General features: G+C 38.8%; 2 protein-coding genes and 1 long non-coding RNA gene across 7 annotated transcripts; 2 read left to right on the top strand and 1 right to left on the bottom strand.

The window, feature by feature from the left end:
* The first annotated feature begins 15,494 nt into the window (after window positions 1-15,494).
* On the top strand, window positions 15,495-28,832 carry RMP64 (ribonuclease MRP subunit p64). Of its 2 annotated transcripts, none has more exons than XM_036107187.2 (9): window positions 15,495-15,684; window positions 17,626-17,780; window positions 20,814-20,893; window positions 21,278-21,409; window positions 21,819-21,896; window positions 22,796-23,157; window positions 23,304-23,365; window positions 25,903-26,156; window positions 28,192-28,832. In XM_036107187.2, the coding sequence occupies exons 1-9, from the start codon at window positions 15,582-15,584 to the stop codon at window positions 28,652-28,654; spliced, it is 1,689 nt and encodes a 562-aa protein (XP_035963080.1). In that variant the 5' UTR covers window positions 15,495-15,581; the 3' UTR covers window positions 28,655-28,832. The 2 variants fall into 2 exon arrangements, with proteins under 2 accessions (XP_035963080.1, XP_035963081.1); XM_036107188.2 differs by lacking the exon at window positions 15,495-15,684 and adding an exon at window positions 15,870-16,194.
* A 1,584-nt stretch (window positions 28,833-30,416) lies between these two features.
* GTPBP8 (GTP binding protein 8) lies at window positions 30,417-44,586 on the bottom strand. Of its 3 annotated transcripts, none has more exons than XM_036107190.2 (6): window positions 44,202-44,586; window positions 42,465-42,563; window positions 40,354-40,484; window positions 39,056-39,155; window positions 37,023-37,136; window positions 30,417-32,284 (listed from the first exon to the last, which is right to left on the bottom strand). In XM_036107190.2, the coding sequence occupies exons 1-6, from the start codon at window positions 44,535-44,537 to the stop codon at window positions 32,219-32,221; spliced, it is 846 nt and encodes a 281-aa protein (XP_035963083.1). In that variant the 5' UTR covers window positions 44,538-44,586; the 3' UTR covers window positions 30,417-32,218. The 3 variants fall into 3 exon arrangements, with proteins under 3 accessions (XP_035963083.1, XP_035963082.1, XP_035963084.1); XM_036107189.2 differs by having other exon boundaries at window positions 37,018-37,136; window positions 44,202-44,584; XM_036107191.2 differs by lacking the exon at window positions 30,417-32,284 and adding an exon at window positions 36,710-36,831 and having other exon boundaries at window positions 37,018-37,136.
* LOC118545111 (uncharacterized) lies at window positions 44,400-47,770 on the top strand. Of its 2 annotated transcripts, none has more exons than XR_013445207.1 (3): window positions 44,400-44,508; window positions 46,471-46,571; window positions 47,612-47,770. It is a non-coding gene; the product is annotated as an uncharacterized LOC118545111 (long non-coding RNA). The 2 variants fall into 2 exon arrangements; XR_004921948.2 differs by lacking the exon at window positions 44,400-44,508 and adding an exon at window positions 44,573-44,711.
* Window positions 47,771-71,642: the final 23,872 nt, after the last annotated feature.

Genomic DNA, 71,642 nt, shown 5'->3' with positions numbered 1-71,642 from the left:
CTGGATGTAGCCATGGGAGCATGTAGAGAACACCATATCTAAGGAATGGGCAGAGGGAGAGGGACTGGCAAAGGACACTGAGTGGGAGCATCCCAAGCAAGAAGGAAAAATGGTGGAATGTAACGTCACAGATGCCCCAGGAAGAAATTATTTCAAGGAAGAAGTAGTTGACAGTGTCCAAGCAAGACACTGGATATTTTGAAAAAGAAGCTGTGTGAATGTGCTGATTATTCTGTTTATCCACCCTTCTCTCCCCTTCTCTGTGCCCCAGAGGCTGAGCCCTATAGACGTTATCACTTGAGCTCCTTTGCCCTCTGGCTTCCAATAGGGTTTGGCCAATGGCAGATCAGAAAGCAGAAGAGGGCAAGATATTCCTCCCATTCCCTCCCTGTTTCCGTGTCTGGTCTCAGGAAGTAGGTGCACCCCACCTTAACTTCAGTTCCCACCAGGTGCCCTGTTCTCCTGCTTCTAGTTCTCACTGTTCCACTTCCTTTTGTGTCTCTTCAGCTCCAGGAATGATAATGGCTTACCACTGTCCCTACTCTGAGCACATCACCATTACATGGTTGTTGCCTACATTTCTGTAAGTAACCCCTTCTTTTGAACCATCTGGAGTGGATTCCACTTCCTTCTGGCATACTCACTGATAAAGTAATTAGTAGGAAGTCAGAAACCAAACTGTCATGGGTTGAAGACTGAGTACGTAGTGAAGGAGTTAGACTTCCAAGGAGTTTGGCCGTGGAATTAATTTCTCCTTCCTTTCATTATGAAAGGGAAGGAGAGAGAGGACAACCAGTATAAACACCCTGAAGAGGGAAGAGTTTGTTCTTTCCAAGATGGAAGAGACTTATGTTTAAATGCTGATGAGAAAGAGCCAATAGACAAGAGTATATTGTTGATGTTCAAGAGTAGGGGGTTCTTCTATTGCCTGAAGTGTATGAGAAGGCAGAAATATTTGAGACGTGGAACATAGATGGGGGACTTGCCTTAGGTGAGAGAAGGGCTGCCTTATCCAATGTAACTGGAGGACTGGAAGATGGGATGGGTAGGGAGGACAAGTAGGTTTATAGGTTTCGCATTAGGAACTTGAAAGAGTTCTTGTCTAAGGACATGTTTTTTCCTGTGATCACAGAAAATTCAGAGAGCAGAATTAATATAGGGGTAGGCATTTGCCAGGCAAATGTGATAGAAGTATAGTGAGGTGAGGGAGTAGGGAACATTGGCCAGTGATGGACTGGGAGAATCTAAGCTGTATACAAATCAGGGTGAAGGTGAGAGAAAAAACAGTTAAGGACTGGTGCTTCAGGGACTTTTAAGATCAGATTCATAAGGACTAACGTGAGTAAGAAAGTTGAAAAGACAGGAAGCTTTTGTGACAAACAGAAATGTCTGAATTTATGATTGCAGAGATGGAACAACTGTGGATGACAAGATTTAGGACCTGACTCGTGAATGTATGACTGGAGTGAAGCAAATGTGCGCTGGAGATGAGGACCATGCAGTAGCTGGGATGCTAGAGGACTTGGGATGGAGAGGTACTAGGGAATTCAAGATCACTACTTCAGTGAAGGAAAATGAGTGGAAAAGCATTTCTTCCCCATTCCAGGAGTCCCTAGCATTTTCCTCATCATCCTAATCTGTGTCTCCCTCAGAATCCTGGGTCTCATATGATCAGGCCACATAGGAACCCCTGCCCCAGGCCTAGAATCTAGCTTTGCAACACCTCCTCCCTCTCACTACGTCAGGGGCTCAGCGATGAGAGAGTGCCATGCCTGCTTTCCACATGCTGGGGAAGCTGGTCCTGGGGATATGACAGGGTACAGGTTCCCGCTCTGGCTGCTGGGGCTTGTAGGGGGTGAGGGGCAACACAAGTTGAGGAAAGATGTGCTCCTGCTACCATCTTGACTGTGGAAAGCACTTGTCTGTAACAGTCCTGGGATCCATAGTCGGCCTCTAGAGAACCAGTGGCAGGGATAGCATGTATGTCGGTGTCAAATATCTTTGTAGAGCTGGCTCTGGATTCTAATCGTTACCCTTTATAATAATTTTATGGGGGAATGCATTCAGTTTCAAACAATGGACTTAGAAATGGCTCTTCTAAATCAGAGATTTCCGTATTAAAATTGTATTGGCCTCTAAATACCTCAGAAAATAGAGTGGCAAAAATCACGCTATCAATGGACATTTTTTTCTTTTTTCTTTACATGTCTATGAGGCTCTAGGAGTTGAGATAGAAGATTGACTTGTCAGCAATGATCCTTGCTAAGAGTGCTTTGTATTTGCAATTTAGATATTTTAACATTTAAAAATATCATTTACTGGGGCACCTGGGTGGCTCAGTTGGTTAAGTGACTGCCTTCGGCTCAGGTCACGATCCTGGAGTCCTGGGATGGAGTCCCACATCTGGCTCCCAGCTCAGCGGGGAGCCTGCTTCTCCCTCTGACCCTCTCCCCTCTCAAGCTGTTTCTCTCTCTCTCTCTCAAATAAATAAATAAATAAAATCTTTAAAAAAATAAAATAAACATATCATTTATCATGTTAGAGAGGTAATTTGGGTTCATTGAACATAATTCTGAAAGTAAAAAGAAGAGAAAATAAAACTTCTGTATTCTCACCAATCAGAAATGACTAATATTATTATCCTGGCATCATTTTCACTCCAGATATACATCTTTTTTCTTTTTTTGCCTCTTCTCCAGTTTAGAGTCAAACTCTATATAAAGTTTTATAATCTTTTATTCACTTAATATAATGTGAGCATTTCCCTGTGCCATTACATATCTTTAAAAAAGAATCGTGGCACAGTCTTTTAGCTGTTCACCAAAATCCATTTCCTTCTTCTTGGTCATGCACTAGTACATTTCCAGGGCTCTCTTGCAGTTAGGTGTAGCCAATGGAATATGAGTGAGTGTGATATGTGCCATTCCTGAGCCAACGCTTTCAAGATGAAGGTGTCTTTCCTTTATGTTATCCATTCCCCCTTCTTATAGCAAGATGCAGATGATAAGGCCCTAGGGGAATTCAAAGTCAAAGGGAGGAAGGAGCCTAAAATTCTGAATAATCACGTATTGAATACAATGTGGATGAGAATAAACATCTTTTGTGTTTGAATCATTATATTTTTGGATCTGTTTGTTTCAGCAGTTTTGCCTACCCTGTTTTTCATCCTACCATAATTTTTCATTTTTTTGATTTAAAATTTTAATTTATTTTATTTTTGTTTATTTTTGAAATTTGAATACAGTTGACATACAATGTTACATCAGTTTCAGGTGTACAACACAGTGATTCAATATTTGTCTATGTTATGCTTACCACAAGTACAACATTTTGACAGATGGTCACTACAACGCTATTACAATATCATTGACTATATTCCCTATGCTCTTTTATTCCTGTGACTTATTCATTCCATAACTGGAAGCCTGCATCTTCCACTCCCCTTCACTCATTTTGTCCATTCCCCATCTCCTTCCCCTCTGGCAACCATCAGTTTGTTCCCTGTATTTATAGGTCTGATTTGGCTTTTTGTTTACTCATTTGTTATTTTAGATTCCACACATGAGTGAAATCATATGGTATTTGTCTTTCTCAGTCTGCCTTATTTCGCTTAGCATAATTCCTCCTACGTCCATCCATCCATGTTATTGCAAATGGCACAATCTCATCCTTTTTAAAGGCTGTGTAATATTCCATTATGTATGTGTATATGTGTATTTATACTATATATTTATTATATAGATAGATAGATAGATAGATCATTATCCTTTCATCTATCATAGACACTTGGGTTGCTCCCATAAATTGGCTATTGTAAATAATCCTGCAATGAACAGGGGTGCATATCTTTTGAATTAGTGTTTTTTGTTTTCTTTGGATAAATTCCCAGTAGTGGAATTATTGAATCATATGGTATTTCTATCTTTAATTTTTTGAGGAACTTCCATACTGTTTTCCATAGTGGCTACGCCAATTTACATTCCCATCAACAATACCCCTCCTTTCTCCATATCTTTGCCAACACTTATTATTTCTTGTCTTTTTGATTTTAGTCATTCTGACAAGTCTAAGGTGATATTCTGTTGTGGCTTTGATTTGCATTTCCCTGATGAGTGATGTTGAGCATCTTTTCATGTGTCTGTTGGCCATCTGTATGTCTTTTTTGGAAAAATGTCTATTCAGGTCCTCCACCCATTTTTTAATTGGATGGTTTTTTGATGTTGAGTTGTATGCTTTTTATATTTTTTAGATACTAACCCCTTATCAGATATATCATTTGCAAATATCTTCTATTCAGTAGGTTGCCTTTTTGTTTTGTTGATGGTTCCCTTTGCTGTGCAAAAGCATTTTATTTTGATGTCATCCCAGTAGTTTATTTTTTGCTTTTGTTTCCCTTGTCTCAGGAGACACATCTAGAAAAATGTTGCTATGGCTGAAGAGAAATTATGGCCTGTGTTCTCTACTAGGATTTTTATGGTTTCAGGTCTCACATTTTAATCCACTTTAAGTTCATTTTTGTGTATAGTATTGGAAAAATGGTCCAGATTTCATTCTTTTATATGTAGCTGTCCAGTTTTCCCAGCACCATTTGTTGAAGAGACTGCCTTTTCCCCACTGTATATTCTTGACTTTTTTGTCATAGATTAATTGGCCATATAAGCATGTATTTATTTCTGGGCTCCCTATTCTGTTCCACTGATCTATGCGTCTGTTTTTGAGCCAGTGTCACACTGTTTTGATTACTACAGCTTTGTAGTATATCTTGAAATCTGGAATTGTGATACCTACAGCTTTGTTTTTCTTTCTCAAGATTGTTTTGGCTCTTTGGGGCCTTGTGTGCATCCATATAAATATTAGTATTATTTGTTTCGGTTCTGTGAGAAATGCTGTTGCTATTTTGAATCTGTGGATTGCTTTGGGTAGTATGGTCATTTTAACAATATTAGTTCTTCTAATCCATGAGTATGGAATATCTTCCCATTTGTTTGTGTTGTCTTCAAGTTCTTGAATCAATATTTTATAGTTTTCTGAGTATAGGTCTTTTACTTCCTTGGTTAAGTTCATTCTTGGGTGTTTTATTCCTGTGGTGTGATTGCAAATGGGATTGCTTTCTTAATTTCTCTTTCTGCTCTTTGTTATTAGTGATAGAAATGCTACCAATTTTGGGTATTAATTTTCTATCCTACAAATTTATTGAATTCATTTATTACTTATAGTAGTTTTTTTTTTTTTGGTGGAGTCCTTAGGGTTTTCTATGTATGGTATCATGTCATCTGCAAATAGTGACAGTTTAACTTTTTCTTTACCAATATGGATGCCTCATTTTGTTTTCTTGTCTGATTGCTGTGGCTAGAACCATGCTGAATAAAAGTGGTAAGAGCGGACATCTTTGTCTTGTTCCTGATCTTAGAGGAAAACCTCAGTTTTTCACCATTGAGTCTGATGTTAGCTATGCATTTTTCATATATGGCCTTTATTATGTTGAGGTATGTTCCTCTAAACCTACTTTGTTGAGAGTTCTTAAAAATCATGAATGAGTATTGAATTTTGTCAAATGCTTTTTCTGCATCTATTGAAATGATCACATGACTTTTATCCTTTGTTTTGTTGATGTGTTAACACACTGATTGATTTGTGAATATTGAACCACCTTTGCATCCCTGGAATAAATCCCACTTGATCATGGTGAATGATCTTTTTAATGTATTGTTGAATGTAGTTTGTTAATATTTTGTTGAGGATCTTTGCATCTATGTTCATCAGGGATATTGGTCTGTAAGTTTTTTTTATGTGGTGTTTTTATCTGGTTTTGGTATCAGGGTAATGCTGGCCTTGTAGAATGTATTTGAAAATTTTCCTTTCTTTTCTATTTTTTGGAATAATTTGAGGAGAGTAGGTATTAACTCTTCTTTAAATATTTCTTATAATTGACTTGTGAATTCATCTGGTCCTGGACTTTTGTTTTTTGGTAATTTTTTTTTTTAATACCAATTAAATTTTATTACTAGTAGTTGGTTTGTTTAGATTTTCTATTTCTTCCTCATTCATTTTTGGAAGACTGTGTTTCTGGGAATTCATCCATTTCTTTTAGGTTGTACAATTTGTTGGTATATTCGTTTTTGTAGTATTCTCTTATAATCCTTTGTATTTCTTGTGGTGTCGCTTGTTACTCCTCTTTCATTTCTAATTTCATTTCAAATAAGTCAAAGGACTTATTTGGGTCCTTTCTCTTTTTCTCTTGATGAGTCTGGGTAGAGGTTTATCAATTTTGTTGATCTTTTCAGAGAACCAGCTCTTGGTTTCATTGTTTTTTGTTTTGTTTTGTTTTATTTTTTCAGTCTCTATGTCATTTATTTCTGCTCTGATCTTTATCTCCTTCCTTCCTTCCACTCACCTTGGACTTTGTTTGTTTTTCTTTTTTCTAGTTCCTTTAGGTGTAAGTTTAAGTCATTTATTTGAACTTTTTCTTTTTTTCTTTTCCTTTTTTTTTTAAAGATTTTATCTATTTGACAGAGAGAGACACAGTGAGAGAGGGAACACAAGCAGGGGGAGTGGGAGAGGGAGAAGCAGGCTTCCCGCTGAGCAGGGAGCCCGATGCGGGGCTTGATCCCAGGACCCTGGGATCATGACCTGAGCCGAAGGCAGATGCTTAACAGCTGAGCCACCCAGGTTGGCCTATAATGCTATATATTTCCCTGTTAGAACTGCTTTCACTATGTCCCAAAGATTTTTGGACTATTGCGTTTTCATTATCATTTGTCTCCATGTATTTTTAAATTTCTTCTTTGATTACTTCATTGATTGATTGGTTGTTTAGTACCATGTTGTTGAGCCTCCACAAGTTTGTGTTTTTTCTAGTTTTTTTTTTTCTTGTGATTGATTTCTAGTTTCATACCACTGTGGTTGGAAAACATGCATGGTATGATTTCAATCTTAAATTTATTGAGGCTTGTTTTGTGGCCTAACATGTGATCTGTTCTAGAGAATGTTCCACGTGCACTTGAAAAAAATGTGTCTTCTCTTGTTTTGGATGGAATGTTCTGTATATCTGTTATGTCCATCTAGTCTAATGTGTTAATCAAAGACACTGTTTCCTTATTAATTTTCTGCCTAGCTGATCTATACATTGATATAAGTGGGGTGTTAAAGTACCCTACTATTATTGTATTACTATCAATTTCTCTCTTTATGTCCATTAATATGTGCTTTATGTATTAGGTGCTCCAGTGTTGCGTGTGTTGATATTTATAACTGTTATATCCTCTTGGTGGACTGATCCCTTTATCATTATGTAATGCCTTTCTTTGTCTTTTGTTACAGTCCTTGTTTTAAAGTTTGTTTTGTCTGATCCAACTTTTTTTCTTTTGCTTCCATTACATGGTAAATGTTTTTCCATCCCTTCACATTCTTCTCATTAGTAAGGTGGAGGTGGAGTGTAGACTGTGTCCGCCAGCCCCTCCCACCCAGAGAGTGTTCCAGTAGCTCCCTTCCCACTGCAGTTGCCAGCTGGTAGAGTTCTAAGCTTGGCTCTCTTTTATGCTAGCTGCTCTTTTAAACCACAGGTTTTTTCTGTGCCCCAGCATGACTGCAGCTGGGTGGGTTAAAGAACCTGGGGCTTGCTGAAGCGGCAAGTTGGCTATAGCATCTGGACACTGCTCTAGTCTGTGATTTCAAGGTGGAGAAGGGACATAAACCTTGTCGTTCTCCAGTTTCCCTGACTTTGAGAGTGTTCCTGCAGCTTCCCCTACCAGTTGGTGGAATTCTGGGGCTCCCTCTTTCATATGCTAGTTGCTCTTTTAAACCAAAGCTTTTTTTCTGTGCCCAAGCACAGATGAACCTGTTCCTACTACCTTAGTTCTATCCCTCTCCACAGCACTTTGTAGTGTTTGGGGTGGGGTTCCCTTTGTTACCAGTGTCTGTCACTCTTGCTGTTCTCTTCTGCCATTATCTCTATCTTTTGTTGTGCAGAAGCTGTTCAGTAGGCCCTCAGTTCTTCTTCAGCAGGAATTACTCCATGAATACGTGTAATTTGGTGTGTTCTGTAGAGGAGGCGAGTTCAGGGTCTTCCTACATTGCCATCTTGGACCAGAACATTACCATAATTTTTTAAAGAAATGTTTCTTACTAGACTATAGTAGGTTGTTAAAAAGGGCCCCCAAAGAATGAATGACTCCTCCGTGTGTTCATGCCTCTTTGCAATGTGTCTTTATTGCTTTTTCCAACAAGAGCTGGAGTCTGTTTTCCCATTCCTTGAATCTGGCTGCCCTTATGACTTGTTTTGGCCAATAAAATGTGATGGAAGTGGCATTCAGGGACTTCTGAGCCCAGACAAAACAAAGCCTGGTAGCATCTGCTTTTGCTCATGGTGGATTCAGCTGCCATGTAAAGAAGTCCAGGTTATTCTACTGGAGAGAGTCTACATGGAGAGATAGGTCCTAGAGAATGAGATGCCACATGGAAAGAAAAGTCATATGGAAGAGAACCAAGGTCCCAGACAATATGTGTGAGCTCAGCTAATGCCATGAAAGGAGAGAGACCCAGACATCCCAGCTCACCCTCAGCCATTTGAGTCATCCCAGGGAGAGTGCCAAAGTGGTAAGGCCATCTTGGGTCTTCTAGACCCAAGTCACTAAGTTGTTGATTGTTAACCAGCAGTAGATAACTGAAAATGGATATTTAAATGTTTCCAAAGTTTTGTTACTGTAAATGACAGCAATGAGCATCTTTTTACTGGCTTCCTTGTCTATCAAGGGAATATATGTTGTTGAATTTGTTTAAGTCTATAAATTGAGTAAAAAGTCATGTTTCTCCATTTTGGTGTTCGAATGAGTTTTCTGGCCCCTCCTCTACAGATGAAGTAATATTTCGTTGGGCTGGATCTACTTCAATTTCCAGACTCCATCATCAGCTAGCTACTACTAAAGATCCCTGCTAGTCAAAACAAATTGATTATCACTTTGTCCCTATTGCCCATTATAGTAAATGCATCAATCTTGTCTCCTGTAGTTAATTGGTATCACCTGGGCTTTGTCATTCTGGGAACAGATTTCAATGGTGGTATCTTCCTATCATCACCCTAGCCTACAGAAGACAGCCATTACAGAACATTGTGAGGATACTGGTAGTACCTCATTAATGTATTTCTCAGCACCTCAGTGCAGGGAGTGACTTTTAAGAGGACATAGTTGGGGGTGAGTGGATGGATGAGTGTGCATATCACAGATTATATATCCATTCCATTATTCCAATCTCCCTGAGAATATGGATTCCTCCTTCTACATCATGCCAGGAAATTTGACATCTTGCCTTCATTGAATATAAACTATAGCTGAGTTCAAGTTTCAATCAACAAAGAAAATTGTCATACATAGTTCTAACTGCAAGAATCTCTAGCAAATCAATATGATGAGACTCATATCAACACATCTGGTCCAATCCAGTGTTTCATATTCCATCCTCTTTAGTTTAATAACCTTAAAATCCACTATTACTTCAGTTTCTGTCACTAAAAATTAGCAACATTTTGCAATTATTTTGGAGTATAAACTATATTTTTCCATGTCAAACTTTGTATTTGTCTCCCTGGAGCAAACTGAGATCCTACTTGAGGTATAGCTCTAGGGGTGATGGGAAGTGGTTGGGGTGGGTCTTGAGGTTTTTATAGGGTCTTCACACAAGGCTCCTCAGACACAAGGTCACAGGCTACTCTGATTTTCAGCTTTTCCCAAATCAAATTAGATAATTCCTATTCCAAGTCTGAAGAGTCCTTCTTACCAATCAATGCCCTAATTTGTGTATATGAGACTTGAGAGTCAATAAATTCAATTTAGTTTGGAATTATTCAACCAACAAAATTAAATTTGGGGTCAAGTTCAGCCCTGCAGCTGTAAGAAATTAGTGATTCTGACAGGGCCACCACGGAAGCTCTCTGATTCTCTATACTTGAGCTAAGAGTTAAAGATCTGAGCTTGTCATTTTTTGTAGGCTCTCCAGGGCACTCAGAAGCATCACTGCTACCATAATAGTCATCTAGTCCCCTTGGAGCTTCAGAAGGCATTTCATCACAATCAACCTCAGGTGATTAAGCATGACAGTACAGTATAGCATGGATTTATCATATCCCCTTTCCTCTTGATAAGGAGACTACTGAGTTCAAAGCTAAGGGACATAGCCAAACCAACCTCATCCCATTTTGAGGGGCTGTTTCCCAGGACTACTTCTTGTTCTAAGTATCATAATAGTCAGAGTAAAAAAGATTCATATGACCTATTTCACCAGAGAGAATTTAACATAAGGAACTGGTTAAATAGATGTTTAATAACTAAAAAGCATACATGCAAAAGCAGTTACAAATCCTGGAGCTGAAGAAACAAGGGTAAGAGTTTGGGGTTATCAGAATGCAGACTTTTGGAGGAAGGGATCTGCAGAATTGGGACCAAGATCTTTGAGGAGAGAACACCATCCAGGTGTTGCTACTACCTCTGAGGGGTCAACAAGTTCTGCTATTGTGTCAAGAGTCAGGGACTAGAACAAATTGCCATTACCCAGGATAAAGAGCTGTTGCAGAGCAATACTGTCAGAAAGAAGGGAGCAAACAGGAAGGAACAAGTCCCTTTTCTCCTCTTCCTGCTTTCCAACCTCCTTCTGGTGGTCCATGTTGATGTAACTACCAGCTGGCAAAGATGATTTGGTTTTGCATTGTCCCAGCCATAGTATCACAGAGCAAAGTATAGAAGGGTAGGATTGAAGGTGAGAGGCCATAGTAGGATGCATAGTAGAAAGCATATGTCTCTAAATATAAGCTTGCGAGTGTGTGTGCGCACGTATGCGTGCGCACACACACACACACACACATATCCTAAGACCTTGGCATACACTATTTTGGCATTAAAAATATTTTTTCTCATTATAGTATTAACACATATTTATTTCTTTCCTTATTTTCCTTTCCTTTAAGTAGAAAATACAAATAAGCTCATAGAAGAAGAAAAGATCTATCCCACTGCTGGAAAGATAATCATTGTTAACACCTTCATTTAGATCCTTTTAGACCTTTTTCTCAATGTGTGGGTGTGTATTTTTTTCATGAAATCGCATTATACATACCGTTTTCTAAGCTGCTTTAAAAAACACCTTACCGTATCATCAAAAATTGCTCACATCCATCCATATTTATTTATTTACAACTGTGGGTTCAAAACTGCTCCTAGGAAGTATCTTATAACACTTAATGGGAGGGCCCTGCATTCTACCATACACCTCAATCGCTGCAATTCCACTTTTACTTGTTTTATATATTTGATTTCTGTGGGGAAAAAGAATTCAACTGCCAAAATATTAGAAACCAACTGATTCATCATGTAAGTATTATATCATTTTCCATTTTTATGACAACAAAGGATAACTTTGTATCTAAATTTTTGTACAAAGCCCTAGTAACATGGGACACCATGCTTTTTACTCTTTTTACTCTATTTGACAGTACCTGAAAATTACTTTAATTGGCATTTCTTGGATTCCTAATGAGATGGCCAAGGTTTTGTTTAATTGATGGTCATTTGTGTCTGTGGCAGTCTTTCTTTACAGACTCTAAAATTTTCCAAGCATGGCCCTAAACCCTTACTTTCTGTTTAACGTACAGAGCCCATGCCTCTTCCACATCCCCCAGTTCAAGGAAGCTCTGACTTCAAATATCCACTGCTCACCTGCAACTCCATTTCCCTGCTCTCTGTTTTTGGTAATGATCGCAAATCCTCCTCCACAGACTACACAGATGCTTTTACTCTGGGGCCCCTCATCCTCCTAGTACCCCACCCTAAACATCTCCATATCTAAAGCTATTTTTATTTTTCTTCCTGGCTTGGAGAATAAAGGCTTGTTTGATCTTTAAATCAACCTCTTTACCTGAATATTGATCCCATCCTTGTTTGTCTCCTCTGGGATTGAGTATGGTGCCTGGCAAACAACTGATGCTCAAAAACTTTATTGAATAAATAATGGGTCTTGTTCTATTAATTTTCTCCCCTCTATCTCCGTGATATGGCTGGCTTCTCTAACTCTTTTGGCTCCTTTCCTTTAGCCTATATGTGAGCAAGTCATTTCCTGTCCATAATGGTCAATTTTGTGTATCAATTGGGCTACGCTATAGTACCCAGTTACTCAGTCAAACACTAGTCTAGATGTTTCTTTTTTTTTTTTTTTAAAGATTTTATTTATTTATTTGAGACAGAGAGAATGAGAGAGAGAGAGAGAGCACATGAGAGGGGGGAGGGTCATAGGGAGAAGCAGGCTCCCTGCCGAGCAGGGAGCCCGATGCGGGACTCGATCCAGGGACTCCAGGATCATGACCTGAGCCGAAGGCAGTCGCTTAACCAACTGAGCCACCCAGGCACCCTAGTCTAGATGTTTCTGTGAAAGTATTCTGTAGATGGGATTGTCAGTTACAATCAGTTGACCTTAAGTAAAGGAGATTATCCTGGGAATCTGGGTAATACCAATCCAATCAGTTAGAAAGTCTTAAAAACGGAACTGAGGTTTCTCTGAAAACAGGAAGGAGGAAGAAATCCTATCTATAGACTGTAGCTTCAGCTCCTGCCTGAGTTTCCAGCCCGCTCTTGTTGCCATATAGATTTCGAACTTGACTATCCAAACCCCGCAATTGTACAAGCCAACTTCTTTCAATAAATTCCTTAAAAAAAAATCTATATATCTATATCCTATGATTCTGTTTGAATGGTGGAACCCTGACTGATACACTACCTTAAAATGAGAAACAAAACAATACCCTATTACAAATTAAACTGTCTCCCCTTCTTATCTAAGCTTCTAAAAATATTATCCTATATTCACCATCTCTACATCCCTCCCTTTGCAATCACACTTTGAGCTATAGTCCCATTTATTCAACTGGTGAATTGGCCATATTCTTGTGGACAGCCTATGGGTAATCTCAAACTCAATATATCAAAAGTTATCTCATTATCTCTGCCACCTACCTAAATCTGTTCTACTTTTGAAACCTACATCGAAAACTCAAAGCAAAAATCCAGAAGTCATGCTGGACATCTAAGTATCTAAATACCAGACATTTAATAGGTTCTACCATCCATCTTCAGTGCCAGTGTTTGAATCCAGGCCATCATCATGTCTTGCCTCAGTGTTTGCAACAGATTCCTTTACCTCCTTACGTCCAGTCTCATCTCCTTTAAATCTGTTCTTCAGGGTGCTCTTTGATGCAAAGTGACCAAAACTGTCCTGCCTAAGACTCAGAGACTCCTTTATCACCTACAGCAAGGGCTCCCCAATCAAAACTGCCATCACAAGGAGCTTTTAAAAAAACAAACATTAGAGCCCTACTCATACCTAATGAATAAGAATTTCCAAAGTGGGGCCTGCTAATTTCTATTTTTTAAAAGTTATCCAGGTTAATTATGATCAGCCAGTTTGGGGAACAACCAGCCTTCAGGGTAAAATCCAAGTTCTGCCCAGGATCTGACACCACCATTCCTAGCTTCATCCCTCAGCACATATCATGCTCCAGCAATACTGACCCAGGACTAGTGATTCTTCCAACCCATGTTGTTTAACACCTTTCTGTCAAGGATGTCCTTCTTCCCTTATCTGCCTGAGAAATTCCTAATCATCTTTTAAAAACTCTATTCAAACATTATCTAGTCTCTTAGTCAACCAGTAAATATTGACAAACTGTGAAATTTTACACATTAAATATGTGTGGTTCTTTGTATAGCAATTATACCTCAATAAAGTTATTAAAATGCATTGAGGTCCTACTATACGCCAGGCTCTGAGTTAAGCATTAAGATATAAAGATCAGTAAACTATACTACTGGTTAGTACTGCCTTCAGTAAGCTCATATACCATTGAAGACATACAAATACAATACAGCGAAGTAAATGCTATGAGAGAGTCTATGGTAACTGAATGATGGCTCCCCAAAGATGTCTACATCTTAATCCCCAGAATCTGTGACTATGTTCCCTTAAATTGCAAAATAATTTTTGCAGATGTAATGAAGTCAGAGATTCTGAGATGGGGAGATTATACCAGGTTATTCTGGTGGGCCCAATATAATCACCAGGGTCCTTCTAAACAGGCAAAAGGATGATAGAAAGAGAGGTAGAGGGAGATTGAAAGATGCTATGTTACTGATTTTGAAAATGGAGGATGGACACACGAACCAAGGAATGCAATGCAAGTGGCCTTTAGAAACTGGAAAAAGTAAATGAATTCTCCACTAGAGCCTCCAGAAGCCCTGCCAACTTTAGTCCAGTGGGATCCATTTTGGACTTCTGACCTCCAGAAATACAAGAAGTCTTTTAAGCAACTAAGTTTGTAATGATTTATTATAGCAGCAATAGGAAGCTAATACAGAGGCCAATTCAAGACACTATGGTAGTATATAAAGGGATCTCTATATCAAGTTTTGGAGTGGGGATGGGATGCCAGCGGTGATGACACCAGAGCTGAGGGACAGTGTTTCAGAGGGATGATCCAAGTGGAGGAATTAGTATTTGCAAAGAAATGTAGGAAGAGCATGGCCAAGTGTTTCAATAGGGCAAGGTTACTTGTACAACAGTAGGAATAATAACAGTATTAATTCTGGTAAGACTAAATATCTGCTTGTATGCCAGGCACTGTTCTAAAGCACTTTACAACCCTAAGGTAAAGACTATAATTTTCATTTTACCCATAGGATACTAAGGTTTGGAGGGGTTACACAACTTTCCTGAGGTCATAGAGCTAGTAAACGGCAAAGCTAGAATTAGAACTTTGGTGGTCTGTCTCCAAAACCCATGGACTGTCTCTCTAATACATTACGGTGGATGACTTTCTCAAGTAAGGTCACGTCAGTGTGGCTGAAGATAAAGAATCTATTAGAAAGTTATTAATGAGGTGAGGATCAGCAGAGCTTGAGATGCCGTCATGTCTTAAACACTGATAGAGAAGATGGGGTGATGGAAAGTCAGAGGGCCTCCAAGTTTCTTTGATGTGATCGCGGTTTTGCTGTTGGTGTAGAGGAAACTTCCTTGACTGTCTTGGACAAAATAAATCCCCTATTCTGTGTTTCAAGTGCCACACCTTTCGTAAACCTCTATTTAATTTCTTCCGTTCCCCCTAATGTCTGATGCGGAAATGGGGGTGTATGGGTAGCCTCAGTTTTTACATCTATAAAATGCCTTGGAAGTAATTCCAAACTTCCCTGTGTGGAAGCCTAAACACAATGCAGATTCCTCCCCGCTTTGGCGATTCTGATTGAGTAGTACTGGGATGGAACTTCCCCCAGCCCCCAACCCCAACCCCTCCCAAGTGATTCTGATACGCGGCCAGGTTTTGGTGACCAGGGACTGGACGACCATCCTCTCCAGTCCACTGTATTTGGTCCACGATTAGGGGAAGGTCCCGCCCCCACTTCCGGGCCCCGCCCCCACACCCGGGACCCGCCCCAGTCCCACCCCTTGCCCTCTTCCTCCCCTAGATTTCCTCTCTTCTCCCTTCCCTCGGTCGCTTCATTAGGTCTCGCCCAGCTCCGCCCTTCCCAGCCCCTCCCCGGCCTCCCAAGATGGCTACGGTGCTGCCGGGCCTGGAGCCGTGGAACCGCGTGAGAATCCCGAAGGCGGGGAGCCGCAGCGCAGTGACCGTGCAGGACCCCGACTCGGCTCTGGGTGAGTGAGGGGCCCGGTGAACGGCAGACGCTTCCGGAGGAGGTGTCCGGCTGGGCCGGCGCACGTGCGCGGTAGGGGCGGGACTTCCTGAGCCCGCGGGACTCTGGGAAGGGGCGCGGGGCAGGACCGGGGCAGGACCGGGGCAGGACCGGGGCAGGACCGGGGCAGGACCGGGGCAGGACCGGGGCAGGGCGCCTGGGCTCCCGAGCTTGCCGGGAATTTTGTGGGGACACTGGCTTGCTTTGGAATCCTCCATTAAACGCACTGTGCCTACCGCACGGCCTGGCTGGAGCGACGAATGCCCAAGGCCCAGCCCCGCGCCCAGGGGGCGGAGAGAGGTGGACGCAGCTAGCGTCGGGGAGAAGTGCTGCCTGGAAACCCTGTGCTCGCTCAGCCAGCCAGCAGCCCCGTTCCCCCTGCTGTGTTTCCTGATCTTTTAGGAAGGCGCTGGGGCTCTCTGTATTTATACTGCAGTCTTTCTGGCCTCCAGTGCCTCATCTGTAAAACGGGGTTAGTGCTGCCTACCTATCACGGTTGTTGAGAGCATCTAATGATGTCATGAGGGGAGAGTGCTCTTAAAGTGTTTTATCCGTGGCCCTGCTGTTTTTTGGCAGTAGGGCCCAATAGTTAGGAGCTTGGCTCAGGAGCCAAATTGGGTTTGAATCCTGGCACTTGGCTCTGCTGGAGTTGGGCAGGTTGGGGGGTGTCGTTATTTAACCTTTCTGTGCCTCAGCTCGTTTTCAAATGCGGATAAACCTAGTACCTGCCTCATAGGGCTGTTTTGAGGAAGCAGTACTGTTAGAAAGCATTTGGAACAGTGCCTGATACGATAAATGAACACTCAAGTGATAGTTAATGTGAAATACAGTCTATCTAATCATCCCATCCTCCTCACCATCCAACCAACCAGTGCAATTTACAGATTAATCTTCCTCTTTCTCTATTAAAAAATTCTTTTTTTTTTTTTTAAGATTTTATTATTTATTTATTTGACAGAGAGAGACACAGCGAGAGAGGGAACACAAGCAGGGGGAGTGGGAGAGGGAGAGGCAGGCCTCCTGCGGAACAGGGAGCCCGATGCCCGATGCGGGGCTCGATCCGAGGACCTTGGGATCATGACCTGAGCTGAAAGCAGACGCTTAAGGACTGAGCCACCCAGGCGCCCCTCTCTATTAAAAAATTCTTTAACAGGATTTCTGTCAGGCGTGGAAATTCAGCAACTCCCCATCCTCCAAGCAAGTCCATTCTGGCTTCATATAGTTGGGGACAAAATAAAGTTCTCCCTGTTCTGTAGGAATCTGCCTTTGTATTCTATCCATCTGGGATGCTAGTGCTACCCTTAGTACCACAGAGACACACATTAACTCCATCTTCTACTTCACACCTTTTCAGACTAGGAAGGTGTTACTTCGTTCTGAGCGCCCTGTGTTCAGTCAGGCATTCATCAAATGTAACTTCCAGTTGCCACAGTGGTTTCTCTTATCTGAATATATTCTTACCTGAAAGTAGTACCCACATACTGCACCTTTGCTTTTAAGAGTATGAGTTTATCCATTCTGCCTTGCTTATGTACATAACAAAATAAGGGATTTAGAGAAGTATAGAACACATACCCTGCCATCAAAGTCCTTAGGTGTAAGTGTACACCAAATGACTGCAAAGTATTCATATGAAAGATTATTAAAAATCATAGTAAAATGTGATACAAAGATATTGTTTAACAGATGTTCTCTTAGTGATTTCTGGACTTTATATCCTCGGTCACCATTTTCCATCTTTTCACATACTTAGAATTGTTAATAATGTTCTTATAGTTAAAGCTGATTATATGAATTTGTTCTTAATCCCCTTAGTAAGGAAAGATGTTCCTTCAGGGTATTTTTACATAATAAACTTAATGTAGAAATACATACTAAGTTTTATTAAATATCTCTGGTTTAGACCTTTGTGTTGCAGCTGTAATTAGAGAATGCTGTCTTGTTACACTGTCACTGAAGAGCCAGACCTTAGATGCAGAAACAGACGTGCTATGCGCAGTCCTTTACAGCAATCACAACAGAATGGGCCGCCACAAGCCCCACTTAGCCCTCAAACAGGTAAGGAGGAAGCCCTGTGTTTACGACTCAACATGTTTGCTTGATGAAAATGAAATCACACTGCCACTTAATATTTTGTTATTATGGGAAACTCAGTCAGTTACTTGTGACTTAATAGATCCTCAGTCCACAGTTGCATGTGGGCTTTCATTTTTTTTTCCCCCTGGAAGCATTTCAAAAAGCAATTTATTTAGAAAGGAACTGTGTTTAATTCTTTGCCAGTCTTGTTTCTAGTGGGTAATTTTTATGAAAAGTTTCCATTATATATAATCTATAATTACAGTACTTTTGCCTAGTTCACAGATACAGTGATTTGAGCAAGACGAAGTGTTGGATTAAGAAACAATTTCCTGAGCATAATCAAAATCCTAAAATCATAAAAAGAACAAAGTTGTGATTTATATATTGTGGGGCATATAATCTAATCAGTAATATATTAGACTAAATGGCTGTATAACAAGTTATGGAAAGTGGTTTCCTGTAATTTTTAGAGTTTAAGACAAAATTGGGCCCTCTAGTTTAGCGATTATTAGGGTTCCTTATAAGCTCATAAATTCATTCACCTTATTAATTCTGCAGGTATTTTTTGTAACTTTCTATGTGCTAGGCACTGTGCGTGGTGTTCAGTATACAGGGATGAAACACAAATTCTCTAACTTTACAGATTTGTGCCCTCTGGTTAATTTTCTACTCCCATTTCTTAAGGCAGAAAGAATGGAGATTTCTTCATCAAAGAAAGATCTGGGAGCGTGGTCTTTCCCTAAGTTTTCTTTGCTGGGGCAGCTTTTTATCTCCTTAGGAGTCTTTTACTCCAAAACCAAATTTGAATGTATTTCAAGTTGAACATATTAGATTGAACCTATTTTTCCTCCTGGCTTCCAAGCTATGAATAATTATCTAATCAGAAAAATTTGGTGTTCTGTTTTCTCTGCTTCTTCTTTTTACGTAGTTCTCCCATTTAGTCAATTGATCGGTCAAAACTTTCTCTACATCTAGACCCTTTTAGTTCTGGCTCCATCTTCTTTCTTCGGAACTTGTCAACTTTTAGTTGTCTTGCTATCCTAATTGATCTTTCCTCAACTCCAGTCTTTCCTATACTCTTGCGTATCCTATATGCCAAAGCCAGGTTAATCATCGTAAAACTCGGCTTTGATATTTTTAATGGTTCTCCATTGTCTCCTGAATAAAGATGAAACCTCTCAGCTTGGCTTACAATATCCTCCATGATATGGCCTTTTCAGTTTTCCTTAGCTCTCTCTCACCTTCATGTATTTTATATTCCAAGCAACCTGAACTCTTCACAATTCCCCCTGCTCAACCACGTTCGTTCTCTCACCTGACTTTTGCTTACCTGGTCCTGTACATTTAGAATGCCCAGCCCCTCCGTCTCTGCCTGGTAAAGGCCTTCCCATCCTGCAAGTCCCATTTCAAGCCGTCTGGCGGTGATAAACTTCTTCCTAAGGTGTAGCATGAGTGCATATTGTGATAATCTCATTTTAAGTTGCATTTTTTGATTATTAGTGTAGTGGAACTCCTTTTTTTTTTTATGACTGTGGGCTATTTGGGCTTCCCCTTTGTGCTACTCTTATGGTATTGAGCATGGTCCGCATGTGGCAGTTATTTGTGTAACGTTTTATGGCCCCTGCCGTTCCTTCGAGTAGGGAACATGTTTCATGCTGCTGCCAACTACCATCTCCATTCCTACTACTGCCTTGTGTCTGCTTAACATTTCACTATTCACACTGCTGTCATCTACTTGATTTTTTTCTCCCTTCAAAGAAAGCTCAGTAGTAGAATTAGCCTCCCACTCATGTTCCTATACATAAAGCACAGAAAATAGTCTTGATTCCTCTTTCTGTATGACAATACTTTGGGTTATGAAGACTGTTCTTATGTTCCTCCCAAGTGTTTTATCATCTTGGTTTGACAGTACTTCTCTCCTAGTGTCCAGAATTAAAAACTGAAAAGATAGGAGCTAACCCCAGAGTATTTGAAGACTCTTGCTTCCCTTGTTCTGAAACCTATGCTGTTATGATAGAATTGATACTTAAATTTTTAATAGCATGTATGTAGCTTTAGCAAGATATTATCTTTGCCAGTATCAGTGCCCATCCAGATTATTACACCCTTCAAAGTCTAGATGCAGTCCCACGCGTGCCCTTCGTGTGGTATTTCCTGAGGACTATAGAATTCTTACCACATTTTGTATAATGCATAGCTTTTACCTTTTTTTTTTTTTTTAAATAAAATGCTGTTGGGTGCCTACTTAACACTGCAAAGTACTGAGTTACAGTGGTGGATAAAATAGATGAAATATATTGCCCTCGTGGAGCTTCCTTTGTAGTTGAGAGGAGAAGGGCCATTAGTCAATCAATCCATGGAATGTCAGATTGTGATAAGTGCCATGGAGAAAAATAAAGCAGGAAAGGGAGGGGTGCTGAGGGGATTGCAATTTTAAATAGGATATTATCTTTTATTTTAGTATTTAAAAATTTTATGTCTTCTTATTTTTACTACTAGATTTTTAGCAACAAGAGAATGGGAAGTGTCATATACTATTTTATTTCCCAGCAATCCTTGCATATAGTAGGTGTTCAGTATACTTTTGTAAAGTGAGTAAACCAATCACTTCCCTCATTTCTGTGGCCATTTACAAACTGCTGAAATTTAGCGCTTAATTAATTTACTATCATGTTTTAATAGTTTTATTATTAGAAAGTGTGTTGCTTCAGAAAAATCTTGAGAATAATCTCATACTTAGTTCAGTGCCCTTTATAGCATCAGGCACATCCTGACATATAGTAAATTCCTAGTTATAACCTGATTTGAGAAATTTGTTTGGCTGGGTTAATTTCAAATCTTTAAGGAGGGGCCATTGCTTTTGAGCTACAGATTACTTTACCCTAAAACAGAGGTATTCCCTTGTGTTGAGTGTATTTCCATACTTTGAACTTTTGCATTTCTTTGCTTTCCTGGTCCTATCAGCGGCTATGTCTGTATTATATGAATTTGAGCTGCTCTTCCCCCTTTCAGGTTGAACAATGTTTAAAACGTTTGAAAAACATGGATTTGGAGGGTTCAATTCAACATCTGTCTGAGTTGTTTTCTTCCAAGTAAGTGGTCCAGTTGCTTTGTGATGGGCTGTGTGGTGGGCTGGGACCTCATGGTCTTCAGTGTGATCTCCCTTTGGACTTTTCTTTGCCTGGTGTTAGGATATAACCCAGCTGAGGAGCTTACAAATTTTGTTTTAATAAGGGGCACCTGGTATTTGTGATAGTCTCTCCTCTGTTGGCTTGTAGGAGGGACTGGTATGACACTGAAATCTGCGTCAAGATAGATTATATTGAAACATTGTCTATCAACTCCAGCGAATTATTATTGAACATAACTACTTCAAATTGGGTTTCCAGCTCATCTGTGCTTGAAAACTGCTGTGTAAGTGCTTTATAAGTAATGAACTTTAAGAATGAAAATAACATTCTTTTCCATTTTTGAAGTGAAAACCAGCCTGTAACTACCAAAGTGTGTGTCATTCCCAGCCAACCGGTGGTTGAGCTGGTGCTCATGAAGATTTTGGGAGCCTGCAAGTTGTTACTTCGCTTCTTGGACTGTTGCTGCAAGACATTTCTGTATCCTTGATCAACTGAAATGCTTTTCTGAATTGGAATTGTTTGGATATATTTAATAGTATTTCTGTTTGAAAGCTAGGAGATTTGTAAAAGTTATAATGTATTCTTAAAATTTTTCTTCTTGGCCTCCTTTTCCTAGGAATTGCCTGATACATCCATTGCCAGAGACTGCCAGTCTCCATCTAGCATGTGTTATCCTAAGGGCACGGACAGAAATTCTTAATCATAGAAGCTAAATAATGAGAACTCTAGCAGAGTGCATATTACTTTGTTTCCATGATTGAAATAGAATGTTTTAAAGCTTTAATTTCTTCAAGAAAATTGTTTCCCATCTGTTTCTTTCATAAATGTAACTTGTAAAATCCAAATTACTTTGGCTTTGTTTTCCAACTTTAACTTGATCCTCCAGCTTGACTGTGAAACACCTTGGCTTGCAAGAATTCATTATTTTAAACCTTGTGATGGTTGGGCTGGTGAGCAGGTTATGGTATGTATATATGTACCTTTGAAATCCTTCATTTCTTTTTCATCTAACTCAGCCTAGGTTTTCATGTTTGTTTTCCCGTGGGATGCTGATGGGGCAGGGGTTCCATTTCTTCACTTGATTAGAGTTTACTTGGGGTGGATTGGGAACCTAAGTTGATGGTTAGGTCTTTAATGTCTTAACCTGGGTCTCTCAAGTACTATTTCCAATCATCTTGTTTATTCTGTTTATTCTTAGAGGTAACATTAGAATTACTAACTAACAGCTAACATATTATTCTTTTCTGTAATGAAAATAACTTTATTTTATTTATTTATTTTTTTTTTAAAGATTTTTTTTTATTTATTTGCGAGAGAGAGAATGAGAGACAGAGAGCATGAGAGGGAGGAGGGTCAGAGGGAGAAGCAGACTCCCTGCTGAGCAGGGAGCCCGATGTGGGACTCGATCCCAGGACTCCAGGATCATGACCCGAGCCGAAGGCAGTCGCTTAACCAACTGAGCCACCCAGGCGCCCTGTAATGAAAATAACTTTAATTTTTGCTGATTATAACAATAATACATGCTTATTTTAAGACATTCCAAAAGAACAGAGAAGACGTGAAGAACCTGAAACTTGCCTAAAATCTCACCATGTAGCTAAAACCTTATACATAAGATATTGACGCATATCCTTGAGACATCTTCCTGTGGAGTACTTTATTTAGTTTTAAGTAACATTTTGTACTTGGATTTTTCTGTTTGGGCTGGACTAATCTAGCTCTTCACAAATACGTGCTAGAGCATTTTTTATCTATAGTGGCAGATAGATAGACATTTATTTTCAGCTTTGAATCTGTTGTGGTTATTACATAATCTGCAAATTATAATTACAGGCTAATTCATGACCTCCTCTCTTTTTCTAGGGTTCTCTATAAAGGTGTTTTGAAAAGGCTGACTTCTTTATATGAGCCATTGTTCACATTGCTTCAAGAGGTCTCTAGGATTCAACCACTGCCTTACTTCAAAGATTTTACTTTTCCTTCTGATATTGCTGAATTTTTAGGACAGCCCTATTTTGAGGTTTTTAAGAAAAAAGTGCCTACAGCTTTTGCAGCTAAAGGAGTAACTAAATTGTTAAATAAACTGTTTTTAACAAAAGAGCAATCACCGAGCTCTAGCAAAGAAACTGTACTCAGAATTTCCAAAAAAGCTAAACAAATGAAGATCAATACACAGAATAATGTGGATCTTGGACAGCCAATAAAGAATAAGAGAATCTTCAAAGGTAATTTGCTTTTATATAGCAAACTCTTATAATTCCCTTTCTTTCTTTTCTAGTAATTTGGCAAGAAATGTCATATACTTAAGAATTCATTGATTTGAAAATAGTATGCCTAAGTTTTTGTATCTGTGGTCTCTCCATCTCTACAGAAGAGTCATCAGAATTTGATGTGAGAGCTTTCTGCAAACAGCTGAAACACAAAGCTATTCAGGTTTGTCTGGCTTATATCACTATGGCTTACGATTTCTGCTAATTTGTGGAGTAGATGCCATTTACCTAGGGCAGAGATTGAATCTCTGTTTTTATCCCCAGCTCTCAGCATAATGCCACCTTAGTTTTCAGCCTATGCTTCTGAATGAATAGAGGCACTCCCAAGGGACTGAGTGCATCCAATAAATTTGGGTTAGAGAATGCCTTCAAAAACATCTTACTCAGAGTTTCGCTAGAATTTTAAAGTGTCACTAGGATCCATTGTAGGTTTGGATTTTATTAACAGTATGAGCTTTGGGGGTGCCTGGGTGGCTCAGTCAGTTGAGCGTCAGACTCTTGATTTTGGCTCAGGTCATGATCTCAGGGTCCTGGGATTAAGCCCTGCATAAGCTCTGTGCTCAGTGTGGAATCTGCTTGTCCCTCTCCTTCCCTCTGCTCCAGCCCCCGGCTCATGCTCGCTCTCTCTCTCTCTTACTCTCTCAAATAAATGCATAAAATCTTAAAAAAAAAGTATGAGCTTTGTAGTCAGAAATGGTTTGAGTCCTGGCTTTAGTTGGTACTAGCTGTGTGACCTTAAGCTTCTTGACCTGCCCACACCTCTGTTTTCTAATATAGTATGCCCCCCATAGGGTTATGCAGTTTTCATGCATGTAAAGTCTTTGGCACAGAGTCTGGAGTATGGTAAGCACTTAACTGTGGTCGGATGTTATTAGCTATTCTCATCATTGTTACTGTCATCCTCATCTTTTGTCATGAGGCTTCTCTTTCTTTCCCAGTTAGGCTTCAAGCTTTAACATGATTCCTCTTAGTCAGTGTCTGTAAATTCTGTTCTGGACCTAGCAACAGATAAGTAAAGTACATCAGTGTCACCCACTTTGATGTGGTAATTACTTGACTTCTGTTACCATCTGTCAGATTGTTTTCTCCTGGTTTCCTGCATGGATTACTTCTTCTTTTCTATTTAAGAGTTCTTAATCATTTCTGATAAGTCAGAGTTCTTTCTTGAATGTTTACAAGGATTCTAGCTTGGATTTATATTCCATCCGATTTATGAGTTCCGGAGGGAGGAATCATCATCATCATCATCATCATCATCATCATCAATCAATCATCGTAGTCCTAATAATAGCTAATACATATATTGCATTTACTTTTGAAATGCTTTGTGTGTGTTAATTCCTACAATCCTTGCAAAAGCCCTGTGAGGTTGGTGCTATTATTATTGTTTCCATATTTCAGATGAGAAAATTGAGGCCTAGAAAGGACAAGGAACTTGCTCAGGCCACAACACAAGTACAGGGCAGAGCTGGGATTTGAACATGGGCAGTCTGTTTTCACAGTGTCTGTTCTTTACCATTATATCAGTTCCCCAAATTGTTTTGTCAACTCTTTCTCAAGAACTATGGCTCTCTGACCCTTAAAAGTTCTGCAGTCCATCCAGCTGTTCCTGGGTGAGCTGGTTTTAAAGCTGGTTGGTTGGTCAGCAGCCCTTGTTCATGACTAATCACTACCACAGTTTTAGCAATTAGCACTAACATGCTCAGCTTGCTTCTAAGGTAAAATTTCTTTTATCGATCACCAATGCAAAGTATTGATAGGTCTCTACTTTTATATTTTCTACTACTTTTTAATGTTTTTCTTGAAAGTGAGAAATTTGGAAGAAGTTTTGAATGAAGGATGAAAGCAGACCTAGTAAGTGGCATATTTTCGTAAACACTGAAAGCTGCTACAATTCACACTTTACTTGACATAGAAGGATGGGGTTGAAGAGACAAAGGTGCCACATCAAAAGGTGGTTGAATTGGGAGTGTTGCTCAGTTAAGCATTTTTAACATAAATTCAGCATCATCCCTGTCTTCATGTGTTTTCAGTAACATTTATGACCCATCATTGAGGAGGGTAACTCAGGGTATGGAAATAAGTGAAAAACAAATTTGTGGTAGTCTAGTAGTATCAAGGAAAAGGGCTCTTCAGTCATTTTTTTTTTTCCCTACCAGATAGACTTTGGCCAATATTTATTCATGTAGAGTTTCATTCTTATGTATAGATTAAATAGATACCTGTTAGAATATTTATGTTTCCCATCTGAATTCAGTTATAGATGGGATCTGTTGTTGCATAGAGGGGGAAAAAAATCTTGTGTTAGGAGCGGTGGGTAAAAAATTAAGTTGTTTTTTTTTTTAAATTTAAATTCAATTAGCCAACATTAGTTTCAGATTTAGAGTTCAGTAATTCATCAGTTGTGTATAACACCCAGCGCTCATCACATCATGTGCCCTCCTTAATGCCCACCCCTCTCCCCTCCAGCAACCCTGTTTGTTTCCTATAGTTAAGAGTCTCTCATGGTTTGTCTCCCTCTCTGATGGCTTCCCATTACGTTTTTTAAGATAAAGGAAAGCACAGTGAGCTTTAAAAAACTTTTCTTTTAAAAAGACATTTTCTAATTTTCATAGTCAGTGAGTCAACTTTTCTCTGTTGTTATATATTTATACATCAGTACCAAATCCAGTATATTTTTCTCACCTTTCCATGTTTCAGGAGACCAACTTTAAATGTTCTCAGTCCAAACTAAAGGCAACCAAACGTTCTTCTCAGAAAGCAACAGGAATTCCCTGTGCCAAAAGTTTTGTGCAAAGATTTCGAGAGGCTGAGAGTTTCATTCAACTTTCTGAAGAAATCCAAACAGCAATTTTGTGGTGCAGGAGCAAAAAACTCAAGGCTCAGGCCTCCTTTCTGGGTAACAAACTTCTTAAAAGTAACCGGCTTAAACATGTGGAAGCTCAAGGCTACAGGTAGGTATATAATAAGAATTATATTCCTTTACTTTTTCTGTTGTATAGGGCAAAAGTATATATTTTCAAGTCAGCTTTTTTAAAAATGGGATGGCCACTAGCCCTAGGGGGGCTAAAAGAAGGATCTATTCAAACTGCAATTTTGTGTGCCTTTGTTGGGCACAGCTGTATCATTGGGAAGAAGAAAGTTAACTTGGTTAATTGGATTTATTCATTTATTTTCTTCACCATTCCATTTGTTCATTCAGAAAGCCTTAGGAGTGTCTGTGGTATGCTAAGCCTGGGGATACATTGTGTAAGACTTAATCCTCATGGAGCACTAACTCTTCACTCTTGATCTAGTAGGAGAGACAGCCAGTCTGCCCACAGCTTCAGGGCAGCAGAATGAGGGTGTGAGAGCAGAAGGGTTTGCCTCTTACAAGGACACACACCAGACTCTGGGGTTAGGGTCAAGTAATGTTCGTTCATGGGTGCCAGACTCCCCATGTATTGATTTCTTCCTTTTCCTCTGATTCTTAGATTCACAGAACTGCTTAAGGATGGTTTTCTTTGATTGTGAGCCAGTATTACTTGAAGCATTACAATGAAGTTAGACACTTCAGGGTTTTATATTTTTATTGAGAAACTAATAGATGCCCATGGTAACAATTTTAGACACAAATGGCTGTAAAGATCAACAAAAACAAGTTTTGATTAAGAGTTGTGGGAGAAGTTGTTAAGTATTCCTAAGGAATGAATTGTTGGAAGGGTTTCTACATTAGGGTCCTTTAAAGACCTGTAGCCATCTAAAAAGGATCTATTCTAGGATGGGAACTCAGCCCAAGATGGAAAAGGGGTAGATGAGACAGAGATGACAATAATTAAGAGTTAGTGAGAAGGGTAACAAAGTGGTATTTGGTTAAACCATTATTCCCTTCCCCACAAAAATAACTGTTCTTTCGTACTGCCCTGTTTTGCTGTTTCAATATGTTATACTTATAGTACATTTTAAATTTGCTTATTGTCCATGATAACTCTATGAGGTAGGCAGTATTATTCCCATTTTGTAGCTGAGGACATAGGGGATTTTGCTCAGATTGTTACAGCTGGAGATCCAGAATTCAATTCAGATCCTCTGATTCTTTTGTTTTCATTTTTTTCTATTTCCATTTCAATTAGGAGGTACACTTACCCTCTCCCCACTTAAAATCACCACTTAGAGTAAGACAAGAAAAGGGTTTGGAAACTGATCTTGAATTACTACATTATAAAGGGGTTTCCTCAAAGTTATGTATTTATTTAAAAAGGAAAAGAGGAGAGTGAGGGGGTAGAAGTTACAGGCCCATGCTAATCTTTTGAAATCTATCACAAACAGTGAGGCTAAAGTTAGCAAGGTACTGATGTACCTTGTCGCAGTATACCTTATTCAGAAGCAAAACACCTAAAATGATCAGCTATTTGAGTTCTGAATTCCCACACTTGAGGAAGATGTATGAATCACGATTAGGGCAGCCCAAGGTGTCAGGTGGTCTATGCCAGAAGCTCTGTCTTCTCATTCTTAGATAAACTCCCTCCCTCACCTTGATTCCTTTTCCTTTGTTCACTCCCTGATACAACATGAAATTGTTTATCCAGATATGGATTAATGCATCCAGGCAGATGGTTCTCTTTGTGATATATCCTTTCCCCAGTCCACTCCTATTACACTGTGGACAGTTTAGCGGTTATCAGGGAGAGGCTCTGACACTAAAGTGTGCAGGTATCTCACCATTCAGCTACCTTGCCAGGCAGTTGTAGGAGGTACTTTACTTTGGGAACATAATGCGGACATACTTGGCTACAGTCTGAATCAGAGGGAAGCTCTGCTCTGAAAACACAGATTTGGGTTGAAGCTCCTATTTTGATATTTCTTGTGATAATTCTGGGGTTGTACACAGGCATAGGACTTGTAAATACATTGTCTTTTCTTTTGGGAGTTGGTAAAAAGGAGACAAAAGTTTTTGAAAATGTCTTTGTGTCTTAATCCCAGATTTTTCCTTTCTCTTGTCCTTTAAAGTTTGCCAAAGAAACTAGAATGCATAAAAACATCTATTTGCAACTGCCTTCTTCATGGCTCAGGAATCAAAACTTCAAAGCATCATGTGAGCCGAAGAAGATCTCAGAATAGATTTTTACTGGAACAGAGGAAACTACAGAGAACGTTGGAGTTGACTCTCTCAGAGGCAATTCAGCCATCCCCTCAAGGGACTCAGAATGCTACAGATAGTAGTAAATGGAGACTCTCGCACTGTAGAGTTCATAGAACTGATCTCTGCCGTAACAGTAATCAACTCTTGAGTAGCAGAGTTTCAAATCCTGTCATACAAACTAAAGAGAAACAAATTCATGAAAACCTTATAGGAAGCAATGAAAATGAAACTGATTCATGGACAGTGATGCAAATGAACAAACATAATACATCAGGAACCATTAAGGAGACAGATGACATTGATGATATTTTTGCTCTAATGGGAGTTTAGATGCTCATTTGTGAGACATTTAAGTGCTTAACAAACTGGTCCAGTGTCCTGCTGTTTTACGTGGAACTGCTGAAAAAAAATTTGGAAAGACTTGGAAGTATGACTTGGACTCAGAGATGAGCTACCTTAGTGTAACATTGTACGGCAGTTCATTTCAGTTCAATAAACATTTGTAGTAGCTCTGTGTCATTTAACTGACAAGTATTTGAATATTAAATAGTCAAATTTTGAGTTTGACTTTGTACCAGGGGTTAAGATGAAAAAAATCTACCATATCCTGTCCTTGAAAAGCAGATATAATTCCTTGATTAAAGCTGTAAAACAGCTGTCCCTGAAAAACAGAATAATTTTATGATTTACCAGGGAATTAAGAACTGAGTAATTAGGTTTATAAAAACCTACTGTGTGCCTTAGGGTATATGGGGAGTCAGGTGGGGTGAGAAGTATCAAGGAGTGCTTAAAAGGTCACTTTGGTCTTAACTGGCTCCATTGTAGATAAGCCCATCTCTGAAAACCAAGATTTGTAGGTTCTAATGGTTGTACTGTCTTGATTATAAATTAGAATTGATCATCACAAGGGTCTAAAAAATTTTGCCACTAACTGTGTTCTCAGGGGCTGGTCACTACCATATTTCACTTCATTTGTTTATCTTATCTCACAGGAGGGCATATTAAAATGCTTTTGGAGTTCTCCAAAAGTTTTTGGGTTTTTTTCTGGTTTACTTATTTGGGTGCTAGTGACTGATTCCAAATAAACTTTTTTTCCAAAAAGGATGTAAGGTGACATGTGGTTATACATGATATACAACCAGGGTAACAAAGTAGAAGTAGATAAGAAAGTTAAATAAAAACATAAAGCTTAGTTGACATAAAATAGACCCAGGAGTGAGGCCACATATAAATCTATAATTTAATGCTGATGCTGTCATCTGGTATTTTTATATTGTTTGTACCATTGCTCAGAGGGTAAATCTTACATATTTTCAAATATTCTAGTTTACTAGAATTAGGTCAGTAAGCTTCTATTTATTAAGAAGGTTGTAGCCTTAAGTTTTACGTTATATGTAGATTTATAGAAAAATAAAACAGTGCCCCAGTATATACCGCACCCTTGTTTTCCTTGGCCATCCTTACTCTGTTTCCGTTCCATTCTTTATCTGGCCTTGTTCTTTCTGAGATAATGACCTGAGCTGAAATCAAGAGTTGCATGATTTTCCCACTTACCTATACTGGTGGTTCTCATACCTTAGGCTGTTTTGAGAATCACTTGGTGGGTTGTTTAAAAATGCAGATTACCTTCTGAAGAGACTGATGAACACAGCCAGGGCATGGGGACAGAAGCCTGCATGACCTCATGACCCTGAGATCAAAACCCAAGCTGAGATCAAGAGTCAGATGCCCAACTGACTGAGCTACCCAGGTGCCTAGAAGCCTGCATTTTTTAACAAGGAGCTTAGGTGATTCTGATGCAAGTAGTCTGCAAAGCAGAGAGAAACACTGTTTTAGCTTCCTTCTTTCTGAAGCCTTGCTAAACATCCTGGTTTACTTCAAAGTTCTTAATAAATTGCCTGGGTGGCTCAGTTGGTTAAGCATGCAACTCTTGATTTCAGCTCAGGTCATTATCTCAGGATTGTGAGATTGAGCGCACGGTGGGCTCCGAGCTGAATGTGGAAGCTGCTTAAGGTTCTCTTTTTTCCCCTCTCCCTCTGCGCCCCCGTCCCGCCCCCCCCCGGCCAAAAAAGAAAAAAAAAAACTGTTAGTGTCATCATAGTGAATACCAATTTTACTGCTCTGGTAGCATTAAAACACTCAGGTTATTCATAAGAGCACTGTGGTGAGACCTCCCATACCAAATCCTCTTGGCCTTAGTTCAGCCACTCCTGTGGGAACCAGTTTCCAGTAGGAGTGGAGAACTGCACTTTGCCTCCTGTTCCAGAGACCTCTTTCTTCCTGCTCCTTCTGACAAGTTGCAGGAACTGCTTGGCACTTAGGCATGCACAAGCTGGAAGAAGTGTGGAGCCACCTTCTCCCTACTTCAAAGACAACTCAGAGGCACATTTCCTAAGGCTCCCCAGAAGGTCCCTCAAGATCAAGACTAGTACCTATGTGATGTCCAACTCCTGCATCCTTGATTGACTTTCCTTTCTTCTGTTTCCTTTCTCCATCACTCCCGTACCCTGGGATCACTTCCCAAATAAACGACTGCATGCAAACTTCTGTTTGGGGCTCTGCTCTTAGAAGAACCACGGCTAAGACAAGCAGTAAAGTAACACTGGCAAGCAAAATGATGACTTCTAAGATTAGTCTATTGTAACCATATATTTTACTTTGTGAATGCGTACATAAAGTTTTTTGTTTGTTTCTTTTTTAAAACACTGCTGGTTAGAATAGACCAGGGCTATCAACTATAAAGCTGGAAACATAATCATAATCGAATTCTCTAAAAAAGCCACAAACTTGTTTTACAGCCTTAAGTTTTTATCCAGGGCTACTGCTATAATTTTTTAGTATTCAGCCTCACTTTGAAAAGCTAAGCCACTTACATGAATAGGTCAGTAGCATCTTCATAAAAATCTTTTCTGTTAACTTTAGCTCAAAGTAAGGCTTTATCTTTCCATTCTGAATCTTATTGTACAATTCTAAACTGGTCCATCAACTTTTTTCTCCTGCTTTTTGCAAATATCAGTGTTCTCACTTAAAACTAGTTCTTGGTTTTTGTCTTTCACTAGAGAAAATGTTACCACCTCTATGACAAGAGGTTTTCTGTGATAAATCTGAATTTTGCTGTATTCTTGGTTGGTTTCACTTCACAAATATATAGAGTATACAGATATCTTTTACACATACAATACTGTTTTAACTTCTATAAGCTTTGTGAGTTATAAATGAAGGGCAGAGAAGTCAAGTAATTTGCCCAAGACCCAATATAATAAATATTAGAACTGGAACTTAAATTCTGGTCTTCTGATTCTGAATCCTGTGTTCACTTGAAGGTGAATGATCCCAGTCTGAAATGACTGATGTTTCCAGCATGGACTGACTGAACTTTTATCAAGAATATTTTTTTTTATATTCAAATAAGGACTCAGAAAAAAAGATAAATTATAGGCATAGAGAGAAGCATTTATCTTCCATCTGCCTATAAATGCTTAACAGAAAAGTAGCCCCTTTTTTACCTAGTTCATTTTAATAAATATACATAATAGACATTGTCTTTAAAAGACAAAAGCCCAATAAAAACAGGGCGAATCCTTCTCTACATAGTAGTAAATAGGTTTTCACATAATGGACTTATATATGCTCTTGTTTGTCAATATGTTAAAATAGAAACACTGTTAAAATAGGAACAGTATCTGTTCTAATGAACTGCATAATTTATTTATAAACTTTTTTTCCCCAGCACAAATTCATTCTTGCTTTGGGAAGATGCAGGTTTTAAAGATGAAATTATCCTTCTGCAAATTATAGATACACAACATTTAAAACAATGTTGAAATTTTGTATGTTCAACTCCAGTTGGCAAAAAGAATTTTGAATCTTCAGCTAAACTAGAGGCCATCAGTCTTAAGATTTCCTGTTATATTTGCTATAAAGCATCTCAACAGATGGATTCCAGAGTAGGTCACAGAACTGTGAAAAGAAAAGAAAAATTTTCTTCTTCATTTCAGATATAGTAACATATTTGAATTCATCTAACTTAAAAACTGCTTAAAAACTCTTGAGTTCCACGTATGAAACAGAATGTCTTAATTTGTTCTACCTTTCCTCTCTTCCACCAGCCTCTTGTATTCGAAATCTGATGATCCACATTATCTGATCAATTTCCTTCCGGATCCTAAAAATTTCACCGTATCTACTACTTTGCCTTTTATTAACCAGACTAAGTTTTTTTTTTTTTTTAAACTGAGGTATAATTGACACGTAACATTAGCTTCAGTTGTACAACATAATGATTAGATACTTGTATATATCGTAAAATGATAGCAGTAAAGTCTAGTTAACATCTGTCATCAAGCATAATTATAATTTTTCCTTTTCTTGTGATGAGGACTTTTAAGATCTGCTCTCAGCAACTTTCAAATATGCAATACAGTATAATTGTCACCATGCTATATATCTCAATGACTTGATTATTTTATAACTGGAAGTTTGTACCTTTTGATCCCCATCACCCATATCTCCTATCCCCCAACCTCCACCTCTAACAACCACCAATCTCTGTATCTATGATTTTGCTTTTTTGTTGTTTCTCAAATTCCACATATAAGTGAGATCATATGGTATTTGTCTTTTCTGCCTGACTTATTTCACTTAGTATAATCCCCTCAAAATCCACCCATGTTGTCACAAATGGCAAGATTTCATTCTTTCTTATGGCTGAATTGTATTCCATTGTATATATATCCACACTTTCTTTGTCCATGCATCTACCAATGGACAGTTAGGCTGTTTCCATATCTTGGCTATTGTAAATAATGCTATAGTGAATGTGGGGGTGCAGATATCTTTTTTAAATTAGTGTTTTTGTTTTCTTCAGATAAATACCTATAAGCGGTATTTTGGGATCATATCGTAGTTCTATTTTTAATTTTTTGAAGAACCTCATACTGTTTTCCATAGAGTCTGCACTAATTTCATTCCCAACCGTGTACAAGGGTTCCCTTTTCTCCACATTCTCACCAATGCTTGTTATTTCTTGCCTTTTTTTTTTTTTTTTTTTTTTGCCTTTTTGATAATAGCCATTCCAATAGGTGTGAGGTGGTATCTCATTGTGGTGGTTTTGATTTGCATTTCCCTGATGGTTAGTGATGCTAAGCATCTTTTCATGTTTTCATCTTTTCCTGTTGGCCATGTGTGCACTCTTCGGAAAAATGTCTATTCAGATCCTCTGCCCATTTTTTAATCAGATTTTTTTTTTTTTTTTTGCTATTGAGTTGTAGGAGTTGTGTATTTCAGATATTAGCCCCTATCAGATACATGATTTGCAAATACTTTCTTTCATTCAGGAAGTTGCCTATTCATTTTGTGGATGGTTTCCTTTGCTGTGCAGAAGCTTTTTTTACAGTTCACTGTAGTCCCTCGTGTTTATTTTTGCTATTGTTGCCTTTGCTTTTGGTGTCGAATCCAAAAAATCATTGCCAAGTCTGATGTTAAGGGCCTATGTTTTCTTCTAGGAGTTTTATGGCTTCAGGCCTTACATTCAAGTCCTTAATCCATTTTGAGTTAATTTTTATGTATAATGTAAGACAGTAATCTAAGTTTCATTCTTTTGCATGTAGCTCTCCTGTTTTGCCAACACCAGATATTGAAGACACTGCCCTCCTCTCATTGTGTATTCTTGGCTTCTTTGTCATAGTGACCATATATGTGTGGGATTATTTCTGGCCTCTCTATTCTGTTCCATTGATCCATGTGTCTTTTTTTATGCCAGTACCATACCTTTTTGATTACTGTAACTTTACAATATAGTTTGAAATCAGGGACCATGATACCTTCAGCTTTGTTCTTTATCAAGATTGCTTTGGCTATTTGTGGTCTTTGGTAGTTCCATACAAATTTTAAGATTGTTCTATTTCTGTGAAAAATGCTATTGGAATATCTTCTATTTTTGCTTTTTATTTCCTAGACTAAAAGTTTTGATTTCTTTAGTTTATTCTTCTTGTGACAAAGATTCAACAACCTTGATAATTTAGACCTTTTTTTGTCATTTTAAAAAATCATCATCACCATTATTGTGTCTATTATTGTCTACTCATCTTACTATATCCATCCAGATGCATCCATCCATTTGTCAGCTGGAAGTGACCACATGGTTTCTCAGGCTACATGGACTTTTATGAATACACTATGATTTTTATGGATACAAGAATTGTATATACCTGCATATAAAACAGGTAAAATATTTTCTGCTGTACTCCTAATTCCCTTCTTGATAAAATACAGCATTTTAGACTTTTTGACCAAAGCTGCTTGCTTGAGAACAGCCCATAATGATTTCTGGGTTATAAGTGAAGTTATATAGTTTAAAGGAGAAATACAAGTTGGACTGTCCACACATTAATTATGGCATCTTGAACTCATTTGCAACATTTCTGTCAATGTTGTAATGTGATTTTCTTTGTCCTTAGAGTCCATTGTCTTTGCTTGGAATTCCACTATATAAAAAGCAATTATACTGTACCTACTTACATATTTCTCCCATGAGTTATAAAGACAGACTGATCCCAACATCAGTTTTTAGGGGCTCTTCACCATTTACACATCTCTACTCAGCTGGGGCAGAGTTCTGACATCAAGTTCAGCACTTAACTTTTGCCAAAGCCTTAAAGGCCAAAGCTTGCTGGCCTATACTTCCACCTTTCTCCTATAAGGATTATAGGAAGAGAAGGAAATAAAACCTGACTTATTTTATCATAATTATTTCATGAATAGGCCAAACTTCTTTCTGGAGGGATGGACTAGGTAGGACTTGGTCATGCACATAAAGCCAAGGAATGTATATAACTCTACTTTCTGAATTGGGTTTTGAGAGCTACAAAGTCCAGTCTGCGAAATTCCTGTATGTGGTCACTATATACAATGAATGTTGAAGTTCTTGAAAGTCACCAGGCTCCTGCATCTCAAGTCTTAGACTTGAATGGCTTCTGCAGTGCCTTGGTCACTTACGGCAAGTACAATGGCAGCAGTGATTCCAGGGTCATACAGCAGAGAATGCTGACATATCTAAAGAAGTGAATATCTTTAAAAAGTACTGAGAATCTGATACTGTGGGTTGTTGGCCTAACCCTGCTACTTACTGACTTGGCAAGAAAGGAAGCTAACATTTATGATGTGTCTGTGTGTACATCCATTTTATTTGATCATTCTAACAATCACATTTTTACTAGTGAGAAAACAGACTCAGAAAATGAAATAAGTTGCTTTAAAATCTATAGCCAAGAAGTAGAAGAACCATGCAAAATCAAGGCTGTCTGACCCCAAAGCCCATGCTCCTTCTATTTAAACAAATACCTCTCTGCAACTTATTTCATTTCCTTGACCTATAACCGTATCTGGAAATAGGGATGTTTACTGTGAGGACCAGGTAAGTGTTATGAATGATGTAACCTCCCCCAAGACCATCTGTTTTCAGATAGCTCTAGTTGTTCTCAATGTCGAGCCACCGTCTAACCTGATTGGTCTGATGGCATGTAGCTCAAAGCTGTGTGGAACTACTGCTAGATCATTCCCTTGTTTGGAACACTATAATTCTATTAATGTAGGTCAAGAAAACATTGTCAGTTTTTCCCCAGCCCCATTAAACTGTTAATTCAAATTCAGCTTATAGTCAATGAAAGATTAATTTTTTCCCCCATAAATGCTGCTGTTAAGCCACAGTCATCTGTCCATCTTATGTTTGTGCTGCATTTTTAGTGACGGTCTCACTTCCTTCTTATTAAACAGTTAAAAGAAACAGCTATTCTTCCATGACAATGCTCAGGGCTCTAAGAAGTAGGATTTCATTCCTGCCCCTAGGAGTCTCCATTATACAGATGGGACACAGACAAATGAACAGGATAAATACTTGAATGAAAGTCAAGGGAGAAGAGCATTTTGTAGGAATGACTGAATGAAGGATTCTGACAGGCACGTTCATAATTACAAACAATTTAAATGTGATCTGGATTGGTAGGACCTTGAATGACTGATTAGGGGACAGTTTCATATACAACTGTTACTTGGTTTAATTATTTCTCATAGCAAATACCATATTGCTTTCCTCAAAGAAGTTAGAGTAAGAAAATCCTATGGGAATGGCACTATATCTCTGCTCCAGTACAAGGTACTTACCATATCCAAGGTATAAGCTAAAAGTATAGACTCATGTTTCATCACTAAACTCTATCAAATATCTCAAAATTGCCAGCTCTAGAAATAACCATTCTGTCTCTACCAATGCTTAAGTCTAACTTATAAGAAGCATTTCTTTATATTTGGTCTTTTTAAAGAAAAATTTTTATCCCTCACAGCCTGCATGAGCTTTCTACTATAAAGATAATTTGTTTTTCTTTGAAATTGAGAAAAGCATGGTAGTATCTTTATTGTGGCTGTTATTTAGCTGATTTTAAAAAGTAAAAGTCTTCACTTCTGCTGAGATCTAGGATTGAGCTAGGCTGCAGGGAAGATCCAGCAGGAGCCTGCAGAAGGAAGACAAAATAGAAGGAAGAAAAAAATAAAAGTGCTGATGGGTTGTACCAATAAATCATGGTTAAGTGCATAGTCTTCCAAACTCCTCTTATTTTAAGTGATACCTCAATTTAAGAAACACTATATAATACTAAAGGATGTTAGTACATAAAGTTATAAAATCATTCAACTTTTACCTTACAGGAAACAACTGAGGAAAACATCCTTGTGTTTCAGTGTCAACAAATTTCTGGATCTGAAGCACTTGTTTTAAAAGATGTCCTCTGGAAGATTTGTCAATTTTTGTTAATACCATCTGTAAGAAAACAAATACTTAAGCATTAGAAATTAAGTCTTTTTTAATATACAGTTTTATACATTTTAGCTACAATTTTTGTTTAAAGATTTATTTATTTATTCTAGAGAGAGAATGAGTGCATGGCGGGGGGTGGGGTGGGGAGGGAGAGGGAGAGAGAAACCTTAGCAGACTCTGGCTGAGCATGGAGCCCCATGCAGGGCTCAATCCCGCAACCCCAAGATCATGACCTGAGCTGAAACCAAGAGTCGGACGCTTAACCAACTACACCACCCAGGCACCCCTAGCTACACATGTTTAATAACAACTAGATGATCCTTGTAAGTTTCTTAATCTCTCTATACTTATTTTTTCATCTATAAAATAAAAGCAACACTCCCAAAAGGAGTTACCATGAAGATGAAATGAATTAATGTATGCAATGTATAAAGCATATACTACGTGTTTCCTGTTTAATGGTGCTTTAACTACACAGGGCCAACATATCTTGGATTCAAGACTAGTGAAAAGGACCCTTGAGCCGTATTTGCAATTGACATAAAACAAATTTCATATGATCACTATATATCTTATGTTAACTAAGACACATAATATTATTAGGTTGATCCATATAAAATTGCCAACTTATAATCATTTTTGACCTACAAAATGGTTCTGCCTTATATGTAATAATATAAAGGAAAAACTAGAAATCAGGCTATTTGTATCTTATATCCACTACAATTATAGGAATGACTACAAAATCAATTAAAAAGTAAAACTTTGACCTTCAATTTTCCTGGGGAATTTCTATAAAATTAAATTTCCTGACTATTCATTTATGCTTTTCAGTTATAAAAAATGTTAATGGTAAAAGGAGTGAGAAGCAGAAAGTGTGTGGTTTCTAATGACTTGTGAGTCCCTCCAATTGGGAGTCTTTCCTCATAAGAGCAAATATGCTGATATTTAAAAGGAGACATAATTCCTCTATCACAACCTCTTTCCAAAGAAGAAAGTAATATTTCTTTTGAAACTGAGGAAAATATACAATTTTACAAATTGGTACCTATGATACCAAATCAGGAATACTATATCACTTAAAACCAGTTTGGCACTATTGGGTATTTTCTACTATGTGGACTATAATCAAACCTTTGGCTCCTCATACTAACTGTAGTTATAGCTTATGCTTCACAGGGCTTTTGCAAACCCCCAAAATTCCATAACCCCAAGAATACAAAAACATCGCTGATTAGTAACATGTTTTGATTTGCATTAAACTTCACTGTTACATTTTAGTGGTTTCCTTTTTTTGAAACCAAATTATAGTCAATGGATTCTTTTCTTAGAAAGGAACTCTGGAGTGCTATTTTTCTGGAAAACTCACAAAGCAAAGTAAATGTGGATACCAACCTACTAATTTGTATTCTATTCTAGGACAAACAACAGAAAAAAATACTGGTAAGATATTCCCAGAAGAATGTAAAAATCCTACCTGTGTGGGCTGGAGCCTGCTATTTTCTTGCAATGGTTCTTAAACTACAAATTACTTTAGCAGATTTTTCAGTTGCAATGTCATTTACACTTTGATAAGTAGTATATGCCAAACTGCTGTTAAAGAGCCACTAATATGTTTTAGACAAATTTTATATTGCCATTAAAAAAAATGAAAGGGAAAAGCACTTAGGAACACTAAATGAACAGCTTAAAAATACTCTGACTATAATTTTGAAAATTTAAGCTGAGAGAAAGAAAAAGAATATAAATATCACAGAAGTTATCTACTAATGGCTGATAATCAAAAAGATTATTTGAGAACTACTCTTGCAGAGACAAGACCTGCTCTCTCACTAAAACGACACACACACACAAGCATGTGCACATGCATACACACAAACTGGTATTTCCAACAGCAACCATGATTCAAAAGAAATACTTACCACATAAGGTAATGCAAATTCTTCACACATTCCTATGGCAATACTGTCGGTTTTTTGAATTCCGACAACACTATCCACTAACAAAAATGTTCTCATCAAACTATAAGAATGCAGAAATAAAAATTAATGACAATATCAAATATACTCATTCATTTCTCCCCCTGACCCTCACTATCCTGAGAAATTTTCTTTTGAATAATTTTCACTCCAAAATTTAAAAATTCTTTAGGCAAAAGGAATTCTCAGTTCACTAGAAGTTCATCCTACAATCCAATAAATCTCAATGCCATTACTTTCAATAACTAAATTTACTAAATATTAATTTATTTCAATAGCAAGTATTGGACCTAAGATCCTCTGCCTAGGGCTGGACACAAAGATGAGTGAGTCCCTTCCTTTAAAAGCTTGAACTCTAGGGACACCTGGGTGGCTCAGTCAGTTAAACGTCTGCCTTTGGCTCAGGGCATGATCCCAGGGTCCTGGGATCGAGTTCCGCATCGGGCTCCTTGCTCGGCGGGGAGCCTGCTTCTCCCTCTGCCTGCTCTGCCTGCAGTTCCCCCTGCTTGTGCTCTCTCTCTCTCTCTCTGACAAATAAATAAATAAAATCTTAAAAAAAAAAAAAAAGCTTGAACTCTAGTGGGGAAAGAGACATGAACCCAATTAACTGTAAGTTATCACAAAAATGTCTAAATTCTCAAATATTATTTTAAGAGTAACAGATAAGAGAAACCAGAGACATTATGTTTTGTATTTTTTGTGTGTAAATATTTCCTCTTAGTTTCTGTGTAAAGCTACAACAAGCAAGATACTTGTAGATACTTTTTTATATTTCAAAAATTTAATTTTTCTATATGTTGTGCAATGCTTGAAACATAGAACTGCAATTTGACTACCTATGGAGACAACAAAGATAACATTTACAGAGGATGTGATATCAGAGGTATTTTTAAAATGTACTGAGGTTTATTTAAATTTAGTAAATACCACATTACCAATAATTTTTATTTTCAAAATTAGCCACCCACAAGTTTGACATAAGAAAATTAATGAACTCTGCTGAAATACATTTATAGTCTTAATTTAGAAAAACTTTTGAATTTAAGATTAAGCTAATCTACAAGAAAAAAATAAGCAAGCAGTACATACTTTGGCCCTAAATATTGTATTGTAGAATATTATGAGAATAAAATGGACTTTCTAAAAGAAGTCACTTGATAATATGGAGTCATAATGTGGAGAATGTTCCATTAATGAAAACATGCTTTTGGATTAAATTTATAAGAAAATATTTTCCTTACTTCCTTCGTTCTTTTAGATAGGTCTCTACCATGTCAACAAAATCTTCGGGAGCTCTATAGCCATAACCTGGCATGTCCACCAATGTAAAATGTTTTCCAACTTTGAAAAAATTCATTTTCTTTGTGTGCCCCTGATAAAATAAATGGAAAAATAAAAACTTTCTTAAAATACATTCTTTATATATTTAATGACTCAAAATATTTTCAATTCAATCAGCATATATTTATTAAAAGCCTAAGTGTTCTCAATATAATCCTAGCTGTGCTGCTAATGATACAGGAAAAGAATATAGAAGGGAAGTGGCTGGAGATAAGCTTAGAAGATACTACTTCTTCCCTCCAATTCATTTTTAAGAGCATCCATATGACTTAAGAAGAACTTTTGGGGGCGCCTGGGTGGCTCAGTTGTTAAGCGTCTGCCTTCGGCTCAGGTCATGATCCCAGGGTCCTGGGATCGAGCCCCACATCGGGCTCCCTGCTCCGCGGGGAAGCCTGCTTCTCCCTCTCCCACTCCCCCTGCTTGTGTTTCCTCTCTCACTGTGTCTCTCTCTGTCAAATAAATAAAATCTTTAAAAAAAAAAAAAGAAGAACTTTTGATTAGGAATATGTACCCAAAATATGTCGGAGTCTTTTCATTAGCTCTTTCTCAGTGAAAAGTTACCCTATAATGGTGTCACTACATTAGTCAATATTCTCTGATGAATAATATATCTCCACTTTAAAGAGAAATAAATTATGGCACAGATTGGTTAAACTAAAAATACTTACTGTCAGTCATATAGGTTTTCATAAAACCTAGATGCAAAACCTGATAGTTTATTACACCCAGACTACTGCTTCCCTATTATCAAGATGTTTTGCGTGTTTCATTAGATGGTTTAGTGCTTTCATTGAACCATTTTTTAAAAGCATGTACAACACTATAAAATATGTGTTAAACTAAAATGATGTAAAGATGACAAAAAGTCACGGTTTTGTGTCCAATGACACTATTAATCAGAAAACAAAAGATTAAGATAAACAGCTTAAAAAGTCAATTTTTGGAACTTAGAACAAATATTTTCAGAGGGAAGATTTTATAAAACAGTGCTTAGGTTCCCAATCAGTTGACATGTCTATCCATAGGAAAATGACAGATTAGGAATGTCAAGAATACATTTCTTCCTCACAGCAGGAAGGGAACCCACCCCACCTAGAAATCAGAGTTTAGCTGTGTTATTGGTGAGACAGAGTAGGCCTAAGGATAGGAGATTTAATGAATTACAATCATCAGCATCAGTGATGGAGCCAGGGAATCAACTATATGAAGAAATGGGGAGGAAGAGAAGACTAGGGAAGCTTCATGGAAGGGTTCCAACGCAAAGAAAGTGGGGCAGTGAGCCGTAGGTTGGTGGGAACGTTTTGCCATGGATAGATAATAAGGTGAGGGGAACTGGGGGTGAGTTTTAAGGACACCATATCTTAGATATTGGTAGTCTGCATCACTGAGAAAGAGTAGAGGAAATTTAAAAAAGGACAGAAAGCCACTAGAGCAGACTGGCTGGGATAATCACATAATTTGGCCCTGGGTAAACTGGGGTCTGCCCAATATATATACGTATATGTATGTGTATATATCTATATCTGTATCTACACCTGCATTTAAGAGACAAGGGGTAGTAAGAGAAGGGAGGGAGAAAGGAGTTAGCAAGGTATACAAAATTATAGGAGGGAAAAGCCACTTCAAAGCAGTTTCCTCTAAAACCAGGGTAGGACTAGATGATCATTCTTAAAGAAGCAAATATAGAATGGCAATAGAACACTTTATTTGGCAACTTTTTGGAAAAGATTTGGACAAAAGATTTCCTCAAGAAACTGGCAAGACAGCTAAAATAAATCCAGACATACTTCCTTCTTCTTCAGGGATATATATACAGGCATCAATAAAATGTCTTACTTTACTACTTGTTTCAAAGAAATCACTGTTCTAGGAACTTAGCAAGTATGATTTCTTGTACCTCTCAACATTAATTAGTCACTTTAGTCAATTCAGAGATAGTTCAGACATATTTTACATTTCAATATACTGTTTCTTTTATATCCCACCTCCCCAACCCTTTCCTTCAACATACCGGTTTCTTGGAGACTCTGACTTCAACCTCTGGGGCCAGTGAAAATAAGGCTTTTATTAGAGAGGATTTTCCAACATTGCTTCTGCCTATAAAACACACCTTATACAAGGAAAAAGAAGATAACTGAGTACTAGGTTTATATATACATTTTTATTATATGTTGTATTAGCTGAAAAAATCTGTCAAACTATTGTCTTGCCTAGCCATGTAAAAAGGTGGCTTATGTTTAGTCGAACCTCAAATTCTAAAATATAGCTACTACCTACTGAATGATTCCCAGTGCCAGGTACTTTTCAAAGCACTTAATATAAATTTTCTTACCTACTTTTTACAACATCCCTATAAGGTAGGTAATATTATTATCCCCATTTTACAAATGATAAAACTAGAGGTAAAGAGATGCTAAATAACTGGCCCCAAATTATATAGCTAGAAAGGGAAGAAGTTGGAATTTAAACTCAGGACATCTATATCCAGAACCTCTGCCTTTAACTGCATTATGCTACTCAAGAATATCTGGGACATTTATTAAGCATTCCATATTTACAAACTTTTTGAAGTTAAAAACTAGATGCATCTCAACAAAACTTATTCTAAAGTAGAACTACATGTCTGAAACTGCATTTCCCCATGAACGCCCAGAGTAGACTGTAACACCATTGTATTTATGAGGTTATTCCTTCCCCTTGACCTCTTGTTCCAATTAAGCTTTTCTCCTTTAGCCCTCTATAGTGTAGAAAGGAACATAATGTTCCTGATACTAACCATTAATATACATGACTCTGCTTTTTAACATGGTATTGAAGGGGGTACAATACCAATCAGTGGTTCTAGGTGAAGGTGGTATCACCCTCTGGCCGGGAGGCGTTTTGGAAATCTGGAAGGGCATTAAATTAAATGGCTTTTTATTGAGGTTATTTGAATAACCTCAGGTTATATATATATGTATATATGAATAGGACTGGGTGGCAGTGGGTGGGGCCAGGGATGCTATATATCTTTCAAGACTGCGGTTAGTCCTTCAACATGAATTGATCTGTCCTGCATAAATTTCAAATGCTCTGCCAGATTAAATCCAATGATAATATATAAACAAAACTAAATTTTAAGAAACGAATTACACAAAAAGTCCAGTAATTCAGAAATTTCAGTCAAAACACGACGCTATCTCAAAATTATTAAATGACTTACCTACCCCTTAGTTCTATTTAAACTATCATAGCAGTTCTGATTAGAAGGAAAATTTCCACTGCAGTGGTGCAGTGGCAAATAATGAGCTCTCCAAGACATGCATAAAATGCACACTCATGGAATTTCACTAAAAGTTGATTTAAAAAAACCTACATTGTTGCCATGTATATACAATTACTACTTTTGCACGACAGAAGACTTAGACTGGGTGAAAATTACGTACTGATAAGGATCACATTTGTGTAACTATTATACTTTTCATATTCTTCACTTTGTCTCATTTATCTCGGCATGTTTTCCCTTACGTTAATTAAAAAGGAAAAAGATAATAAAAAGCCATTTAAATTTTTGAACTGGTTTGGGTTTTACAATCTTCTAGTCTTGTACATTCATTACCAAAATAACAAACTATATATGCTTATTTAGTTAAAATAATTACATGCGTCCCCACAAAGCTAGAAAATCTCTCTCGTTCGGTGACAAGAACAGGTGAGGGCAAAATGCCTGCCCGAGTGGTCACGACCTGAGGGCAGCGGTGGCTCTCACCTCAGGGTGGGGGAGGTCCGGGGCGTGGTCGAGACGCACCGCGGAGCTGAGGTACTCGATGCGGTTGCGGCCCGTGGCCGTGAAGACGCTGTCCGCCTTGGAGATGTCCTCCAGACTCGGGTCGAAGGTCTTCACGTGAAGGTCCAACCTCGCGTCTGGTGTGAGCTGCCGCTGGAGTTCCTGTAGTGGGAACGCGAGCTTCGTCATTTGTCTCGTGGGCAGCCTGAGAACTTCCGCGAAGGTTTGGAACGTGCTGCAAGCTCGGTTCACGCGCCCCAGCGCCGCCGGCAGCTCCAATAGCTTGCCGGTGGGTAGTCGCAAGCCCCGTGCTGTCATTTTCCTCTCCCAGAAGTCCCGCGCTGGGCCTCGCGCCGAGGTCTGGTTTGCGCCTGGGTGATCCCGCTCCCGCTATGCCTGATGGGAATTGTAGTCTCATCTGGCCTCACACACTTGCGCCTCAGAGCTACCAATCCACAGAGGCCGAGGCAGCGGTTTCCCCGCGACCGGGAGGTGGGTGTGGGGACCCGGGGGCTGATGGTTGACTCACGCTCAGCTCCAGACTGACGACTGTGCCTTTGACTTGTGTATCAGTGTGGGAAGGTTGTTTGACAGTTTGCAGAGGTGCAAAGACATACCTGGGCTGTGTGGCCCTCGAGTGTCAAACGCGAAAGAGCAAACGTGTGAAGCTCTGGTGGATTCCAGGCCTGTTTACGCCTCACAGTAACCGGTTGTCTCACGGATCATTGACGTTTGTTGACGTATACATCACTAGGCAAAACTAATTCCGTTGTAGAGCTGCAATGAATATAGAGTCCAAGAGGGAACTGTCAAAGCCCAGGAAAATCAGGCCAAATCAGTATTAAAGGAGATTCAGTCTGGTGGATGGGATGTTGCAACACTATTCTCTGTGTTCTTGTGATATTCTGACTGATGGTTGGCAGCATATTGGTTCCAGGTGGTCTGTCTGGGTGAACTAGCACTCTCTCCAAAAGATCTAGCCTCCTGGCTAGGCAGGGTGTCAGGGTTTAGATTCAGTATAGGATTTAAATCCTAGTGGGAAAAAGGAATGTGGATTAGGAAACAAGCAGCTACTTAAATCGTACGGATTGCGCAAACATAACAAGGACGTGAGATAAGGCTTGAATTGATCCAAGGGGATCGCTCCTCCCAGAGAACTGTGGAAATCCCACTCTGCGTCTAGTTCTACAGCACTGAGGTTAGGATGTATTTTGCAAAAATGTAGAAGCCTGGGGAGGCCGATAAATGAGGACTGTATTCATGTACTGTGCTATTATGTACTCCCCTGTATAATACTGTATGTACATTATCTAACAGAGTAATCAGGCACCCCTGCTAGATTCCATCATTTGTTAATTCATCAAATATGTAATGAGCACCGATTATATGCCAGGCACTATACTAGGTGCTGGAGATATATCAGTGAGTAAATGAAACAGATAAGAGTTTCTGTCCTCATGTTATTGCCTTGAGACAATAATTAAGTAAAACACAGAATATATTGGATAATAAATGCTTAGGAAAAAGCCAAAGCTGAGTCACTAGGGTGTGTGTGTGTGTGTGTGTGTGTGTGTGTGTGTGTATGTGTAAAGCTGTAGGAGTGTTGCATTTTAGTGTGATCCTCACGGAGCAGGTGATATTTGAGTGCAAACTTGAAGGAGGTGAGAGAAGCATTCCAGATATATGTGCAAAGGCTCAGAGGCAGGAGTGTGTATGGCTTTCTGAAGAACAGCAAGAAGGCCAACGTGGCCAGAGTGGAGTAAACAAGGATGGATGCTGGCAGTGACTCTAACTATTCTTATCAAATTAGTTTGGATATAGACATTTGAACTGAATGTGTATTGTTTTTTGCTGTTTGGCATCCCTTGCATAGAAAGGAACCGTCTATTCCCACTCTATGTGGTTCTCTTGGGGCTATTGATAATAGAACTCTACTGATTACAAGAGGTAGGGTTTGGTCATACATTGTATATATTATGAGAATAATGACTATGTGAGTAATGTGCAGGTGACCCCAACCAAGCCACTCATTATGTTGAAGTTGGATGGGCAGCTGGCTCTGCTATTAAGTCACAGTGCTAGAATGTGAGTCTAGCACTCATGATGGCCATTCTTCCCAGCTACGTGGAGGACACCTACAGCACTTTAAGAGACAATGACGCTAACACACAAAAACAATATTGAGAGGTGGGGGTCCAGGCAGTGTGACTCCTGATGACCTATGTTGAATATCATGTTCTCTGTCCCTCAGCTCTTCAGTCACACAAGTCAATGTGTTCCTCATCTTGCTTTTACTGGACCTGATTTGACATGGATTTGACTGCAATCAAGAGTCCTGATTAATACAGCATTGTAAGATGTTGTGTGGTTCCTCATGTAAATCCAGAACCATCAGACTAGTGGGATAGTTGGAGTGGCCTATGTAAATTTCAAACCTATTATAGAGGAGTCACAGTAAAGCTTCAGGGCTTAAAGTACCTGTGGCTGCCAGTTAGACAGGCCAGAATGTTATCCTCCCTTAATGTAAAGGCTCGAATTCAGGGAGTTCAAGTTTCCCTTCCACTCAGGATATTTCCTCATGCAGTGGATATTTATGATGTTTGGTAAAGGTCAGCAATCTAGTTACATTGTGAAAATTAGCAGAGTTCAGGATGTGTTTATGGTTCATCCTCCTGAGAAAAAGTACCTTCTGTTTGACAGCTTAGGAGGTAGTTCACCACAAAGTTAACAAGATTGCACTATTCAGTATGACTTGGGGAGGTATTACCTACTTTGCATACACTTCTTAGCATCAGCTTTTATTGCTACAATCTATCTGGCCTAAATGCTATAGTTTTACTCTGTCATGTTCATCTAATGAGAATGGGAAGAACACAGGTAGATCAGTGGCAGGATCTTACCATTAGGACAGGGTTATCTCAGTTGTTCTATCAATGATGTCTGTCTCTATAATGATTGGCCATTAGTTCCAGAGTGATCTCAAATTATGTTCAAATTCTGTAAGTGTCGAGTTTAGGGAATCCATCTAAGACACTGAGAAGGCAAACACTGTAGGCCAAAATAGGTAGAATCAATAATTTCAGAGAGTCAGCAAGCATAGCATACATGTAGATCAACTCTCATCTTAGGCCAAAAATGGTTTGCATGCTCTGACAGAAGCAAAGGCAGAGATTCTAGGAAAACTCACTTCTAGATGCAGAGAAAGGTAATGGACTAGGTCTCCATGTCCAATTTACACACAGATTTTCCTACCGTACTCTGCCCTTGTTTTAGCAATGGTAATTAACATGCATTAAGTGCCTGCTATGCCTGGAATTGATCTGGGTGCCAGGAATAAAAATATAAGAAAAACATGGTCACAACCTAATTGGGACCTCCAACTCTTGTTTTAGGAAGAAAATATTGGGGGAAAGGAAGAAGGAAGAGGCATTATATGAATGAGAGCAACGTGGGAGAACCTACCACACATAACTTAAATTGCTTAAATTGTAATAATTACTATCTGAATGGATGCTGTAAATTTAAAATGTATTAAATTATGTTTTTCTCAAGTTTTCTGCACAACAGCTCATTTCATTTAAAAAATGTACGTTAGGGGTGCCTGGGTGGTTCAGTCGGTTAAGCATCTAACTCTTGGTTTCAGCTCAGGTGGTGATCTCAGGATTGTGAGACGGAGCCCCAAGCCAGGCTCTGTGCTCATTGCGGAGTCTGCTAGAGTTTCTCTCTCCCTCTTCCTCTACCCCCCGCCCCACCCACGCTCCCTCTCACACTCGCTCTTTCTCTCTCAAATAAATAAGTTAAAAAAATTAAATTTAAAAAATGTACATTAGATATCCCTTAACACGTTGACACGTTTGTGGCGCACACATGCAACATGATGTATGACTTGTTTCTCTAATTTTCTAATTGGATTATAAAGTATTCTTGAGATTTATTATTTTGCCATCATTCAAGAAACAGCAGAGATGTATTTCCTATGATCCTCTTCTTTGGGAACTCATCAAATAATTTGGTTTCACTTTATATTTCATCAATGTGCCTTTAGAGAATATCTCTGACTTCAGAGAGGGTTTTTCCTTCACAGAAGCCTTTTGAGCTTTCTTTTAAGGTTGTGCCTGCTGTACTAAGAGATTTCTTTAAAGAGATCTGGAGATTAAATATCAGACGGTGCTCATGTGTAGGAGGTAAGTTCTTAGAATGATTTGGGTTTGGAGGAAGGGTAGTGTAGAGCTTCACTTCCTTCAAGGTTGTTTTTCTCAATAGAAAAAAATTATTTTATGTAGTCAATTTTTCTCATTTGTAATTGTGTGTTTGATTTCTCTGCCATATCAGTGTTATTAAAATATTTTAGAACACTCTTCAACTTGTGCTTTTATATTATTCAGATTTGTTTGTTTCTTTGCCAGAAAAAAATACGGATTTTGCTGTTCTCATTGATAACTTCATTAACATTTTAATTCTTATTGCTTAGTAGACAAGGTTATTTTAATGGGTAAATTTGCCTTGTAGTATATCTCTAATCTATATCTTCATTACTTTATTGTAAATGAATGATGTGTTCTCTGGCACCCTGAGTAGATGAGATGGCATTCCAGAGGCAGAGATGTTGAGATAGATTCAGATTGTTTAATTCATTTACAGATAGATTTTGTCAGGGGTCCCCAAGATTACTCCCCAGACTTGGTGGATCCTTAGGAGGACTCACAGGAGTTAGCATGTGATTATACTTTTGGCTATGATTTATCACAGTGGAAGTATACAAAGCAAAACCGGTAAATGGAAAGGCACTCAAGGTAAAGTCTGGAGGTAAATCAGCCACAAGCTTCTATGAGTCCTTTCCCAGCGGAGTTGCACAGGATGCACCCTATTCTGCCAGTAATGGGTGAAATGTCTCCCAGGAACACCTGCTTGAGCCTAGACTCCAGCATTTGTATCACTGGCTGGTCATGTAGGTCCATAGTGCCTGTGTAACTGACTACAGTAACTGAAATTCCAGACTCTCAGAAGGAAAGCAGGTGCTTAGCATAAACCTCATTGTATTGTTCATACAAACAGTAGAGGTACACTGAGCCACCATTATCATTTAGGGAACGTTTTCTAATCAAGTTCCCAGACACCAGCCAAGGGCCAATCTGTAAACAAGCCTTTCTGGAGACTGCAGTCATAAGCCTGCTATGTTAACTCTTTTCTGTACATAGATTAAAAGGTAAAAAATTTATTTGAGAGAGAGAGAGAGAGTGAGTGTGAGTAGGGGGAGGAGCAGAGCAGGGGGGAGAGGTTGGGGGAAAGAATCCCAAGCAGACTCCATGCTGAGCACACAGTCCGATCCGGCACTCAATCCCACAACCCTGAGATCACCACCTGAGCTGAACCCAAGAGTCAGAGGCCCAATGGACTGAGCTATCCAGGTGCTCCTTTAGGTAAAAAAAAATTAAAAATAAGTTTCTCATCTGCACTTATTATGAGATTGTTTAATTGTAGGGAAGTTATATTGCAGGTTCTGTTCTAAATACAAATGACTTCTCTGGAGATTTTTGAGAAAAGTGGGATAAACCTGCTCTAGTCTTTTTAGTAGAACATGGCAAAACTAGAACTTTGTGGGAGGTAGCTACATGAGCTACCCTTAATGAAGTATGGGGCCTCTAGAGAACAGTTTGCACTGAACAATAGTGGTTGAATTGGTATGAACAGCAGATCCTAGGTTGACTAGGTGCACCCTGGGGTATTTAACTGCTGTTGAGTGCAGCTAGGTCCTTGACCATTCATTCCCTCCAACCTGCTTACTCACCTGCCTCATGGGCCGGATAATATATTACAAAAGATTTTTTTATGATTACTTTTACAAAGGAGTAATGCCTAGGGTAGAGGTACCAGGCAGTTACCTGATAGGGCAGGATCTCCTGGGTGGAGGGCACAGGAGTGGTTAAGGGTAGAATGTAATGTTAGATTGTTTTTATGCTGTGATGTACCCCTCTACTGCCTAAACCAGTACAAACCAGGGCCTAGACTTTCACTCTTCTCCCTGGATGTTCATTATCTGCCAAGGTAGTTAACTGATTTTACCATGATAAGATGAGCTCACAGACTCATATTTTGAACGCAGAAGGAAAAAAAAATCATTCTAGAAGTAGTAGAGTGAACAGACCTGGTGCACAAAGAATTTAAAATAAAAACAGTAAATATCCTCAGAGAGATACTGGAGAATATAGGAAATATGGAACAGGAAGCTTCAAAGAAGAACGAATTGGAGATATTGGGTATCGATATATTATTGTTGAAGTAAAGATCTCAATGGATGGGTTTCATAATTGAATAGCAGAATGAATATAGCTGAAGAACAAAATAGTGATGTGGACAGTCAGGTTGGAGAATATTCTAAGAAAGGGGTAAAATTCTAAGAATTAGGAGACGGTAATAAGATAAAAAATAAAAAATATGGGGCGCCTAGATGGCTCAGTTGGTGAAGCATGCGACTCTTGGTCTTGGGGTTGTGAGTTCAAGTCCCTGTTGGGTATAGAGATTACTTAAAAATAAAATCTTTAAAAATAAGTAAATAAATAAAAAAATAAAAAAGTTAAGAGCTGTAGGGGATAAGAGAGGAAATGTTAATATCAGTATGAAGTCACTGAAAAATAAATGGCGGGATGTTAGTATTTGAAAAATAATTATTGGGGCGCCTGGGTGGCACAGTCAGTTGAGTGTCTGACTCTTGGTTTTGGCTCAGATCATGATCTCAGGGTCATGGCATTGAGCCCTGCATTGGGCTCTGAGCTCAGTGGGAGTTGGCCGGAGACTCTTTGCCCCTTCCTCCTCCTCCCCCTTCTTCTCCCCTCAGGCTCCCTTGCACTCTCTCTCAAATAAGTAAATAAATAACATCTTAAAAAAAAAAAAAAGAAAAGGGGCACCTGGGTGGCTCAGTCATTAGGCATCTGCCTTCGGCTCAGGATCGAGCCCCGCATTGGGCTCCCTGCTCAGTGGGAAGTCTCCTTCTCCCTCTCCCACTCCCCCTGCTTGTATTCCCTCTCTTGCTGTCTCTCTCTCTGTCAAATAAAAATTAAAAAAAAATCTTAAAAAAAAAAGAAAAAGAAAAAGAAAAGAAAAATAATTACTGAAAGTTTCTAGAATGGAAGATGTAAGACTTCAATTTGAAAGGGTTCATATAACAGAATAGATGAGAAAACTCTATACCTAGATATATTAAATTCACATTTTAGACCACCAAATTCAAAAAAAGCAAGTGCTGAAAGTTTCCAGAGGAAAAATGCAGGTCAACTACTAAGCAATAAAAGTCAGACTGAATTTTCTGAGTAGCAGCACTGGATGCAAGAAGAGAGTAAAGTAGCATTTTTAAAGCATTGAAGAAAATAAAAATCAAGCTAAGCAGTGACGCATGAAAACATATTCTAAAATCCAGAACTAAAACTCTAGTCTAGATCAATGCTACTCAAAGGGCCAATCCAAAAACAGTTTGTTGTCCTTATCTTGATAAGATAAGGAGCTTGTGTGGGAATGTACATCAAATCAATACACTGCTTTTTTATTGAGAAAATCATGCTAAGAAAAAAAAGTCAGCTGGACTAAATTGTGTGCTTAGTAAAGAGTGATTTACACCGGCATAAAGCTTTTTTCTTTTTTTTTTTCCAATTGCAAACTGATACCCGTTTGTAGACCAACGCTGCTTTGTGGACCATCTTTTCCGGAGCACTGCTCTGGAAGCTATCAGCACGTGGTGAGTGTGGGTGAAGGTGTGCAAGACCCTAGGGACAAAAGAGTGAGCTTAGACATTTGTCTTGGTTTTGTGGTGGAGAAAAGGTGTAGGTATTGATAAACCTTAACAATTTATAGGGAAAAATAAGCATATATATGAACTTATTCAGTTGGACTATCCACCATAAGACTAAAACCAGGATGTAGATCTTTTAAAATAGAACAAGGAAATTGCATTTTTCTAATGGAAGAATTAGAAAAAGATAAGTAAATAACCTTAAAAAGAATGGTAAATAGATAATTAGAAATAAGATGGCTGAAATAAGACCATAAGACCGAATATCACAGCAACATAATAAATATAAATAGTCTAAACCAATAAAATGATAAGATTCTTGTATTGGTAAAAAAAAAAAACAAATAAGACAACAAAATACAAGTTTCAAATCTATCAGATAATTCTATATGTTGTCTTTGAGTCGAAGTTTAAAATAAAAATATGTAGCCTTTCATCTTCTTCTAAACTACTTAAGGAAGCGAGAGGCAGCTGAGGGGATTAATATCTAGAATAAAAGGAACTTTAATATATTACTATATATATATATATAAAATTAACCCAAATAGAGAAAAAGCTAGGCAAAGCATATGAGTGGTCAATTCACTAAGAGGGAAACTAAATTGTGCAGAAACAAGAAAAAGATTTATGACACAATTACATAATGGCTTATGACTCTTCCAAACATAGAGGGACCATTAAGAGAACACCCAGGCTTAATAATAGTAATTAAATTTGGCCATCTTTGATATCTTGCCAGCATTTGTTCTTATACAAACGACAGGTTTATGTTAAAAAATTTTTGTTCCAAACGTATATTTGTTAAGGTAGGAGGATAGAACATATTTTATTTAACAATTTGTTACCTTGATTTATAACTTTAAAAATATTTGGATATACCAGAAGTGGGCCTGTACCTACACTCTCACCTGGCTCTGCAAATATCAGGGGCGGGCCTGATAAAGGAAGCAGAATTACAAAAAAGCATCATAGCAGGCCTTTATACGTACTGTGGAAGCTTATACAAGTGCTACAGTGGTTCAATGATGTAGTAATTTCCTATTGCTGCTGTAACAAAGGAACTTAGTGACTCATAACAACACAAATTTCTTGTCTTACAGTTCTGGAGTTCAGACGTCTGAAATGGCTTTAACTGGGCTAAAAATCAGGGTGTCGGCAAAGGCTGTGATCCTTCAGGAAGCTCTAGAGGAGAATCTGCTTCCTTGCCTTTGCCAGCTTATCTAGAGGCAGCCTGAAATCCTTGCCTTGGGACTCCATCCTCCATCTTCAAAGCCAGCAGATAGCATCTTCTATCTCTCTCTCACTCTGACTCTCTTCCCTCCCTCCTTCCCTTATGAGGACCTTTATGCTTATATTGGACTCACCCAAATAAGACAAAATAATCTCCCCATTTCAAGCTCCTTAATTTAATCACATTTGCAAAGTCCCTTTTGCTATGTAGGGTACCATGTTCACGTATTCTAGGGCATAGGAGATGGATATCTTTTGTGAAGACATTCCTTTCTTTACCACAGTTGGAGCACGGAATTGGAAGGCAGGTGGAAATTGGAGATCTTGGAGGAATATTTTTACTTTTTACCTTATATTTTGTACTACTGTTTAAATTGTTTTTGCCAAAAGAACTACTTTTGTAATAATAACTATTAAAAATATTTTGATCCCTCAGTCATTTTTGTTGTTGTTGTTTTTTTATAGAAGGTAAATTTTATATCATGCATCTCTTTGCCTTGTAGAAACATTATTTCTATGGTCTCTTAAAGTCATTAGGTTGAAATAATCCCATTTAAAAATTTATTTATTTATTTATTTGAGAGAGAGAGAGCTTATGCACACAAGCGGGGTGGAGCAGAGGGGGAGGGTGAGGAGGAGAGAATCTGAAGCAGACTCTGAGCTTCAGCACAGAGCCTGAGGGAAATAATCCCATTTAACAGAGATCCAAATTGGTGTATATAGAGCATAATTGAATTACCTGATATTTGTACTTTAAGGGAATAGCTTTTGGAAGAAGAAAAACAGTGGAATAAAAGACTGTAAGTAAGGCATTAAAAAAAAAAAGGATGTTTAGGAAATATTTCAGCATGTCACTTCCCCCAAACTAGTTCCAATCTGTGTGTTGAGTCTTATTCATCAATACTGATGCCCCAGGGGACAAGGAGTTATTTGCTTCCAAATGGGCCTAAGACAAATATTAAGTTAAATACTCAGTGACCTATTTCTTTTTTTTTTTTAAGATTTTATTTATTTATTTGACAGCGGGAGACACAGCGAGAGAGGGAACACAAGCAGGAGGAGTGGGAGAGGGAGAAGCAGGCTTCCCACGGAGCAGGGAGCCTGATGCGGGGCTCGATCCCAGCACCCTGGGATCATGGCCTGAGCGGAAGGCAGACGCTTAATGACTGAGCCACCCAGGTGCCCCTCAGTGACATATTTCTAATGCCATCTTGGACAATTCTGCCCTGAGCACTGCTCTAGGACCTGAAGCCTTCTTGGGTACAGGTCTCCCCCTACATTCTTTCCTTGTTCAGCCACATCCTTAAGTACACCCTCTAGGCATAATGTCTTTGATCTGCTGTGGAGATATGACCATGACTCACACCAATTCTTAAACCTTCTCCTGGTGGTCCCCTAACAGGTGCCCAGCCTGTAGGACTATCAAAGCAGGTCTCTAGGGAGGTGGGGTTGCTGAGCTGTACTTGTCCTGTGGCACCGGAGATGCACGTCTGTAAGTCCCCTTAATAAAACACTTCTTGTCAGGGCTGGACTTGTCAGTCTTTTTCTTTAGACGTGTGGCTGTGTGACTCCTTCGGCCTTTGGAGGCCATTTTGCATACACCTCCCTATCAGGGAACACCGGGAAAACATAACTTTTCTGCAGTCATAATTATTTATCTCCCTCTTTTCCTGATCATTTCACATCGCCAAACCAGATTTAAGTGGTCATAAAAGACATGATCTTAAAACAGAAATTATTTAATACATGTACGATGGACAAAGATAAAAGCAGCCTACTCTTCACATCACTGCCTACATCCTTTTTCCCCAAAGTATCTCCCAAAAGTCAGGGTGCTGTCCCTCTAGATGGAGGTGTCTCAAGATACTTATTGTGATATCGATTGACTTTTGAAGATGGAAGGATGACTGCTGGTGTTTCCACGGCTGTTGTTTCTAGGGTTCTCGTTTTGAAGAATTAGGGTTTATAGATCAACTTGTGGTGCAAGCTCATCCCTGGTTCATTCTCTCCAGGCTTCTTATAACCAGTAGGGGCTCAGTCCTAATTGGTTTACTCACTCTTAGGACAAATTGGTGAGAAGCTTCTCATAGGTCTGATTGCTTTATCATGCTCAGCCAAGTAAAATATAGAAACACTAAATCAAAAAAAGAAAGATCTTATCTACCTTTTCTCAGCACAGAGCATTTAACATCTAAACATTTTCAAGTCTCGTAACCTTTTTTTTCCCCCAAAAGGTGAGATAATCTTAACAGTATTCTTTAGAAAATTCCCCTAGACACACTTTCAAATCATATTAAACCACTCCAAAACTATTGGTAGCATATTAAAAAACAAGAATTCAACAAGAAGAAATGGGGCATAAGAAAGAAAGGTCACTAGTAAGAAAGCAGTCAATGGAAAAATAATTTAGATAGATGTTAATGCAGCATAAAGTACTCAAGGAAAAATATCTTAATGTAGGACTTCTGACTTAAAAATTTTTTTGATTTGTTATATGGAATATCTGAGCTTTTACATTTCATTAACATAATCAATGCGACAGGTGACTAAAATAAAGAAAGATTTGAATAGAACAGACTGAAGGAAGTGGTATGAAATGGAGCAGCTATCAACACAAGAGTTCTTCAGCCTCTGTTGTCTATGTTTTTGCTGCTATCCAAAAGTTAAGTGACATAGTGATTTATTTTTAAAAACCATGCTTTTGAATTCATAATTTTATCCTCTTTTTTTTTTTTTTCTAATCCAGTACAGTGGAGATGGGGAAAATGGTCAAGTTCAGGAAATATTTAAAGGAGGAATCAGAAAGTTTTGCTGAGGGATTGTGAGAGATGAGTGATAGTAAAGAATCAAAGGATGAGACTTCTATATCCAGTAATGGCAGACAGAAATTTACACCAACCTTCCCAATGAAGGAAAGTAGAAAAGTTAGAAATAATAATAATTATTAGAATAATTCTGTTGGAATTTACCAGGGAACTTGCAAGGTAACAAAGAATTACCTGACCAAGATTGAGAAAAAAATATATGGATTGGTGAAGCTGGTATTTGGAACTACTTTTACTTCAGGATATTCATTAATCTAGAGGAGGGGACTGAAAGATTAAGGGGTGTTTAGACAGTCTCTTGGGGGCAGGGAGAGGAGGGAAGAAGGGGGAGAAAATAAAACCATTCCTTACATAGACTGCAATCTAGCTTTGAGGCATCTGGTGGTTTACAAAATCTGTCCTTAAAATTGGATTAAGATGATCCCAGATAGCTAAATCCACAGATTCCTGGCAGAACTCAATGAACATTGTCTCTGGAGAAAGATAAAATCATTACAGGGCCTCAAATTATTTCTACGATTTGAAAAGCAACACATAATACCTGCACAGGAGGATGCGAACTTCACAGAAAGAACCAAAAGAAACAATAGATGATATTTACCCACAGCCACTCTAAATATTGGAATTATCAGACAGAGACTTTAAAATACCCTTTTAATGTTCAAAGAGATAAAAAAAAAGCAAAATTAAAAGTTTTGGTAGAGAACTAGAAATTATAAAAATGACACCAGTTTCAAAAAAAGAATAAATAAACATTCTAGAATAGAAAAAAACAATTCAGTAACCAAAAACTAAGTAGCAAAACTGAAGTGTGAATTGGGGAAGTTCAACTTCAGGGACCATAGTCTTAACAGCTATTTCAAAACTAGGAAAAAAATTCTAACATTTTTAAACTTCCAAATTTAACTCTTTGAAGTTCAACCAACTTAGACTATTTTCTAGTTATTCATTGAAAACGTAGCATCATCTTATAAAAGATAGCATGGTCAAATATGTAATCTGGAAACAAAAATTTTAAGTCGCTTAAATATTAAAACTATGATAGTTCAAAAGAACTTTTGTCATTCTCCTGAGAAAGGTCCATTGTAAATTAAAGTGCAGACAGATATCAGCTTTTAATGTTTCATATTCTTTTACTAGAAAGTTACACAGAAATAACTTATTATTAATTTAATACTGTCTGAAACATTTAAGGTGATTGCATTTAGCTTATTTTGGAGTATTTCTTTTTAAAATTTCCTGTCCCTTCTTGACTCTCTTTTTAGAATAACTTTCCTAAATGTTAGGTTTTAGCCATGGTATATGACTTGGCTTTTCATTCTTTTCAATTCATTTCTGTATTTTTCTGGACTTCCCCTTCCCAGTTGTCATTCGTAGATGAAAATAACATAACGGCCTCTAAAGTCCACCCCCCACCCCCCACTGTGAGAATTGCCGTCTAGTCCCGAAGTGGCCAGAAATCATCTAAGAAGATTCACCAAGGGGTGCACAAGGGGAATGAAGCAGATCAAACACTTGATTGAGGGGCTGATCAGGAGTTTACAGAAAGGGGTAATTGTTGGGGGGGGACCTCCAGCTATCCCTCCCTTTTCTAAAGCATCGGGGTGGGGATCCCTTTTTCCTTTTAGGCCTGCACCTTAATGCAGAGCTCCCCCTAGGTTCTTTTTCTTTTTGAGAGAGAGAGAGAGAGAAAAAGCCTTGAGGGTGGGGGTGGGGGTAGAGGAGCAGCAGCAGAGGGAGAAGGAGAGAGAATCTTAAGCAGGCTCTATGCTCATTGCCTGAGCTCAAGACCCTGAGATCATGACCCAAGCCAAAATCAAGAGTCCCATGCTTAACCCACTAAGCCACGCAGGCGCCCCGGTTACATTTTCAACAAGATTTCTATTCAGTAATTTGGTTTCTTGGGGATGAAAGACAATTGGTTGATTGGCATACCACTGTACTTGAGACCAGAATTAGATCAGATTATTTTCCAACATTTATCCACATGGCAGGCATTGTGAGGTACCACCTGATTCCTTCAGTGAAGGATTTTTTGCTCCAATGTTGATAGTATTGTCAGTTAAAGTCAGACCCTTCATGGATTGCCTCACCTAACGACATGCTCCTTTTTAGAGCTCTATCTAATGACTGATAGATGCAGGAATATAAAATATGGCCATTTTAGCATAACAGAGGACAACTCTAAAGGGTGTTTAAGCTCCAGAAGTCCCCATGGGGATAGTTGAACTTGTGGGACTACCTTGTTTTATTTCTGGCTCTGCCCATCCCAGTTCCTGTTCCTTCATTTTCACAAATGATGAGTTCAAGGTTATTCCTTAATAAACATCTTTCACACTAAACTCCATTTTAGAGTGTGCTTTCCAGGATACTCAACCTATGAAAATTTTATCTCAAATTTCCCTGGAATGAGGCATGGAATCTATTTTCCATACATCTATCTATCCATCCATCCATCCATTCATTCACCAATCCAACCATCTCTTTACACTACTATTTTTATTGAGCCATCTGTGTCTCAGAAGATTATTATTCTTTTCAATAATATTTTTTTAGGTCATAATATCTATATTACCCATCAAGTAGTCATTTGTTATGTTTCATTAGCTTCCAAAAGATGTAAATAAATGTGCAATGTGAGGTATGCAATCAAGATCACATCAAAACATTACCAAAATCTCAAAGTACTGCTATTACTGAATTTATGAAATAAGTTTATGAAAACATTAGCTTTAGTTTCACCAAATTATCTCCAGGGGGCAGCAGAGAGTAATATTAAATTAGTAAATCTGCAAATAGATGATTGGAGACAAAGCAGTTTTTTTCTTCCCTTTCTTTTCTTCCTTCCTTGCTTCTTTTCCTCCTTCCCTCTTCCCCTCACTCCCCACTCTTCTCTCTCTCTCTCTCCCTCCCTCTCTCCAAAACAGACGACTACGAAGCTGTAGGAGTGCCCAACTGTGCAAAAGAGTGAGTGAATAGTTGAACAAACAGATTTTGGAGAGGTGAGGAGTGTAGGAGATGTATTGGAGATAAGGCAGAGAGTTAAAACATAGGTAGTAAGTTAATTAGTCACATAACTAAGGGATAGACATTGGGGTGAGATTTTCTGGGGTCGAATCCTGTTTTCATCACTCATTAGCTGGGTGACTGGACAATTTACTTAATCTCTTTGGCTTCAGTTTCCTCAACTGTAAAATGGGGATAATAATATGCATTTCATAGGGTTGTTAAGAAGATTAAATGAGGCCATATTTATAAAATGCTTAGAACGAGGGCCTGGATGTTAAGCTAAGGGTTTGACATATGCTATTTACCATGGATATGATGAGTGAGGCTTAGAATTAATGTTTAGAAAAATATAAAATGTGGTTACTAATTTCTCTGCTCTGGATTTACTTGCTGATATTGCATAAATTTTATTTTCAAACATTTGCAAATTTTTCTTTTTGCATAATCTGAATTTATATAAAAAATAATGATTAATTCTCGTGTGATAGATGTTATGTCTAACTTTTTAAGAATTATAGGGGGGGCATCTGGGTGGCTTGGTCGGTTAAGTGGCTGCCTTCAGCTCAGGTCATGATCCCGGGGTCCTGGGATCGAGCCCCATGTCAGGATCCCTGCTCAGCAGGTAGTCTCCTTCTCCCTTTAACCTTGCCTGCCGCTCTGCCTATTTGTGCTCTCTCTCTGTCAAATAAATAAATAAAATCTTTAAAAAAAAAGAATTATAGGAATGACATAGAATCAACTGTATATTGGAAGTGAAAAATTTCAAGGTAAATGTCAGTGTAATAGTAGAATGTAAAAAATACAAATAACAATTTGTGAGGCTCTTTTAAGTTATTTATCAGTACATTTAATGATTATGCATGGAAGAAGATCCGGGATTTCAGAAGAGGTTGAAACATCAGAGCTTGAATCAGTAAAGATTGCAGAGAGGGGAATTAGAGAATGGGGTAATAGGGTATGGCCAAGAGAGCAGCCATTTTATGCAATTGTGCATTGAATTATCATGCTTCAATTATAGTGGTAATTCATTAGCCTTAAATCTCTCACCATTGTGCCATGAGGGCAGGGCGGAAGTAAAATAAAGACTGGAATGTTGTGGAGTTTGAGGTCCTTGAAATTCTTCACATTGCTAGGCGTTGGTCTTTCACCTCTGTGAAATTGTTACATGAGTACTTCCATAGTAGGAGGACAGGGTCGATTGAGGGATTTGGGACTAAGTGTTTAGTAGTGTGATTGTGTGTGAGAGTGTGTGTGTAGGGTAAATCAAGCCATGTGTCTAAGCCAGAGAGCTCACAGAAAGTAAAAATGATAAGGCAAGTAGATATTGGCTCATTTTTGCAAAAATACACATCTGGAAAATTCATCTAAGAAAGGAGAGGCAAGCAGGTACTTGTGTTCTAGGCTGTCAGCACTCAAATCCAGGAGGTGAAAGGACAGGCAATGGAGAACAAAGAGTCAGTGGCAAAAGGCCATTCTTTAATGTGCAGGAAGTATTCAAGATCCATGCGAAGCTTCTACATGATGGACAAGAGAGCAGCATCTTCTTACCTGGTTTCAATTGTGGCTAAGGATGAATCTGACATTGGGGACATCTGACTGGAAAAAGTTTACTTCAAAAGCATTAATAGGCAGATAAATCAGTTTTTGAGCAAATCAGCAGTGCAAATTTGGGGGCATTATATCTTAAAGCAGCTCTAACTTATTAAAGCTTACTAAGCCTTTTGTTTTGGCTACCACAGCATTAACCAGCATAAGGTAGGTCCTTTTGTCTCTCATGTGCACTGATTCTTTTTTTAAATTTTGATTCCAATATATTTGACATACAGTGTTATATTAGTTTCAGGTATACAGTATAGTGACTCAACAATTCTGTACATTACTCAGTCCTCGTCATGATAAGTGTACTCTTTAATTCCCGTCACCTATTTTGCTGGTCATCCTCACCCACCTCCCCTTTGGTAGCCATCAGTTTGTTCCCTATAGTTAAGAGTCTCTTTCTTGGTTTCTCTCTCTCTCTCTCTTTTTTCCCTTTTGTTTATTTGTTTTGTTTCTTAAATTTCACATATGAGTGAGATCATATGGCATTTGTCTTTCTCTAACTGACTTATTTCGCTTAGCATTATACTATCTAGCTCTGTCCATGTTGTTGCAAATGGCAAGATTTCATTCTTTTTTATGGCGGAATAATATTCCATTGCTTATATATGGACACTTGGGCTGCTTTACAATGTCTTGGCTATTGTAAATAATGCTACAAAAAACATAGGGGTGCATGTATCACTTTGAATTAGTGTTTTCGTATTCTTTGGGTAAACACCCAGTAGTGCGATTACTGGATCGTAGGGTAGTTCTATTTTTAACTTTTTGAGGAACCTCCATGCTGTTTTCCACAGTGGCTGCACCAGTTTGCATTACCACCAACAGTGCATGAGAGGGTTCCTATTTCTCCACAGCCTCACCAACACTTGTTTCTTGTGTTGTTGATTTTAGCCATTCTGACAGGCATGAGGTGATGTCTCATAGTAGTTTTTTTTTTTAATTGTAGTTTTGATTTGCATTTCCCTGATGATGAGTGATGTTGAGCATCTTTCATGTGTCTGTCGGCGATGTGTCTTCTTTGGAGAAGTATCTGTTCATGTCTTCTGCCCATTTTTAAATTGGACTATTTGTTTTTTTGGTGTTGAGTTGTATCAATTCTTTATATATTTTGGGTACTAACCTTTTATTGGGTATGTAATTTGCAAATATCTTCTCCCATTCGGTAGGTTGCCTTTTAGCTTTGTTGACTGTTTCTTCAACTATGCGAAGCTTTTTATTTTGATAGTCCTCATGTGCACTGATTCTTAAGTGGCAGTATTGAAGAGGAGTTGGAAGACTGAGGGAGTAAAAGATTTGAGTTTCTGGTTAAGCTGCACCTTTCTCTTGATCCTGTCTTACTCTTCTGCTCTGCTTTTGGGTTCCTGAGCCAAGGGGCACAGCTCAGGAGAATCTGGGGCCTTTAGATTTTTCAAGGAGGTGCATTTACTAGAGGAGCACATTCTTCTCTTATTATATTGACTTTCATGGCATATTGTTGGCTTGCAAACTCTTGGTCCCTTTAATGTTTTTCCAAGCACTGGCTTTCCATAAGAGGTAAGGGTGAGAGTTGAGAGGTCAGGGGTCCACTCCCCTAACCTTTGGATGGAGGAGGTAAAGGAATGGGGAAGAAAGGCTCATCCTCCCAAAGCTACTTTGAGAATTCTATGTGTTTTGACACCATTCTGTTGACTCTTAAACCGCTAATTGTAGATGTTATTTTATTTTATTTTTTTAAAGATTTTATTTATTTATTTGAGAGAGAGAATGAGTGAGAGAGAGAGAGAGAGCATGAGCAGGGAGAGAAGCAGACTTCCCATTGAGCAGGAAGCCCGAAATGGGGTTTGATCCCAGGACCCCGGGATCATGACCTGAGCCGAAGGCAGATGCTTAACAACTGAGCCACCCAGGCACCCCTAGAATGCTTTATTTTAAATGACATTTCATCACTGATTTTCTGACACCTGGTGAAATATTAAGCAATGGGGAAGTTGTTTTTGCTATAGTCCACTATTGTTACATAGCATATATCTTCAAGTACTCCATGCCCTCAAGTGCCTGATTTCACTGTCTCAATCAAATTGGTTCACAGGAAGGAAAGCTTGAGAAGGGGAAGGGAGGGGGGAATATATATATAGTTTAATGTTTGGCAAGAGGGAAGATGAAACTGCTAACCTAAAAGAAAAAAATGCATGTTGTTTAATACTTATCCCGTTTGCAGTGTTTTCTTCCCTTTCCTGGAGAGTTTTGCCTTGGGGTAGAAAATTCGTAGCGCATGAAGGATTTCTTTCCTCCCAGACATAATCTAAATGCATATGAGCTAGCCACATTAAGGCAGAGTTGTTTTGGGAAGTCTGAATACCAGATATGTGACAGCAAAATATTGGTGTTTTTTTGTAATTTGGCTCAAATGATCATTCTGGCTCTTTAAAGGTGAAAGTAACTAACTGACAATAAGTACTAAATCATGATAGAATAATGTCTGTGTCTTTTTCTGAAACTTATAAATAGGTAACCTTACATGGGAAAAAGGACTTTGCAGATGTGATTAAGGATTTTGAGATGTTGAGATGATCCTGGATTATCCAAGCAGTCCAATGTACTCACAAGGGTCTTTAAAAAAAAAATTTTTTTTTAAGTAGGCTCCATGCCAACATGGGCCTTGAACTCACAACCCTGAGATCAAGACTTGAGCTGAGATCAAAAGTCGATGCTTAACTGACTGACTGAGCCACCCAGGTGCCCCTCACAGCGTCTTTATAAGAAGGAGGTAGGAGGGTTTACAATCCAAAGAGATGTGACAACGTAACAGAGGTGGAATGATGTAGCCACAAGCCAAGGAATGCTGGTGGTCCCTAGAACCTGGAAAAGGCAAAGAATGGGTTCTCTGCATGTGTCCAGAAAGAACACAGCCCTCTGACACCTGGCTTTTAGCCCTGTCAGGTCCATTTTGGACTTCTGACCTCTAGAACTGTAAGATAAATTTGTGTTGTTTTAAGCCCCTGGGTTTGTGGTAATCAGTTATAGTAAACTAATCCCATGATGATTCTTCTAGAGTTGTAGACCTTATAAAGGAGGATATTTTATTCCAAACTTTATTACTGAGGCTGTGCACCTCTTCTACTCGGAGAAGCTTCTAAAAATTACTGTGACTGGGAAATGTAAAGGGATGGGCCAAGGACAGATAAATATCCCATTTTGCTTTGTAATCCAACGTTTAGACAAATCTGTTTATCTTGGGCACATTCAGTGCTTTACTGTAAAGTTGATCTGTGTGCAGCAGAAGTGAGAGAGGGACCAATGAGCTGAAAGAGAACTCAATCAATCTGCTTCCTCCGTCTTTGCTTCAGTGCTTCATACAGGAAATCTATTGCTGTGTCAAGTTCCAGAGAAGAGGTTCTTCTGTTCCAACTTAGTAATCAGCCTAAAACACAGAGTGAAAGGAAGAGGCTGGTAGAAAGGGAGTGTCCTGGTGCTGATGGGCTAAGAGGATCCAGCCCGGAGCTGCTAACCAGAGAGAGCCCCACCATGTCCAGAGCTCCTTTCACACCTGTGGGGAGGCAAAGTACCAAGTAAAGGGCAGAATACGAGAAATCAGAAATGCCCCGCACTGGGAGAACTTCTAAACTATGGCTTCTACTGATTTTGACTGTCTTCTTAGTGCCCGGTAAGTCTTAATTCTCTGTGAGAGAGCGACTGGAGAATGGCCAGAAACGTGGCTCAGCTTTTGCTGAGTTTTCTTTGCCTTTCTTGTGGAGTGAGGCAAGATAATGCAATCATAGAGCTGGGGGGAGGGGGTTACTCTCAGATTTATTTCACTTTATTCTCCTCATTTTGCTCTTCGTCTTACTTATTTTACTTTGTATCCTATGGTACTATAGGTATCTCTATAATTCACCTCACTGCCCACTTCCTTATTTCCCCGTGCGGCCCCCCCCCCCCCCCCCCCCCCCGCCCCATGCTTTTCTGAACGAGGCAGAATAAATCAAGTATTTTCTAGTAGGGATCCAAGTCATCTGGGTTTTCTTTGCCCTTCAAAAAAATTAAATAATAATCCCACTGCATTCAGGTCCAAAATGTTCACAGTATAAATTAGGAAACTTCATTGCTTTTAATCGCCTTCTGTAGCCAGGTGCTTTTTAAAATAGAATGCACTCACAGTTTAGTGGTGCATGTGTGAGGTATGTCTATTCATCTTTAAGACGTGTAGGCTGTAAAAGACACTTTCTGGATGAGAGGACACTGCAACATCTAGGTTCTCGTAGGAGTTGTAGGGCACTGGGGGCTCTAGGGGGGTGTCCTGGTTTCACTACAGAGGTTGGTAGGAGTTGGTGTGGGAGGGAGTTTTCAGGTTTCACTTTTAGTAAATGGGAGCAGCTGCAAGGGAACAGTGTAGTTGGCATTACATTTTATAATTTGATCATTGAAAAAAGAAGACTTATAAAATACTGCCCACCTTCCAGCCAAAAATCTGTTTTCCACATGACAGTCTTCCTGGTGAGCGCAAGTAAAATAACCATATTGTATTCCTGTGCCTTTCTATGCAAATTTTCACATACTTTTTGTCCTTTGATCTGCAAAGCAAACCAGTGAAGTAGGCATGGAAGATAGTTTTCCATGTTATGGAGGTAGAAGCTGAGGCCTAGAGAGGTGAACTGATTTGTCCAACACCACTTGTCAATGGCGGAGTCACACCCAGTCAGGTCTGTAAGCATCGCCAGGCATTTGAACAGGCTTATGCCTTTACTAAAAAGCACCACTATTTATACCACTGAAAAAAATGATGCCCGTGCTTGGTTATAAGCTTAGTGGACTACTTACTCACTTAAGAAAAATCAAGTGATCTAAATATTTCAGTAGTTGAGATCTGATTGTGGAAAGCAAGGATCCAACTTGGCAGGGAAGCCAGCCAGGCAAGAGACTATTATTCATGTCAAGTAACACTATGATTTTTGGGTAAAGGAAAAAAAAAATCAAGATGGAAATGATAATCTTGAATTGTAATGGCTTAAAGGTTTGAATTTTAAAACTATTTCTGAATAAAACTAGAAGATACTACATAAATCAAATCTCTGAAAGCTGTGCTTGTATAATTATAAAATTATTGAAATGTTTAGGATCGAGATACAAAAAAGCAAATTATATTACATGCAGAGATTTGCATGATAAATTCACCATGAAATAATTTAGAATGAGAAACGAACTACTTGGGGCATGACTTTATGTCTTTACTACTAATACTGCTTTGTTACTAATCCTGCCAAACAGAAATAACTCATTTTATTATACAAGATAAATTCACAAAGGTGCCTAAGAACTAATGACTTCAGGGCGCCTGGGTGGCTCAGTCGGCCTTCGGCTCAGGTCATGATCCCAGGGTCCTGGGTTGGAGCCCCATGTTGGGCTCCCTGCTCATGGGGAGTCTGCTTCTCCCTCTCCCTCTGCCCCTCCTCCTGCTTGTGTTCTCTCTCTCTCAAATAAATAAATAAAAATCTTTTAAAAAAAGAACTAATGACTTCAATGTAAAACATAGCATTTAAAAAATCTATTTACTTTTCTGTTAACTTATTTGCCTATGAATTCAAGTAATGTGGTAGCTGGTAGACAAGGTTTATAAAAAATACTTGAGGGGAAAAATTAAAACAATGTAAGTGGTACACTGTCCAGCAAGGCTCTCCAACTCTATGTCTGGCCCTCTTCCCTCACATTCTCCTTACTCTAGCCTTTAGTATTCTAGATTTTTTCTTGTGTTCAAATTATATTTTGCTATCCTAATCAATTTGATTCTACCTTTTATAAAAGTCACTGATATTAAGATCCTGATTACTAAAAAGGACTCCACTTTTTTTCTCCTTTGGCTAATTTTGTTCATTTGTCATTATCTTCCGCTAGAGGGCAGGCAGTAACAAGAAGAGGAAATAACAATTAAAACAGGGCTGTTGGTAGCTTGAGCAGGTTTGCAAAAGATGGAAAAAAAAAAAAAGATGAAAAACAATTGCAAAAGAGAAGGGGTTTGTTTTCATTAATTTCAGTCCTGTCTTCCTTTTCTAGTTTGAGAGTTATGAATTCACATAATGTTTTCCTCTAAACATCTACACTTCAGCAATTAATAAAGCAATAAAAAGTATTAAGAACACTGAATTATTGGGCGCCTGGGTGGCTCAGTCGTTAAGCGGCTGCCTTCGGCTCAGGTCATGATCCCAGAGTCCTGGAATCGAGCCCCACATCAGGCTCCCTGCTCCGCGGGAAGCCTGCTTCTCCCTCTCCCACTCCCCCTGCTTGTGTTCCCTCTCTCGCTGTCTCTGTCTCTGTCAAATAAATAAATAAAATCTTTAAAAAAAAAAAAAATCTTTAAAAAAAAAAAAAAGAACACTGAATTATTTATGGTGTGTGTGTGTGTGAATAGTGCCTAAAAGTTATTAGCAATATAAATTAGGGAGATCAAGGTAAGATGAAATAATTGGAGAACATTTTAAATTGGTCAGTCTTGAAATTATCTATGAATCTAGTAAAATCCAAAGATGGGAGATACAGGGGGTTGGAGTTGTTGAAGTCTTAATGGAGGAAATGGATCTTGAATGATAAGTTTGGATAGGTGGGGAAAGGCAAATGTTCAAATTGAAACTGAATGTATTGTATTATTAAATGCCCTTTTGCTTCCAAATTTCATCCATGCATTGAATATTTTGGTGCTTTTCATTTTCTCGGTAAAATCTCAATCTCTGGGCGCCTGGGTGGCTCAGATGGTTAAACGTCTGCCTTTGGCTCAGGTCATGATCCCAGGGTCCTGGGATTGAGTCCCACATCGGGCTCCCTGCTCAGCGGGGAGCCTGCTTCTTCCTCTCCCTCTGCTGCTCCCCCTGCTTGTGCTCTTTCGCTCTCTCTCTCTCAAATAAATAAATAAAATCTTTAAAGAAAAATCTCAATCTCCTTTCCCTGAATTTCTAGATTCTTATATAACTCTGTGTTAGGTTTAAAGGTTTGTCATGAGGTATACTTTTTTTTAAATTTTATTTTATTATGTTATGTTAATCATCATACATTACATCATTAGTTTTTGATGTAGTGTTCCATGATTCATTGTTTGCGTATAACACCCAGTGCTCTATGCAGAACGTGCCCTCTTTAATACCCATCACCAGGCTAACCCATCCCCCCACCCCCCTCCCCTCTAGAACCCTCACTTTGTTTCTCAGAGTCCATAGTTTCTCATGGTTCGTCTCCTCCTCCGACTCCCCCCCCTTCATTTTTCCCTTCCTACTATCTTTTTTTTTTTTATTAACATATAATGTATTATTTGTTTCAGAGGTACAGGTCTGTGATTCGTCAATCTTACACAATTCACAGTGCTCACCATAGCACATACCCTCCCCAATGTCCATCACTCAGCCACCCCATCCCTCCCACCCCCCACCACTCCAGCAGCCCTCAGTTTGTTTCCTGAGATTAAGAATTCCTCATGTCAGTGAGATCATATGATAATGTCTTTCTCTGATTGACTTATTTCGCTTGGCATAATACATGAGGTGTACTTTTAACCACTAGCTGTGTCATCTTTAAGAAATTGTTTACCCTCTTTAAGTGATAATTTCCTCATTTGTGAAATGAAGCAGATGTATGACACTTTTGAGAAATACAGAGTTTTCAGACAGGAAGGGCTTTAGAAACCTTCAAATTAAATCCTTTCATTTTATACGTGGGCAAATAAAGCCTAGCATTGTTCAAGGAATTACTAAAGATATCACCCAACTTTTTAGTAAAAGAACTGAGCCTGAAACTCATCCATAGTGTCAAACATAGAGGGTAAAAGAGATGTGGCAAGTGTGTGTGGGAAAATAGGAGATTCCTGTCTAGGAAAAATAAGTCAAAGCTAAAATGTGAGTCAGTTATTCCGTCAGTTAATAAGTCAGGGTGTGTCTGTCATGTGTCAGAAACTGTGCTTCCTGCTGGGGATACTTGAACAAGACAGACATAAATCATGCTCTCACAAAGCTTAGAATCTCAGAAGAGAGGTAAGCATTAAATAAATCATTACACATAATTAAATAATGTGTAAGAAGAAATAGAGGGTGACATAGAAATGTGTAATTGGCAAGTCTAGTCTGGTCTGTGAGGGTCAGGGAAGGTCACTTTGGAAGTGATGTTTGAGATGAAGATGAGCAGAAAAGAGCTAGGCCAGGAAGAGTTGAGGGACTCACATTCCAGGCAGGTCAAACAGCTTGTATGAAGGGCAGAGGGAGCTAAACTATGACTGCAGTGGTAAAAAAAAAACAAGGAGAAATCAACTGTATAGAGGTCCAGTTGGGGTTCTGGGAGTGGGGGAGAATGATGAGAAAAAGTGCAGAGAGAAAGATGGGCAGATGAGACCTGGGGGAATGTCTGCATTAATGTGGCTAAGGAGAAAGACGGGCTTGCAGAGAGAGTGAAGGAGACAGAGCAAACAGAGCGCAAGGGTAGTGGTAGAGGCTAAGAAAAGGTTTTTACAAGGAAAGGGAAGTGGTTAATAGCATCAAAATCTTCCAAACAACCTAGGGGTACCAGCCCTGAAGAATGGCCAAAAGTTTGACTTTCAAGGAGCTGGTGACCTTCAGAACTGTGTTTTGAATGGAAGGGTGTAGGAGCCACAGGATTGCTGGTTGAGGAGAGGGTGGGTGTGGAGGAAATGGAGGCTGTGGTCACAGACCACTCATTCTAAACGTTTGGCAGTAACAAAAGGAGAAAGGATCATAGCTAGAAGGAGAAAGCAGCATCTAATTTCTTTTCTTTCAATCAGCATAGGGGGAAACCTGAGTGTGTTCAAAGGGTGTCATTTGAGAACATTCAGTGATTCAGTAAAGGTGCTTTTCCAAACTGGGTGTGTGTATATGTAGCTGTTAGTTGTTTAGTGATTTATTTTCTTTTTTATTGCCATTTTTTTAGTTTGCCATGCAATGCTACCTTTCTCCAAAGGTTGAACTATTACGTAATACGAGAATATCTGGTTATGTGATCTTATTTTGTGCTATTGACGATTTTTCAGAAAAAATGTCCAAGTCAAAATAATGAAATCAAGTTATTTTTGTTTTCCAAAAAATCATTCCATTTATTGTTCATTGGCTCCCTCCTAGATGTTCCTCAAGGGTTATTCTAAACCAGTGAATAAGCTAGTTGAGAGTCACCTATAGAACCTAAATCATTAAAGATACTGTGATGCCATCTCAAACCTACTTAATCAGACTTATCAGGGTACAGAGTCTGAGATCTGGGCTTTCATAAATTTTTGCAGGTGGTTCTGACGGGAGCTTGGATTTAAACACTGTCCTAGGTCTTTATCACCCAAACTATCCCTCTTGTCCCTCATACTCAGCAGATGGCTGAGTTGATTTACTCAGTTGAGTAACTGAGTAACTCAGTTGATTTACTCAACTGAGTTGATTGATTTACCTATCATCCAATGTGGATTTCTTTAACTTTCCCAAATGATGACCTTTCTGAGGGTAGAGACCTTACCTCATGCATCCTATCACCCCCAGAGCTCTGCACAGCTACCTGACGCTAAGTAGGTACACTCTGAAAATGTTCGTCAACATGAGCTTCCTCAAAATGTCTGTGTTTGTAACCTCCCTTGCCCTTTCTGCTTCTCTCCTAGAGACTAAGTATTTTCTTCTTCTTTTTTAAGATTTATTTATTTACTTTAGAGAGAGAGAGAAAGCACAAGCTGGGGTAAGGGCAGAGGGAAAGAGGGAGGGAGAGAGAGAGAATCCTCAAGCAGACTTCTCACTGAGCAGGGAGCCCGACACGGGCTTGATCCCAGGATCCCAAGATCATGACCTGAGCTGAAATCAAGAGCTGGTCACTTAACCAACTGAGCCACCCAAGCGTCCTAGTATCAGTCTTTTCAAAAGCAAACCTCCACTTTGCTTTGGCCTCATTTCCTGCCGGTACCTCTGAGAGGATCCTGCTTTACCATCACTGTTGTAAATTCTAGCTCTCCCTCTTTCTATCTATAAATATGCTGTACTCTCCTCTACCGGATACCTTCTCCCTCCTCATAGTTCCAAATGTCACCCCATCTCTCTCTCTCAGGTTTGACATGAAAGGATAAAGCCCCTTGTCATTCTCCCATACTTTCAGGGTCGGAAATCTTGAAAGAATAAGTCTCCATGTATTGACAGTTGCTTATGCTTGTCTCCTTCCTGTCTTGTACTCGTCCCTTTGTCCTAACACTACTCTCTTACAGCCACTACAGGTCTCTGACCACCTTCTTGTTAGTAAATCATAAAGCCTCTTAGTCCTTAGTTTAAGACTTTTCCCACGTGATTTGTTTTCGATGATTCCTGTCTTGAAATCTCCTCCCTGGTTTAAGGCATTGCATTTACTTTCTTCTTTTCTTCATCATTTTTGCTAACTCCGCTTCTTCCAACAGATTCCTAATTATAAATGTTTTTGTGACTCTGATTTTGGCCTCTTCTCTAATTTCCACATCAGAGATGGCATTTTGGCAGCCCGTGAACTAGATCTGGCTTGCAGACACTTTTAGTTGGCTCATGTAATATTTTTAAAAATCTGATTTAGTTGCCAATACCTTAAAATTGGGAGATTTTTACCCAAAACCCCTGACCTAGTGTCTAGGGTTGCTGTGAGGATTAAGTTAAATTATGTATATAAAGCACTTAACACTGTGTCTGAATTTTACATTCAAAAGATGGTATCTTAATTATTATTTTGTGGTTTTCAAGGATCTTTCATAGATATTATTTCAAAACTTATTTAATTAGCCCTTAGAGATCAACTTTCTTGCTGTTCAGTTTTCTGGAATTAAAAACTATGCTGAAATTAATATTTTAGTACATATAGGGGCACCTGGGTGGCTCAGTCGTTAAGCGTCTGCCTTCAGCTCAGGTCATGATCCCAGGGTCGTGGGATCGAGCCCCGCATCGGGCTCCCTGCTCAGCAGGAAGCCTGCTTCTCCCTCTCCCACTCCCCCTGCTTGTGTTCCCTCTCTCACTGTGTCTTTCTCTG

This window comes from Halichoerus grypus, chromosome 1 (genome assembly GCF_964656455.1).
Source record: "Halichoerus grypus chromosome 1, mHalGry1.hap1.1, whole genome shotgun sequence".
Lineage (NCBI taxonomy): Eukaryota > Metazoa > Chordata > Mammalia > Carnivora > Phocidae > Halichoerus > Halichoerus grypus.
This window is presented reverse-complemented; position numbering and strand designations above follow the sequence as displayed.

Coding starts and splice junctions, on each gene's coding strand:
- RMP64 (XM_036107187.2), top strand. CDS start 15,582: ATGGCTACGGTGCTGCCGGGCCTGGAGCCGTGGAACCGCGTGAGAATC. Junction 21,410..21,818: donor TGTTGCTGCAAGACATTTCT/GTATCCTTGATC, acceptor TTGATCCTCCAG/CTTGACTGTGAAACACCTTG. Junction 21,897..22,795: donor GGGCTGGTGAGCAGGTTATG/GTATGTATATAT, acceptor CTCTTTTTCTAG/GGTTCTCTATAAAGGTGTTT.
- GTPBP8 (XM_036107189.2), bottom strand. CDS start 44,537: ATGACAGCACGGGGCTTGCGACTACCCACCGGCAAGCTATTGGAGCTG. Junction 42,564..44,201: donor CGGACCTCCCCCACCCTGAG/GTGAGAGCCACC, acceptor TCCTTGTATAAG/GTGTGTTTTATAGGCAGAAG. Junction 40,485..42,464: donor TCAGAGTCTCCAAGAAACCG/GTATGTTGAAGG, acceptor TTATTTTATCAG/GGGCACACAAAGAAAATGAA.